The sequence below is a fragment of the Mixophyes fleayi genome, chromosome 1, assembly GCF_038048845.1.
Source record: "Mixophyes fleayi isolate aMixFle1 chromosome 1, aMixFle1.hap1, whole genome shotgun sequence".
Lineage (NCBI taxonomy): Eukaryota > Metazoa > Chordata > Amphibia > Anura > Limnodynastidae > Mixophyes > Mixophyes fleayi.
In genome coordinates, this window is record NC_134402.1 from 234269717 (window position 1) to 234341805 (window position 72089).

General features: G+C 39.4%; 1 protein-coding gene across 2 annotated transcripts; it reads left to right on the forward strand.

Moving 5' to 3' along the window:
• The first annotated feature begins 5883 nt into the window (after nucleotides 1-5883).
• On the forward strand, nucleotides 5884-58416 carry ANO8 (anoctamin 8). Of its 2 annotated transcripts, XM_075207849.1 has the most exons (18): nucleotides 5884-6092; nucleotides 32100-32210; nucleotides 32339-32471; nucleotides 37325-37463; nucleotides 39956-40052; nucleotides 42377-42493; nucleotides 43648-43775; nucleotides 44707-44868; nucleotides 45055-45207; nucleotides 46826-46952; nucleotides 47155-47210; nucleotides 47587-47661; nucleotides 49905-50048; nucleotides 51533-52258; nucleotides 53343-53534; nucleotides 53796-53927; nucleotides 56105-56215; nucleotides 56753-58416. In XM_075207849.1, the coding sequence occupies exons 1-18, from the start codon at nucleotides 5996-5998 to the stop codon at nucleotides 57401-57403; spliced, it is 3351 nt and encodes a 1116-aa protein (XP_075063950.1). In that variant the 5' UTR covers nucleotides 5884-5995; the 3' UTR covers nucleotides 57404-58416. The 2 variants fall into 2 exon arrangements, with proteins under 2 accessions (XP_075063950.1, XP_075063959.1); XM_075207858.1 differs by lacking the exon at nucleotides 49905-50048.
• Nucleotides 58417-72089: the final 13673 nt, after the last annotated feature.

Below are 72089 nucleotides of genomic sequence, written 5' to 3' on the forward strand. Positions count from 1 at the left end.
GGAAATAGCTGGAAATAAGTAACACCCGGGAGCAGGGCCGGACTGGCCATCTGGCACTTCTGGCAAATGCCAGAAGGGCCGATGGCTATATGGGCCGGCCCGACTCCCCCTGTCTTCTTGGTGGCTGGGTTCAGGAACCAGCCACCTCTGCTGCGCGCTCCCCAGCTCCCTCCCCCGGTATGCTGTGCAGCCAGTTACACTGGTGAGTTTACTTTTTTTTTTAATTTGTTTTTTCTTTTACTGAAGAGGGGGGGGTGCCGCGATTTTCGGGGGGGAGGGGGGGGTCGCGGGGGTGCCGCGATTTTCGGGGGGGTGCCCGCGATTTTCGGGGGGGTCGCGTGGTGCCGCGATTTTAGTGGGAGTCGCGATTTTCGGGGGGGGGGGGGGGTCGCGGGGGTGTCCGCGATTTTCTGGGGGGGGGGTCGCGGGGGTGAGAGCCCGGGGTGCTGGGAAAGGGGGTGAGAGCCAGGGGGTGCTGGGAGAGGGGGTGAGAGAGCCGAAAGGGGTGCAGGGAGAGGGGGTGAGAGCCAGGGCATGCTGGGAGAGGGGGTGAGAGCCAGGGGGTGCTGGGAGAGGGGGTGAGAGAGCCGAAGGGGGTGCTGGGAGAGGGGGTGAGAGAGCCGAAGGGGGTGCTGGGAGAGGGGGTGAGAGAGCTGAAGGGGGTGCTGGGAGAGGGGGTGAGAGCCAGGGCATGCTGGGAGAGGGGGTGAGAGAGCCGAAGGGGGTGCTGGGAAAGGAGGTGAAAGCCGAAGGGGGTGCTGGGAAAGGGGGAGAGAGAGCTGAAGGGGGTGCTGGGAGAGGGGATGAGAGAGCTGAAGGGGGTGCTGGGAGAGGGGGTGAGAGAGCTGAAGGGGGTGCTGGGAGAGGGGGTGAGAGAGCTGAAGGGGGTGCTGGGAGAGGGGGTGAGAGAGCCGAAGGGGGTGCTGGGAAAGGGGGTGAGAGAGCCGAAGGGGGTGAGAGAGCCAAAGGGGAAGAGGTGCTGTGAGAGGGGTGAGAGAGCCAGGGGGTGCTAGGAGAAGGGGTGAGAGAGCCAGGGGGTGCTGGGAGAGGGGGTGAGAGAGCCAAAGGGGAAGGGGGTTCTGGGAGAGGGGGTGAGAGAGCCAGGGGGTGCTGGGAGAGGGGGTGAGAGAGCCAAAGGGGAAGGGGGTTCTGGGAGAGGGGGTGAGAGAGCCAAAGGGGAAGGGGGTGCTGGGAGAGGGGGTGAGAGAGCCAAAGGAGAAGGGGGTGCTGGGAGAGGGGGTGAGAGAGCCAAAGGGGAAGGGGGTTCTGGGAGAGGGGGTGAGAGAGCCAGGGTGGTAGGGAGTGCAGGAAGAGGAGTGAGAGAGCCGGGGGGTAGAGGGTGCAGGAAGACGTGTGAGAGAGCCAGGGGAGTAGGTGGTACAGGAAGATTTGTTAGAGACAGCGGAGAAGGTGGTGCAGGGGCATAGGTAAAAGAAAGTGTAAAGGGAGAGACATCTTAAGAATGGGAATGTCAGGGATGCAGCCATCATAAAACACAAGTAGTAATGAAGAATGGAAATGCACAGAGGGGACAAGTGTTAAAAAAAATAAAAAATCAAGCCTTCATACTCCATTCACTTATATTTTCTATACCCCCACTCCTAAATTTCTGCTTCGACCACTGCCCTCTATTCCTGCTCCCCACTGCCTGTGTGAGCTGACAGCTGCTGATCCCTCCTCGCCCAGCGTGCCCAGTAGGAGAACAGAACACAGGATGCCATAATCAGGTAAGTTCATATATTTGCTCGTGTGGAATATGTTTTTAACCATCCTTTCTTGAACTGGGAACACTACAGCGTATCCAATAATGTTTAACACTATGTATTGCTCATTATTGCGCTGTAATGTTTTTTGCATATTTATCTGTACAGAGATTTTTAATTAAGAGGAAAAAACATTGCTTGTCATAAATTTTATCTGTAATTATGTCAATATATCTATTTTTGTTTGCATTGTAAATGATGTATTAAGCTGATATGCTGTACCAATTTTTATTTGTGAATGAGTTTTTGTCTGAGCTTTACTAATGATTTGGGGGCACTACTATGGCATAATGTTATTTGGGGTCACTATTGTGGCATAATATGATTTGGAGGCACTGTTGTGACATAATATGATTTGTGGGCACTACTGTATGGTATATGTTTTGGGGGCACTACTATGCCATAATATGATTTGTGGGCACTTCTGCATGACCAAATATGAATTGAGGGTAATACTATGTGGCATAATATGACCTTGGGGCACTACGATGTGGCATAATATGAACTGGGCACACTACGGTGTGGCATCATATGAACTTCTGCCAAAGGCAAGTTTTTCATTGTTGAATATGATGGGAGCCCAAAGAAGTTGCTGTATCAGGGCCCAAAATTCCTCTTGTCAGCCCTGCCTGTGAGTCAAGGGGGTAGACGTCTCCAGGTAAATAATCTAAATGTTTCCTATCTAATCAAACTGATGGATCATGATGGGTCACATCCAATTATTTCTCACCCACCTCCTCTATCCCCCTTAATTTATATACTGTGTTATTTAAAATGAATAGAAAAGACGCATATCCAATTACTGTAGTAAAACAAAAATATTTTTCTCTGACATTTTGCTGTAGAGGGAAATACTTTTAATGCGGCCGTGTGGGTTCAACTGATCATTCAATAGTTATGTTTTTTTTAGATATATGTTAGTTTTATTTCATGTGGAATGATTCATGAAAATTCTGCCATTACTATTTCATTGAGGGAAAAGGGTACCTGTTACCTATATGTGTGTGTAAGTACTCTGTTCGTAGTTGCTATTTTGTGGGAGATTTGAAAAAAGCAAAACATTGTTTCCTACAGTGGCGTCTGTATAATTGGTGGTATTGCTGTAGTATGGGGTGGCGTGCTGGTGGCAATGTTGTAGTGTGTTTGGTGCTTAGTATTGCTAATAAGTAGGAGAGGGTATTGCTATAATGTGGGGGGTGACGCTGGACGCTGTAATGTGGGGGGTGATGCCGGTTGCTGTAATGTGGGGGGTGATGCTGGACGCTGTAATGTAGGGGGTGATGCTGGACGCTGTAATGTGGGGGGTGATGCTGGACGCTGTAATGTGGGGAGTGATGCTGGACGCTGTAATGTGGGGGGTGATGCTGGACGCTGTAATGTGGGGAGTGATGCTGTAATGTGGGGGGTGATGCCGGTTGCTATAATGTGGGGGTGATTGATGTAGTATGAGTGTGTGTGGGGGGTTATTTATTGCTGTAATTTGGGTACTAATAATGTATTGTCATGGTATTTATTGATGTAATTGGGGTGCTAATAATGTAATGTTGAGGGTCATTAGGAGAAATAAATACCCCCTCCCCCCCCACACACACTCATACTACATCATGTTGTACTGCGCCAGCATCAGTGTGCAACAATATAGTGCATGGAGTCCACGTGGGCCTGTGTGCTTTAAATGCCAGGGCTGATTTTTAGTCCCAGTCCGGCCCTGCCCGGGAGTAAATGTATCAAGTTGCGAGCTTCGGGCGGGTTTAGAAAGTGGAGATGTTGTCTATGGCAACCAATCAGATTCTAGTTATCATTTATTTAGTACATTTTACAAAACGTTAGCTAGAATTTGACTAGTTGCTATAGGCAACATCTCTATTTTTCAAACCCACCGGAAACTCACAGCTTGATACATTTATTCCCAGGACTACTGTTAACTTTCAGTCTAATAGCCAAGTTAATTACAAAATATTTAAGGTCAGGTAATTGTAGTGGTTTCTCAGTGAAAGTCCTGGCGTGGTCTGATATACTATCCCTTTGAGTTCTGGCCCTTGTATTTGGCCGCCATACTCAACTTTATATTTAATTTTTTTGTAAGTTTTTTCCCTTTTGTACACGCTAAGGTTCCAAACTACAAAAAATGCAGACACATAACGTTTCTTTATTAGCCCTAGTGCGCTTATTTGTCCACCAAGTGCACGCCCACTAACCAGTCATTGGAACTGCTCCTCTAAAAGGGGATTGTGCCTTGAAACTGCGCATAGTGTGATGTGCTTTATGAAATTTTATTGCTACTCATCTAAGCGGTGATAACATAGATGTTCTAAATCTAAATCTCAATCTATTATTGCTGAGTGCTACTCAGTTTCCCTGCAATACTGGCTAGCAGTAGTGGACTCTTACTGCTTTGCAAGCCAGCCCAAGATGCCTCTGCACATGTGACCCTGCATTTCCGTTTCACACATGCGCAGTGGAATTGGAAGCCCGGTCTTCCAATTACACTTTCTATATATATATATATATATATATATATATATATATATATATATATATATATATATATATATATATATTATAATAATAATAATTCCCTGGGACTCAAGTGGGCAAAAAATATTTATTTAAATAAAGCATATTTTCTCCTATTATTCCCTGCTGAGATTGTGATATCGATAAGAGGACTGCGGTCGTACTTGTACCAATACTGTCCATGGTAAAAAGGCTTCATCACTCTATTTGGCCAAGAGAAATGCAATAAAACTCTTCGCCGGTGTGGTCTGCTGCTGGCCATATTAGGGGAGGATGGGGCAATTGCCCAATGAAAAATGTGCCCTTTAGACTTTCCATTGTTGATGAAGGCAAGTCTCTTGGCTCTGTCTGATAATTACAGCCTATACAAGCTGAACGATCTTTGTATTGGGGCTGTGTTTTATGTCCAGAAGTCAATTGCGCTTAAATGGAGATCCATTGATCCACCCACACATCATGAACCAAAATGAAAACTCACGCATTGGCATATCACCATCTTGTCTATATTATTAGAAATTGTCCTCAAACATTTTCCTAACATTCGGAACTGTGGGTGTTTTTCTGTTCTTAATCAGCAGAAGATCTAGGCAGCAATGCAATATGGTTGTGTTTCCTATGGGTTCTGGCGAAGCACTTTTCTAAATGTTTGTCCATCAGATGCATGTTTCCATTCTGGTTTTCAATGGTTGCATGACATTTTTGTGGTGAGTGATGGGAATATAACAATTAATATAAAGAAAGCATCTGCAGGTGCTCATATATGCTAACCGTTTAACAAATATGTAAAATAATTAGTCAACAATAATTATGGACAATGACTAAAATGTTCATAAAAATTTGTAAATAATTATGTTTACAATTATATATACTATCCAAAATAAAAATTCAGATGTTTCCTGTTAGTATTTTAGTCTTTTTAGGAAAGTGTCACTCTGTTTCCTCAGATTGCAATATATATTGTATTAAAACAAAAATAGGGATATTGACAGGTATAAACTAAAATTGCTCAAAAGTGCAATTCTGCACTAAACCAAAGCAACCAGTCAGCAATTAGCTTTCATCTGTGTAGTTCGACTTAGACACTGAAAGTAAATGTATGATTGGTTGTTATGGTTTTAGTGCAGAGTGGCACCTTTCAGCAATGTAGTAAACAACTATAAAATAATTAAAGTCATTTGTAATAACTGAACATTAAACACCTTAGAGTAATTCTGCTTTACTATACGTCCTGTAAGGAAAATTAAGGGGCAAACAATCGTTCCTTTATTGGACTAACCTTCTCATCTTACTATATTATATTCTGTCTATTTGTAGAGTCATGTGAACGAATATATTTTATTTAGGGGTTTACAAGGAGCAAGGAAGAATTTATGAGCAATATATTATTGTATAATATATACAACCGCAATATTATAATAAGACCTGTATATTACATACAAGTACATTAATAAGCAGTCCAAAATAAGTCACCATGATGCTTTTGCTGCCAGCTTTCTAGTCCGTAAGAAAACGTGTATCATATCGTCCGTGTAAAAAAAAAAATCAGACAGCAGCACAAGTAGGAAGTGAGGAAGTCGGGCGGGCCCTTAAAGCTAAATATCAAGCGTGTTTAAGGCTCCTTGCTGACTGAGTGTCCCTTTGTCCCTCCTCTCTCTGCACAGCCCCAATGACAGCGGGGACCACCGGACCCATGCCATCCTGATCCCGGCCCCAGCATGCCGGACACAGAGCCGGACAGAAGCAGGAAAGCCCAGCCAGAGGGTGAAAGGGCAGACCCGGCTGGCAGCCAGCATGGCACGGCTGGGGTCCTGGGTAAGGCTGGTGTCATCTTAGAATAAACACTGGGAATAAACGAGGGGATTTGGGAGCAGGGTCCGTGTAATATGCCAGGCTCGGTCGTCAGGTGTGTGGGGGTTTTTAGCACTGCTTTTGCTTGGGGTCAGTCACCGCATGTGTAAGGATGTATACACATTGGCCTCTCTGCAGTGTTATTGTGTGTGCACCTTGTGATGATGATTATGTGTGCTGCTAAACCCTGTGTTTGAGAATATAGACTGAAGATGCAGGACTTGGTGCAGGGTAAGAGCTCTGACATTGCATGTGTCCAAGGATATGTGTGCTAGCAGCTCATGCTTCTTCCTGTATTGGGCTAGTCATGCTTTGTGTACTATATAACGATAATGAGCACGTCCAAGTGATCGGAGCTGGACCCTCTGCAGTAAATGGGAGATGACAGGAGGGTATATGTACTGGCGTCTGATCCCCCATCTACTACTTAGGCTTTGCAAATACATGCAGCCATGGCTTGTATTGTTAATCTTTGCATTTTGAATGCATATGTTTTGCTGGCTGGTCAATACAAGCGAGTGTATTGTACATTGTCTACTACTGACTTTAGTCCATTAGTCATTCATTGCATATGCATGTTAGAATGAGTACATAATTGCATGGATCCGGGCTCTGCAGTGAATGATTACATGCTTTTTAGACTAGAAGAACCCCCCTGCGGTGACTGTATAGGACCTGACACTGCATGTCTGTAACTATATCATTCTTTTACCTCTGCTGCACTGACCGTGCAATATGTACAGCTAAAATGTGTTCTGCCCGCATACGAGTGCCTATACATAAACGGTGCATTTTTCTATACAGCATAGAGCTGATTTCAAATGTGTATAATTATAATTTGATAGCCTTTAACGTAAGGTCACATCGGGTTGATGATTTGAAATATTAATATGTATTATTTAACTTAAGCGTATGCATATACCTTTAAATGATCTATATTATTGTACAGTGATTCATTATTTGCATCTATTGTTCAAATAATGGCTTATGTGATATATCATTTTTTAGAAATATATACAATATATCCAAGCCAGGTGCCTACTGTTACATCTGTAACTTAATGTGAATAGTTGGAAATTGGCTTGCCAAGGCCAGCTGTCCATCAGTTAATACAGGAAGTCTTTGTAGGTCTGTATATTTCATTAATTGATTTTATATCGAAGAATATTTCATTCTCTTAATAGTTTTTTTTTCTAAGAATAGCAGTGTTGCTTTTTCAGATTAGTGTAATACACCTTGATTTGTGCTGTGCAGATCATCTAGGTATACCAGTGCAAAACCAAGGTGGGTGCTTTGTTTATGAGCCTCGGAGTTTTAAATTATCCATGGATACAATACATCTGGATTGTAGTCTCCTTATTGAATACAGAAAGAAGCTTTGTGTTTTATCTCTGCAACTATAATCAATTGCTCTGCCTCATTATAGAAATGTATTACTGAAAAGCACAGATGGATGTTGGAATAAAAAAGCAGTGCATTTAGTAAAGCCAAAGGAAGGTGGAATCCACCAACATAATATGCATGCTTTCCTGGAACTTTTTACTGAACATATTGCTTTACCGTTTTTTTTTGTCTTATATTTTATATAATGAGACAAAGGAGATCATTTACAACTGCAAAACATCAGATGCCCAGTTCAAAATCTGCTTTTGTCTGACCATGCTTTGCAATTTGTGCCAAAGAGTTTTGTGGTGGAGCAGAAGTTTTCAAAGGCCAATGGGAGTATTTGGATGGAGTGAGGATGGTCCTTACAAAGTAATAAGTATGCATCTATCTTTGCGGAGCAATGAAGACCAATATTTCCATTTGCGGAGTATGAATATTTAAATAATGTAGAGAGTGAGGGGGATGGATGTTTAGATGCATTCCTTACAATGTGGATGGATGCACAGGCATTTACATTCTACAAAAAAGACTTAGGGATATATTTACTAAACTGCGGGTTTAAAAAAGTAGAGATGTTGCCCATAGCAACCAATCAGATTCTAGCTGTCATTTCGTAGAATGTACTAAACAAATGATAACTTGAAACTGATTGGTTGCTATAGGCAACATCTCCACTTTTTCAAACCCGCAGTTTGGTAAATATACCCCTTAAATTTTGTACCAGCTTAGACCTTTGGGTCTCTGCCTATATTTTTAATAGGACCTGTTTTGTACCTTCATGTTGCTTTTTGGTGGAGAAGTCATTTCTACGCTCACTCCAAGCAATGTAGATCAAAGCTTTACATATATAAAACTTCTACATTGAATAGTGCCTTCAGGGTGAATTTATCAATGTTCAATTCTGGCAAATCGCCGATAATATAGGCTAGATTTAAAACCGGAGTTTAATTAATGGCAGATATTGTCTTTAATCAAATTGCCGTTTTAAATCTTCCTGGCAATATCGCCAAATAACGTCTATTTGCCAGAATCACAACATTAGTACTTTTACTCACTGATGTTCCCTCTCATGAGTACATTAAGCCGTAAGGTAAGGTAATTAAGCAGTATTTTAGGAGAAAAATGAAAACGTTTAATGTATTTAGATGGTTGTAAAGTGGTATGAGATTGGACATTTACACTTTTCTAGAGTGCGCCTCTTCAGATTTTCAGCCACTGCACACATCTAAGTGCCCTCCTTTTCCCGAGAGTGGAGAGTAGAAGTGCACCTTGGTGTGCTGGGAAGATTAGCCAATATCTTGCAGTGCTCATTAAGGGCCTGATTCAGAGTGGGATGTATGCACTAACCCAGTGGTTCCCAAACTTTTGCAGTTCGTGGCACCCTTAGAGTCTCCAAATTTTTTCAAGGCACCCCTCCAAAATAATTATTGAGCAGTCCTGTTTTAGAAGTAGTTGGGTCAAAAAAATGTAATAAGTATTTAGGTCAGGACAGAAATACTTATTTAGTTGTATGCAAAAATGCCCCCTCTGCATCCAGACACTCTGCATCCAGACACACTGCCCCCTCTGCATCCAGACACACTGCCCCCTCTGCATCCAGACACACTGCCCCCTCTGCATCCAGACACACTGCCCCCTCTGCATCCAGACACACTGCCCCCTCTGCATCCAGACACACTGCCCCCTCTGCATCCAGACACACTGCCCCCTCTGCATCCAGACACACTGCCCCCTCTGCATCCAGACACACTGCCCCCTCTGCATCCAGACACACTGCCCCCTCTGCCCTCTGTCACGCTGTCCCCCTCCTCTGCTCTCTGTCACGCTGTCCCCCCTCCTCTGCTCTCTGTCACGCTGTCCCCCCTCCTCTGCCCTCTCTCACGATGTCCCCCCTCCTCTGCCCTCTCTCACGATGTCCCCCCTCCTCTGCCCTCTCTCACGATGTCCCCCCCTCCTCTGCCCTCTCTCACGCTGTGTCCCCATCCACTGCCCCTCTCACGCTGTGTCCCCCTCCACTGCCCCTCTCACGCTGTGTCCCCCTCCACTGCCCCTCTCACGCTGTGTCCCCCTCCACTGCCCCTCTCACGCTGTGTCCCCCTCCACTGCCCCTCTCACGCTGTGTCCCCCTCCACTGCCCCACTCACGCTGTCCTCCTCCTCTGCCCCTGTCACCCCCTCCACTGCCCCTCTCACAATGTCCCCCTTCTCTGCCCCGCTGTCACCCTGCTCTGCCCCGCTGTCACCCTGCTCTGCCCCGCTGTCACCCTCCTCTGCCCCGCTGTCTGCCCGCTGTCACACTCCTGCCCCACTGTCTGCCCGCTGTCACACTCCTGCCCCTCTGTCTGCTCCGCTGTCTGCCCGCTGTCGCACTCCCTCTCACTCCTCTGCCGCGAGCCAGCCATAGAAAAAACCAAAGAGCACATAAACTTACCAATCAGCGCGGCGCCGGGACCCAGCAGACTCCTCTCTCCCGCAGCTGTCACTGACGTCACTGACACTGACGTCGATATTCAGTGATAGCTGCGGGAGAGAGGAGTCTGCTGGGTCCCGGCGCCGCGCTGATTGGTAAGTTTATGTGCTCTTTGGTTTTTTCTATGGCTGGCTCGCGGCACCCCAGTGAGCGCCGCGGCGCACACTTTGGGAACCGCCGCACTAACCTAAAGCGTATCTCTGCAGCTTTTTTTGCAGTGCGCATGCTCATAAAGTGAACTGACGCAACTGCAGATATTCAGATATGCTGTCCCTTATCACACCTTATGCCTGAGACGGATAGGGGTGCTCTAATATAAGCAATGTACAGTCATGGCGTGTTCGAGCAATTGTATATGGTTTCAGACTATGACGTTGCTGATATGGCTGAAAAAAAAGCGTTTTTGTTTGCGGGTGGTCAGGGGCAGGTGTAAGTACTGGATTATGATGATGACGAAACCCAAACCAATGAACCACTTGTAATTAGAGGTTTGTGACTGATTTGCAGACGCTTACGGAGACTTTAGCAGTTCCTTGGGTATAGATTAGGATTTGCAGAGTGTGTTAAGCAAAGAAATTTTTTTATTTGTTTGTACGCATGTAGGGAAGTTGTTCATGCTGTATTTGATAGGCTTTTCAAGTTTAAATGATGTTTCCTAGTAATTGGGTAGGGAATATAGACAATAAAAAGTTTTTATATATGTTAGCAAGTTGGATGTAAGTGTCTGAAGAGTGTGTTTGTTGTTGCCACATCTGCTATTCATTCAGACCTGGACGCATCTTCACCTCTGAATACGGTGCGTGGGACATTTTCAATCTCAAATTACTTACTCTTGTGTTCCACTCTGAATCAGGCCATAAGTGTGATCAGTAAACGATGGATAAACTTACTGGTATGTTTTTGGCATGTGGGAAGGGACCCACACATATAAGGCTATGGTCAGGAATTGTACTCCTGACCACTAAGGCACCGTGCATGTACAAACCTGTAAATGAAAGGCGTATGCATGTGAGCCTCCTGCCTTTAACACAGAATATTTGTAGACTTTTCTGTGGAGGGTTTTCTTCACCTGTGAGTGTTCTGCAGAAAGTGATTCACCATGAGTACATGAAGCTGATTTATTATTAATAATTCTTTTTAATTAAGTCATATTTTTAAAATAATAATAAAAAAGAACTTGATACAACATGGACAGACCTTTCTCTACCCACTTGCTTTAGTTGCAGCCATTACAAAACATGCTTGGTGAGAGTTGAAAGAAGTGTTTTGCAGCATTACTCACTGTTTTCCTAAGAGTTTATTAGCGTTGTTGCTTCTGATCTGTAATGTCTGAGCTAGTAGTGGGATTGAAAATAAGTGTGCATGGTTTAGTAATTGGGTAAAGGTAATTACCAGACATTAGTAACATTAAATGGTTTTTATGTGTGAAAATTGTCCAAAATCGCTTCATGATATCTGTTTGGTTTTGATGCCTTTTGAAGTGTTTGGATGTAATTTCATTGGTAGGATTCTGTCAAAATGACTTATTTGTGTGTGTGTGTGTGTGTGTGTGTGTGTGTGATTATGCCACAAATGTGGCATAATCAGTAGCTGAATCATTCATTGCTTGTGCTATGGTTTGATAAATTTTATCCTCCAGTTCCACATGGACGGCCCTCCGCTCTCTTCCAATAATGGGAGTATCCTTTGCTCGTATACTGTAGGTAGATGATTGGCAACCTAATGCATTTTTGGGGCCACATGGGTGGCCCTCTAACCAATAACAGGTCCACCTTACCCTTAATCTCAGTAATAAGTTAAAACAATACATTCAATCAAAAACATATGTAACGACATATCAGCAATCATTTTTAACAAGTGTTAAAAGCTATTACAAACAAATCTGACAACAACTATTAAAGGTCCACTTGGTCAAGACATCGGTTTACCACCGCCAAACTCCCGAAGTCCTGAGTTGTTCTTAACCTCCTACAGAACATCTAGAAACATTAAACACATATTATAGTATATAATGTGTAGCATGATGGGTTTGACAGACCAAATTGCCAGAGAAAATGTGTGGAATATCCAAGAGTCTCAAGAGCTGTTCTTATAAAAACCTATAATGAAGCTGCAGCTAAGTTTCTCTTTGCCAATTTATTATATTTCCTCTGGAGATGATCATACGAAAGGCGGAGCATGGCTTCATTATCATCATCACCATTTATTTATATAGTGCCACTAATTCCGCAGCGCTGTACAGAGAAATCACTCACATCAGTCCCTGCCCCATTGGGGCTTACAGTCTAAATTCCCTAACATACAATATTGAAATTTGACCCAGCCCAAGATAGCCCTCTATGCGACCGGCCCGGGGGGCAGATGCCCCCCAGCTCAGCCTGCCCATGCCCATCTTTACCGCAGGGTGACTCTCAATGCCTTTATACTTTTGTTATTACCATAGTTATATTTGGCTTTAATCTGCTGATATTTTGTCCCTTGAATCCAGAATATGAGAGAGCATTGGGCTTAGGTTCCTATTAATCAGTGTCCAGGACATACACAGTCAATTTATTTAAAAAAGTCATTCTTTGATATAAAATGTTCTTTTTCCAAATAGTGTAACAAGTACTGTGCTGCATATCTCATAATATTTGCTTTAATTGTGTTATTCAGCTGAAAGTATATTATAAAGTTTGCTGACATCGTCTTTAAACCTGCGGCTCAGAAACATGTACTGATTTTATACTCATCTTTTGGAGACAGAATATAAAAAGTTCATGTATTCTACTGTATGCTTTAATAAATCAATGGCTATTGGCTGGACTGTGATATCATTGATATTAGCTATGTTTGCTATTTGTATTTTGTTCTGAAACATGTATTCGTTATGTTTAATTATCCGCTGGGACATATGCAGTTTGGTCTGAACATTCCAATGTTTTCCCCATGACTGCCGGCATGGTATATCTTGGTCACTACCTTTTTCCTTACGCCCTTCTTCTTTTCTTTGTTCCTTACCATGACTGCTTGCTTTATATTGATGTAAATCTAGCAGTCTAAAAATATAAACCGGGTGGCTAGGTCAAACCTATTGTTTGGGCAGTAGTTAATAATGGACTTTGTATGGCTAAGAAATCAAGTTACTGTTGTTTACGAACACCCCACAAATTAAAAGGGAAATGCAAAATCCTGACCTAAGCTTTTGACTATGAAATAATTAATATAAACAGAATGTTAATATGACTAGTTTATAGTTACACAAGAGTGAGGTGTACAGACCAAGCAGGAGCAAGTGAACAAACCACTACACCGGTTGCCCAGACAGATTTTTTCTAAATTGACAAAATAGTTTGAAGGAACCGTAAGAAGTTTCTTACAGACTTGGACAAAAAAAACTTTTTTAGAATTTCAGTCCAAGGCCTTTCCACTTCTCATGTCTTTTCAATCCTCCTTTCCTCCTACATCTGGACAAAGTGAATGACGTTACAGCCGTGGTCCCCAAACTTTCTCAGTTCAAGGCACCCTTAGGGTCACCATAATCTTTCCAAGACACCCCTAAGCCAAAATAATTACCGGATAGTCCCGTTTTTTAAGTAGTTTGGTCAAAATGATGTAAGATGTATTTAGGCCCCTTCACCATCAGATTGTGCCCCTGCATCATATCACTGCGCCCCTTCACCATATTACTCTGTCCCCTTCTTCGCCATCTCTCTCTGTCCCCCTTCAGAGCGCGTCTCTCTGTGCCCCCCTTCACTCTCCTTTACTTACCTTCTTTCCTGACGTCCTCTCTGCTGCTGCTCCTCACTGAGGCTGACGGGCGTGATGACGTCACACCCGGCAGTCAGTGAGGAGGATCCGGCGCTGCATGATTGGTAAGTTTTTTTTGTTTTTGTTTTTGTTTTTTGTTTTTTTTCTTCTTTTAATTGCTAGGACGATCGCGGCACCCCTGTGACAGCGCCGCGGCATCCCAGGGAGCCATGGCGCACGCTTTGGGAACCGCTGCGTTACAGGGAAGTTATGGAGTGATTTGTGAGTCCATAGTTTTCGGAAAAGACTCAGAAGGTAAACTTCTACACGTGAAGTTATAGATCGGTTCCATCTTTCACTTATAGGGTGGTGGCAGTTTCTGCAAATATCTAGTTTTCTACATTCATAAACAGAAAAAAAGATTTATATTGTTAAGCCCTCTAACGTATATCTTAGTAAACTTCCCACTATGACACAGTTTATAAAATGTACACATGAGTACAAGAGAAAAGTCATAGATCAACTCTAGCCTTTTCATTCAGGTGGGAAGGAGTCTGGGTTGACGCATTACAAAAGAACAGTAGCATACCATTGCCCAATATACCAGACCAGATAAAACACCTATCTTGCTGGCATTTGTCTCCTTTTTTTTCAATTTGTACACTGTTCCCTATCAACATTATGATGTTACAAAAGAAGGGGCTGTCCAGTTTCCATGAGCTAGAATTGTACAGTAAATGGACTCTTCTAGTTAAGCATAGGCAAATATCTCAGATGCAGGTTCCTTTTTACTGACTGATCTACATTATAACAAAGTGCCTATTTTAGTGTACAAGGACGTTGTGAATAGACATCTATTTGATCCATTCCAAGTCCCTGGAGCAGGTGGAAAAAATTGACGCCTAGAATAGCAGATTCGTGCCCTAAATATTATTTAATTTGGACCCCCTGACTGGAATTTAAAAATTCTTCTATGTATAGGTAGAATAGATAATAGATAAAAACTGCAATCACTCTGACTATTACAGTCAAGGTTGTCCAGTTTAAGTCAGATTGGTAAAGAATGATTACTATAGACAACACTGACCGTCAAGCAAATCTTGCAATTATCCCCTCTCTTACTTGCCCCTGGCATTTTCATTTCCCAATGGAACTGAATTTTGGACATTTACCTCTGCATTTGTTTGACTTTTACCACAATATTCTCTCCTTTCATATGTCTTTTGATTCCTATGTTGTATAGTCTAATAATATACATTATATGGACAAAGTATTCGGACGCCTGACCATTACACCAGCAGTGTCTGTAATGATATTGTATTCAAATATATATACCTTAATATGGAGTTGATCCCCCTTTTGCAACGATAACAGCTTCCACTCTTCTTGGATGGCTTTCCACAAGATGTTGGAGTGCTTCTGTGGGAATTTGTGCTCATTTATTCTATAGAGCATTTATGAGGTCAGGCACTGATATAGGATGAGAAGGCCTGGCGCACAATCTTTGTTCCAGTTCATCCCAAAGGTGTTCAATGGGGTTGAGGTCAGGGCTCTGTGTGGGCCAGTAAAATTCTTCCACACCGAACTCCTGAAACCATGTCTTTGTAGTTCTTGCTTTGTGCACTGGGGCACAGTCATGTTGGAATAGGAAACGCCCTTCCCCAAACTGTTGCCACAAAGTTGGAAGCGTAGCATTGTCCAAAATGACTTGGTATGCTGAAGCATTAAAATTGCCCTTCACTGGAGATAAAAGTCCTAGCCCAAACCCTGAAATACAGCCCCATACCATTATCCCTCCTCCACCAAACTTCACAGTTGATATAATGGAGTAAACCAACGTTCTTTTGGCATCTGCCAAACCCAGGCTCGCCCATCTGACTGCCAAACAGAGAAGCGTGATTTGTCGCTCCACAGAACACAGTTCCACTGCTCCACAGTCCAGTGTCGGTGTGCTTTACACCACTCCATCTGACGTTTGGCATTGGTCATGATGATGTGAGCCTTGCATGCAGCTGCTCGCCCATGGAAACCCATTCCATTAAGCTTCTACCGAACAGTTTTTGTGTTTACATTAATGCCAGTGGAAGTTTGGAACTGTTCATCTACGGTATCAGCAGAACGTTAGCGAATTGTGCGCACCATGCACCTTAGAAGTCGTTCATTCCATTCTGGGATATTACGTGGTCTTCCACTTTGAGTTGATGTTGGTCCTAAATATCCAGCAGGGATAAAATTTCACAAACTGTCTTATTGCCAAGGTGGCATACTATCACAGTACCACGCTTCAAGTCAGTGAGCTCATCTGAACGACCCATTTTGTATCACAAATGTTTGCAAATGGAGACTGCATGACTGGGTGCTTGATTTTATACAACTAGCAACGGGTCTGATTGAAACACCTCAATTCAAAAATTAACAGGTGTGGTCAAATACTTCTGTTTATATAATTTATCTCATAGCAAGGTAGTTCTTTTAGTGCTCAATTAAAACTTAAGCATATGTAATTTATGTATACTTAATTTGTTAAAAAAATATTAACACCATTTTTAAAATATTTTGTTTTTCATGTTGTAGTCATAAAATATATATTAAACTTAACCTTTTCATGTCACTTTGAAATTTGCTGTTTATGTGCTTTAAAAACTTTTTGTTGTTTGATACTACTGTTTTACACTGGATGTAGTTGTGACCAGAGACACAAGTGTCAAGATTTCCTCTAGATTGATTCAGTTCCACACTGCGTAGCCAAAAGTATATGAACATCCCTTCTAATTAGTGTGTTTGGCAATGGGTGTTCCATTTCTGCGAAGCCCATTTTGGATGCATACAGTCAAGCATACAGCCATCTCTATAGTCAAAAATTATCAGTAGAATGTGTCGTACTGAAGAGTTCAGGGACTTTCAACATGGCACTGTCATAGGATTCCATCTTTCCAACAAGTCAGTTTATCAGATTTCGGCCCTTCCAGAGCTGCCAGGGTCGACTGTAAGTGCTGTTGTTGCTTAAATGGAAACGACTAGGAGCAACAACAGCTCAACCGCCAAGTAGTAAGCCACCCATGTTCATAGAAAGGGACTGCAGAGCGCTAAAGTGCATAATGCATAAAAATAGTTTGTCCTTAACTGCAGCATTCACTACAGAGTTCTAAACTGCATCTGGAAGCATTGTTAGCACAAGAACCGTTCATCGGGAGCTTCATGGATTGGATTTCCGTGACAGAGCAGCCGCCCGCAAGCCTCAGATCGCCATGCGCAATGTCAAACGTGGACTGGAGTTGTGTAAAGCACACCACCATTAGCCTCTGGAGCAGTGGAAACACATTATCTGAAATGTCGAATCATGCTTACAAATCTGTCAGTGTGACAGACGAATCTGGGTGTGGCAGATGCCAGTAGAACGCTTCCTACCCGAATGCGTAAGACTATGCGGAGGAAGAATAATGGTCTGTGGTAGATTTTCTTGAATTGGCTTGGGCCCCTTAGTTCCAGATAAGAAAAATCTCGATGCTACTGCATGCAATGACATTCTAGAGACTTGTGTTTTCAACTTTATGGCAAAGGCCTGACTTACACCCCATTGAACACCTTTGGCATGAATTAAAATGCTGACTGTGAGCCACACATAATTGGCCAACATCAGTGCCTAAGCTGACCAATGCCTGTGAATTCTTGTATAAGGTTTATAATCTGGAATAACATTTTATTGGTTCTGCTGTATTGAAAAATTGCTGCGAGTTTTTTTTGTGTGAGAGATATATATATATATATATATATATATATATATATATTATATATGTGTGTATATATTATATATATGTGTGTGTGTGTGTGTGTATGCTTGGTTTATTATTAATTCTGGCAATGCAATAGTTATATAGTATTTTTGTAGATGGTGGGAGGTTACAGGGTTACAATTACTTGTTTTGAGGAGCAGTGGTTTGTCTCTGTTGGTAGATATTTTATGTTGCTGGTATTGTGGAGAATTAGTTTATTATAGTTTGTGAATTTTTTACCTTTAGTGCCTATATAGATTTTTATGTAAGAATTTGCCTTTTTTTTTTTTCTAAAGTTAAATCTTCGTAGAAACAGGACTATAGTACACAGCCAATTTAGCCAATGGCTGTGGGATAAAATCATTAATTTCAGATTCCTTCATGCAGGACAGTGTAAAACATGCAGACAGGGGCGGGCTGGGCCAGGGGGCAGGGGCCCCCCAAGCCGCTCAGTGTAACCGCTTTTCGACCCGGCCGCCCCCCCCTCCGTGGATGCCATATTACTTGAATATTACCGGCGGCCGCATCACATGACACGCGATGCGGCCGCGTCAGCGCACAGGCGGCCGCATCACATGACACGCGATGCGGCCGCGTCAGCGCACAGGCGGCCGCATCACATGACACGCGATGCGGCCGCGTCAGCGCACAGGCGGCCGCATCACATGGCACGCGATGCGGCTGCGATGACGCGGATGCATCGCGTGTCATGTGATGCGGCCGCCTGTGTGCCCCCCGGGCTGAAATTTGCCAGCCCGCGCCTGCCCATACGTAGATCATATGTCACTTTAAGAGGCTAATCACAAATATAACCATTTTGTTGCATGCTACATTGGTGTGATAGTTCCTACAGAAGTGAATATATTACTAGGTCTGATGTTAATTGGGATGGAAAGCAATATATATATATATATATATATATATATATATATATATATATATATATATATATATCTCATCCATACTTTGATTTGGCAGAATTGGCATGTGGAATATTTTGGAAGTATCTGTTTTGTTATAAAAAAAAAATAATTTTTTGTTTTTTTGGAAGGGGGAGACCCAAATTATATTTGTAGTAAAAACAATAGTCTGGACAGTGAAAGATAAAACCTTTTGAGCATTGTAATATGGCAGGTTTATATATCAATATGAAAATACATGTAAGCTTAAATCATGTTTTTTGTACATAATATAAGATCAAGGATTACGAAGATGCTAGATTTCAGAGCAGGTTGGAAAACAGCAGACTTGGTGCTTTTATCTTCTGCTTTATCTCTTGTATATCCAAGGCACTCAGAGCTGACAGGTTGAGTACTGTTATATCCATCCACTAATGCAGTTGTTGATCGCATCATTTTTCCTATAACATGATACGTCAAGTGAGTCCCCCCCCCTACAAATAGTAGATGCCTTGCTTTTCAAAACCACACCATTAAAAAATGTAAGCAGTATATATGGATCTATTTAATGCAGCATGGAGGCAAAGTGGCTTTAAAAAAAATAATAATTTAATTAGGTTGCTCAGTTGAATAAAATTAAATCACAAAGGCACCCTTGTTTAATTTTTATCATTTCATGTTTTACACAATCCTTTTATACTTTTTGTTTGTTTGTTCTAGAAGACATTGGATTTATGCTCATTTTAAAGTGTTTGTTTTTAGTCCACTGCTGCTTTAGTTTGAAAATCTCTGCAGTGTGAAATTCATATATTTTACTGTAAAAGGTGAACTGGTGCAAAATATTTTAGACCATGGCTTTGTTTGTATTACTGTCTAGGGAGAGTGATTACTGATAACACTTCCGTGCAGTGTGACAGCTCCCTCCAAGGTGTGACTCTGCACACAGTACACTGTTCATTTCTATATTGCCCTAAAAAAAAAAAAATTTGATGATAAAAAAAAAAATGAAATGCTGTAGCTTACTTTTGATGTTCAGAATAATGTGTGATTGTAATGCTAACTGGTCGCTATTGCGTTGTTAAAAAAAGTAATTAAATAGATTTGACTGTATGCCAGACAGACAGTTTTCAAGCTACCCCCCTCCCCCACCCCAATAGTAGAATAGAGCACTAGCTTTTTCTTTCCCTTCAAACTAGGCAATGCTGTGTTAGAAAGCCCAGGACTTGAATTGGGGTGTGGACCTGAATAGATGGCTGTCAAAGAGGCAGCCCTCCAGTCCCCACATATAAAACAAATGATCTTTACAACTACAAGATCCAAGGGACTATTATAGACTGAACATATACTCCTCGTGGCTAGCCAAATGTATTGGCAAATACTTTCTGACTTTTTAAAAAAATAATGCTAATGCTGCCACTTGATGTCCTGGAACCAGGGACTATTACTGGTAGACTGCTTCTCAGGATCTTACCTCTTGCATCTGCTCAGAACATAGATCTACATATTTATATTCTTGGGCACATTGCTCCGTTAAATAGATCCACAATGGGTAGGTGAGAACAAGATTGTGAGGGGTGAAAGAGAACTAAATTGCTTTTCCAAAGTGTTTTGCAGACTTCAGCTTTATATTTGCAGATTATCTTTGTTGCAAACACTGGCCATAGATGCTTTGGTTTTTGGAGGCACAGGATTGTAGGAAACACTGAGCTGTACAATATCTCTCCCTACAGAAATGTGCTAACATTTGAACAGTTTCAAATGACACTTTGCTGCTGGTCAAGGGTATATGCACATCACTGTCTGTACTCCAGGCCTATTTTCAGAGCTATTTTTGCCATAATGACACTTGACACTAGACCTAATGCATTTTTACTGGATTTGTTTGCCTTTAAAATCTTATACTGTATGTTGTAAAATAACATATACTAATAATTACACCAGGCAAATAACACAGTGGTACTTTGTATTGTACAGGCGTCAATATTGAAATACAGCGGCATTAAAGAGGGTTAAAGAAATTCCAGCTGTGCATTAAAGACTCTCTATATTTCCAGATCTATTTATCATGATAGGATGATCCTTATAGGAGCTCTCATCTGTCTATTCCCTTTGCAGCAATTTTGTATCTGTCCATACAAGAGCACATAAATAGTATAGAGTGCTTGTGTACTCTGGAGGAATGGTCTCAGGGGGCTTTATTGCTCAGGCCGATAATATGTTCTTAGCAGTTGCAAACAATCATTGTCTGTGCAGTAACACCTTGACATATGATATTACTATAAACTTCAGTAGTGTGACAAAGGGATCTGTAAGTTTATTAAAAGATGACCTGTTAACAGTTCATCGGATGTAATTTTATTGTTTAGTACATAGTGCCTTGTCACTATATAAGTAGGAAAGAAAACTGGGTTTCCCTGTGACTTTTGTTCACTGGGAGACTGCATTTGATGTAACACTCCGTGAGGTATAGAGGAAGCTGGGCTGTGGGTGCAAGCTCACTAGGCAAATGATCCAGCTCACCATCAGTCTGCACTATCCTCCATACCTCGCATTTCTCCTACTGTGTGCTTTTGAGGAAGCCGGCCCGTAGGGAAAGAGCCTAGTGCATTAAGAGTGCTAAATTGAATGCTTTCTTCTGGCTGATAGGGAATACGTTTTTTTATTTTTTTGCAACTTATCGGGTCCTCTTTAAATTAAGGCTTCAGGAAGGGCCGTAATTGTCCTCTTTTGTATATATCGCCCTGTTTAAAATAATTTATTTATTTATTTTTTTCTGTTTAAAATAAAAATGTTTTATTTGGAAGCTTTTTACATATTGCTGCAGTCTCTTCCATGTTTGATTATCCTAGCCATACATGGTGACTTTTTATTGCATAGCCTTTGTGCAAAGCCTTTTGCATCTGCAGGAATTGCCCAAGTACATCAGTGCAAGTCACAAAAAAGCTAATCTGTTATTCTTAATGTTTTTACATTGACTACTTTTTAAAATTAACCCAATAGCAGCAGAAAAGTTAAATTCGTCTGAAAATGTTATATATTTATACAGTACATAAACAAGCAATTAACCATATACATAGCCTATTTTATAATTAAAAGATATAGAAACATGCTAATTTATATGCGCGTGTATACACTTCAGAATAAACTTAATGTTGCATTAACTATGATATCCATTCTGGTTGATGAAATGGATAGAATGTTTCTGAATTAGCTTCAAAAGACTGACCCAATTTATGACCTAGTAGGATATAAGCTTAGATGTGTAATTTTTGTTGAGAAAGAGGGAGATTGGTAATCTCTTTGTAGCAGATTTCTGCCAGAGCAGGGGCTGGTATGATGCAGTGGGGGGAGAGCGACGGCTTGTGTGACCTTAATCTGAGGAACCAAGGTGAGTTAGGGGCTCTGGAGGAGGGGGTGTAAAAGAGAAGACAGGATGCTGAGCAGCAGAGGACCACAGGCAAACGATACAGATTGATAGATGCTAGACAGTGATGCTAATACATCAAAATGAAAACAGAATGATATTGACATATAACATGTTACTTTTTATCAATATCAAAGATAATATTTTATTTAGGGATTTGAAAGGCTTCATTAAAAAATCCCATTTTATGCTGTAAATGTACAATTTGAACACAAGACTATAATGCATTTTGTATAGATAGTCCTGTTTCCTGAGGAATTGCACACTTTAGTTTTTCAACACTGTTGTTGCAGGGGAGGGGGGGGGGGGGGGCTCAGTCAATTATTTCATAGACTTGTTTACTAAAAGGAGGAAACACTAACATCATGCTGGGAGCCTCACTGCTAAACTCGCTAGATAGAAATAAAGAATTTAGTGGGTTAAAATAATCAATTGGGTCCATGTAAACTTCACATTTACATGCTGTAAGTCAATTGAGTGGTCAGAAAAGGCTATCCTCATAGCATGCAGAGGTGCCCACTTCAGGTTAGCGTCCTCTCCCTGTCTCTGAGCTTGTGCATTTTGCAGTTTCTTTCATCTCTTCTGGATTATCAGAATGTCATGGGCCCTCTAATATCAGTGCAAAATCTGTTGCATGAAGCATTATAGGGGATTACTTGGTTACTATTTGTTTAAAATAACTGTATAAACTAACAATTATATGTGGAGTCTGAGTGGGCATATATCGAAAATATATATATATATATATATATATATATATATATATATATATATATATATACATGTGTGTGTCTGAACAACTTTTGTTTTATATTTCTTTGAGGGAGCAATTTTAACACACTGAGGTCAAGTAACCTAGCCCTCATAGTTTACAGTGAAGCAATTAGCTGTGTAGCAGTGAGGGCTATTTCAGAGAGTAGGAGACACTTTTATGGTGTACATTAGTCTGTTTACATTAATATTGTCTATATACTGTTCTGCTTTCAGCTGCTTTGGCATTACATTGGTTAAGCCTGCTCACACTGTTCTGTGTGACTTTGGCAGAAGGGTAGCGAACATATTGTACTGCAGTTATATTACTCAGACTCCTCCCAGCAGCATGAATGGGACAATTCATAGTACAGAGAACGGACTCATGACCAAGATACACAATTAGCATTTGTCCAAACAGAATCGGGCTAGGTCTATTCACTGCCTGCAGATATATTATGCCCATCGTGCAGGTATTCAATGACCTGCACTTAGATGAACGTCAATCTGCAGTGTGTGTATATGAATGTGTTCTCGATTTGTAATATATGGTGCTTGTACTACAGATGTACATTCAGTTCTCCAATATTTTGTATTAATAATGTAATATTTTCCATTTTACTCTATGCCAGCACTAATATGACACCCGGTCCTGCCTGTATAGTGGGAAGGAGCCATTACTAACCTTTGTGGCTATGGAAGGGGCCCCAAGAAGTTGCTGCATCAGGGTCTGAAATTCCTCTTGGTGGCTCTGCATATTTGAAGTAGTGGTGGACAAATAATTTGAAATTAAGGAGCCAGTTGGTGATTGGCATCACAGACATTAATAGAAGTGACTCCAAAAATGTAGGTGTCAGCAGTAGGGTTGTTCTACCCTGGTTTAAAACCGAAGCTCTATAAACATACAACCACTCTCACTCTCATGATGGTTACAAATGGAAGGTCTACTATCTACTCACTGGGGGGCTTGACAGTAAGAGGTCCTTCCCCATATATTTACTGGACCCATTTCAGGAGTTTCCATGTCATCAGCCTGTGATTAGGCATTCACGTGTAAGGGAGGGGAGGGGAATGCTGGCTAAGAAACCACGGCAGGGAATGCAGTGTTACAGTTGTGTAGTCACTTATAGATATGATTTAATGCAAGAGAACCTTTGTGCCAGTGATGAACATTAATGAAATATTTGAGATCCATGCTGTTACAAAACGGAGGCCTGTGAAATGTGGGTTTATCATTATTCATAATCTATTTTACAGGGGAATACATTGTAAACAACATGGTATATTTAAAAGTCTTTATGTGGGACCCTTATTTCCTTATTGGGACTTCACAAAACACTTAGGGCTAGATTTACTAAGCTGCGGGTTTGAAAAAGTGGGGATAATGCCTATAGCAACCAATCAGATTCTAGCTGTCATTTTGTAGAAGGTACTAAATAAATTAAAGCTAGAATCTGATTGGTTGCTATAGGCAACATCCCCACTTTTTCAAACCCGCAGCTTAGTAAATCTAGCCCTTAGAGTGCATTTAATAATGTTATGACTGCAACATGTTTAGTCGTATAGTTTGAAATAAAGGATTACATTTATTTAACTATAAATATGCTTTTGTGTAGTGACTGTTGCCTTGTTTTCTTAGATCTGTTTTGATGCAAAGCTTAAAACCTTTAACTTGAAAAGCTGCTTTTCCTCAAAAAATAGACCTAAATTTAAATTTTTCATTAACATAGGGTAAGGTTTAATTAGGCCATAATATCCGATGTAATGAGTGAGATGTATCATCTACAAATGCCTGCTATTTAAATCAGTAGCTTGTGTAACAGCAAGTGTGTGTTACATCATATACTTTACACTATTTATTTCAGAGTGTCTTGGTATGTGTGCCCTTACGCTATATATGTTTTTGTATGGTCAAATGTTTCTGCTGTTGGAATAGGATATTGATGAATTGTTTTTGTGCTGTTCTTTATTCCTGAAAAATTATTTTCAATTCCAGTGCGTCACGATTAAGAGATATACAGTTAGGTCTTCCTGGTGGCTTCATATATACTAAATCCCACATATTTACACTAAGGGCTATATTTACTAAGCTGCGGGTTTGAAAAAGTGGGGATGTTGCCTATAGCAACCAATCAGATTCTAGCTCTCAATTATTTACTACTTTCTACAAAATGACAGCTAGAATCTGATTGGTTGCTATAGGCAACATCCCCACTTTTTCAAACCCGCAGCTTAGTAAATCTAGCCCTAAGTCCCTACATCTAAAATTATTTTAGGCTGTAAGTGTTTTACAGTAGTTTGTATATAACACGAGTGCCATTATTAATGTGATGATGTATAGTCTATAAGTGATAATTATGGTACAATCAATGATAAGGATATAAAGGCATTGTGCTTTTACACAGGTCATGGAACACTGAGGTGACATCTAATATCTTAATAGTCTAAATTGTAAATGAAATGTTATAGTAACATATCTTTTTTTTTTTTTTTTGTGAAAGTAATGCTTTCGCCCCATAGAAGTGCAAGCAAAAGTAAGCGTTACTTGTTACTATATAAACGGCCAATTGAAGCAGCCCCTAAAACATCTGGTATGAAGAATAAATTTCCCTTGCCTATATATTTTATTATAAACGATGATGCTACAGCAGTTATGTAATCATTACTCTGCAGTTTAAACCATTATATGTACAGCAATTCATGTACGTGATCATGTATTCCATATTTGTAAATGAAGACGATATTATAAGCCACCAAATAGTTTTGGTATCACTTAAAAGCATAAGGCCCCAGTCTCAGTGCTTTTGTACAGTGTTTTTTGTCTAATACACAAATGATGGAAGAGCTAAAGCCCCTAATAAACAATTATTGTTCTAATTAGCAGCAGCTATTTTTAAAGTGCCATGAATTCTGCAGCGCTGTACAGAGAACTCTCTCACATCAGTCCCTGCCCCATAGGAGCTTACAGTCTATATTCCCTAGCTCACACACACACACCGCATTAGACTAAGGTCAATTTAAAAGCAGCCAATTAACCTAATAGTATGTTTTCTGTTTTTTAAGAAATGTTTATTTCTAAAGCGCCAACACATTTTGCAGCTCTGTACTTGAGGGGGACCATGACACAAACAAGTTAGATGGAGTTGGGTTAAACAAGGAGTCAAATGTGCAAAACAGATGGGGAAATAAGGCTTTTGAGGATACATTTAGCCAGAATGAGGACAGAATTAGGACTCATGCATGAGTCTTTAAAAATAACTTTACTTAAAAGCATAGACAAAACCTTGTACTTTGTCCTTGCTTTTAACAGAGCATTAGTATTCATACACTTCCCTGCAGCATAGTCTACTACTTATTTAACAAGCACTCCCATAGACTGTCAAAGCTGATGTTAGGTAAACTCATGTCCTAAAGTGTATTTATAGGTTAATTTGCTTATTGTGTGTGTATAGATAGATAGATAGATATAGATATAATATATATATCTCATGGAGCGTTTACTAGGCTTGGTTGAGACTTCTTAAATGTACTTTGAACACTTGATTTTACACCTTGTGTATAAGGCCTTAATTCAGGGTATAAAACGGATTTGCTTAATTTCCATTCAGCAACACTTGTGGTTTTTCAAGGAACTGTAATATGTGTGCCAAGGTTGGGATTAGGTGGGTTGTGGGTAATGTAGTTTAGCAGAAGCCAATTTAGCCACAGCAGATGACCTTGAATGGTTAGAGATTAGGGAAGAAAGGGTAAAAAGAAGCATAAAGGAAATCATGATTTAAGACACAGAGATATCCTTTATATTGGTGGGCATGTAAAAATGGAAGCAAGGATGGGGATAAGGTATAGAAAGTGAAGGGAAGTATGTTATGGTCTGAGAATGGGAAGGTTGATTTCAGATAAGTACATTTTGTTTGTTTTTCTCAATGTCTTGTAAATATCATATTGAGGTTGTGCACAGTGAGGTCGTGCCAGTCCAAATGAAGCGGTAAGGGAGAGAAGCTTGGATGATGATACAATTGTGTGTTGAGATGAATGTTGGGAGTGGAAATAGTTGTGGCTATGAAAAGGGCCGGGATTCAGAGATATGTTGCCTGGAAGGAAGAGGAGAAAGGTAGGTGGTGAAGTGGTTTATGCTTCCTTATACTTTGTAACATTGGATAGTTAAATGTTGAGCTGAAAAAAAGGATACAATTTCAAGTTTGGAAAGGGGTCCCAAAGTAGATAGTGATACATTTTGACATAAGGTCCAGAATCTTGAAGCAGCCGGTGTACAGTTTTGGAATATATTTTAGTCAATTAGTAGTGCTGTAGTAGCAGGCTCTGCAATTCAGTAAATTTTTTTTGTTTTTCAAATCCAAGGGTTGAAGTCTAAATTTGAGGTCCAGATTTCAGTCTATAGTGTTGGCATCCTGTGCTATTTCCATGTTTCCTCAAGATGAACTCATAATTGCTTAGCTGGATCACTATGCTTGTGAGGCACCATAGCCTATGAGGTTGCCCCTTAGAGAGATGCTTGATTCATAGTCCAGTTTCATATACAAAGATATAGCCCATCATCATCATCATCATCATTTATTTATATTGCGCCACTAATTCCGCAGCGCTGTACAGAGAACTCATTCACATCAGTCCCTGCCCCATTGGAGCTTAGTCTAAATTCCCTAATATAGACACACACTCACACACAGACACAGAGCGAGAGAGAGAGAGACAGACAGACATGGAGAGACTAGGGTCAAATTTGATAGCAGCCAATTAACCTACCAGTATGTTTTTGGAGTGTGGGAGGAAACCGGAGCACCGGGAGGAAACCCACGCAAACACAGGGAGAACATACAAACTCCACACAGATAAGGCTATGGTCGGGAATCGAACTCATGACCCCAGTGCTGTGAGAAGTGCTAACCACTAGGCCATTGTGCTGCCCCATCACTGCAAGCATAATGTACATTACATGTTTTCCAATTTTTTTTTTCTGTTTTATATCACATCCCCTTTTATCTGCTGTTTATGGTTTTTACAATGAAATTATATATATATTTTTTTATACAATTATTGTTTGAGCTATCCATGTATACAATCAATAAACTGTTCTGTTATAACATTATTTCACTATATTCCTTACTTGATTGATAGCATTTCATATACTAATGGAGTCCATATAGGCGTTGAATATAATTGTTAGAATCTTTCCTATTTCATGCTACTATGTCTTTAACAGAGCTACAGTGCTACGTTGGAAACTTCATTTACTTGCATACTTCATGCATAAAGGTTTATATTTTTGTGAATAGCTGCCTTTCACTTTGTACATTCCAAACCGATTTCACATTAAGCATGAACCAAAGTGGAATGCATGCACCATAGGGATCACATGGTTTAAGGACACTGAAAACAGACAAACCAAAAATGCTTGAATAACTTTTATTTTTGTTCATCATTGCACTAAATTTAATTATTTTACCCCAATGACCGCAGCCACCTGCAGATTAACAGAGATATCCCCAACCAACCCCCAAATTAAAATTTTGATGCTCTACAGATCACCCTATATATTAATTCTTCACCATCCACACTTACTCGGTATTAAGCATGCAGTCCCTCAATGCACATTATGGACAAACGAATATTTGTAGTTCAAAATATTTTACTACTGCTAATTAAATACTAAAACACACAGCTTTGGTTAGCAGTGCAGCATTGAGCATGATCATCTGATACTGCATGCCACTGGCCAGAAGTAAACACCCAGGAATGCAGTTTTACAGGATGTATACTTGTACATATTTTGGCTGGTCACACTGGGGCTAAACATTGCACATTCTTGTTATCTATGATAAAGGTACCATGGTGACTTGTAATGTTCCCACGATAAATAGTTGGAAGTACATGGGGAGCTGGTAGTTGTGTGTAAACATTCCCACAAAATCAGGTCCTGAATAGTAATAGAAGTGACAGCAGTAGGAGTAGAGTGGAGGCTGCAGCTGGTTTTGACCTTTTTATTTAGCATAATTAGAATAGTCATTGCATAATGGGTATAGATCAGCCCAGCCTTTTACCTCAAGCCACCGTGTAAGATAGGTTCAACTCTTACATTGAACTCATAACGGACTTTCAATGAAGTAATTAAACACAAAATGCTTTGATGCTTTTCCTTAATAGTGTTTTTTGTTTTTGTTTATTTAAACCATATTTTTCTTCAGCTCATGACCTGTCTTCTCAGGACTAACTGGCTTGTCCAGTCATGGTGTGTTCTCCATCACCATCAACCAAGCGACAGTTGAATTACTTTTTTAGGAAAAAAAAATCCTGCATCTCTCATGCATATTTCATGACATAGTTACTCTACATCAGTGGTTTCATAGCATGTTATTAATAAATTGTGCATTGGAAGCTTTGGTGGTGTTCTCAAAGTTCTCAAAATGACGTCAACAGCGTTTTACACCTGTTAGTAAGGAGAATTCTATCAAAGTGGAAAAAGTGGGGTTGACCTCCAAAAGTGGTCATGGTTTTAATAGAATGCAAAATTAATTTACCATTTTAAAGATAGTTTATCTCCGCTTTATGCTTCGTTCACTGTTCTAAGATTACGGATAGTATCGGAAACATCTGGCATTGTAGTGCACTGCTATGTGTTTGTCTGTCCCCAGCTCTGCAGTTTGAGTGCAAAATAAGAGTGCATTTCTCTTCAGTGCCAGCTGTCGCTTGCTGGGTATCTCACTGGCAGTGCCAGGCAATATTGGAAATACAGGGATCCAGTAACAATGTGTTTGCTGTTTGTGTTCTATACAGCCTTATCCTCAACAACAACACTTTGTCCGACTTGGCTACACATATGGTTGAGCATCCTGGGTAATTTCTTGTCACCAGCTAGGTCCAGTCAACCAAAACTGGCTAACTTAACTTGATGGTCTTTGGTCATCTGACCTGCAATGCTGTCTAAAGAGATCTTACAATCAGTGTAGCATCCCTGTCGATGTGAGTTTGAGCAATGTCTATAATATTATTTATTTATTTTTATTATTTTTAGTGATTTTATGTACAATATTTAATGTGCATTTGTCACCAGCACAGAGCGGATGCAGACATTCATGAGAATGCAAGCTGTTAATATACTAGGAACTAATAACTCAGTGGCAGTTTTCATTGAATTGGTAGGCGGGGTAGTAATAGTCAGCCCCTTCTCTCCTTATGCTGACTAAAGCCAGGGATGGACATAGAGCAGGAGCCACGTAGCCAGTGTGCCTAAAAATGTACTTCTGGTTTTTAAAGTCTTGCACTTGCTTCTATTGAGGATAATGAATACATATCTTCCCTGGCTTCTAATTTCGTCTGACTCCTGAATTCTACATTATTTTGTTTTGCAGTAAACTGCATAAGGTGATGAGTACTAAACTGCAGGCTGCATCTGGGGAGGGATGCTGGGCCACGTAAAGGGAAGGAACTAGGCAGAGTGGTGCCTGACTATTTTGCCAAGTTTTTCCGGATTCTGTTTTTAGATAAGATAACAGCATTATTACACTCTGATAGAGCCTAAAGCTAGGTACACACTACACGGTTTTCATCCAATAATCGGCTCAATCAGCCGACATACGACCGCTCGTTCAAAAGTCGGATCAGTGTGTGTAGTGACACGATGGTCGAAAGTCTGCCCAAATGGACAATTGTCGCCTCATTTGGTTGGTCGTACCGTTTAATATTTTCGTTCCCATCTCGTTTCCATTATGTAGTGTGTATAAACTTCCGACCGATGTGTACGAAATTGCAATCATTGCTCAGGACAACATGGCTGTAAAAAGTAGCTAAAGGGAAGTCTGCTCTTCCCTTTATCTTCTAAAACAAGGCTAGTGTGTATGCAGTCCATGGACCGAGCGATCGGACCATCGATCGCATGTAAAATAGCTCGGCATAAAAAGTTGGTGGGAATTTCTGTAGTGTGTACCTAGCTTAAGCATTGCTGCCTGACTGCACTGGTGCCAGGGGTTCTATTCCAACATCTGTTTGGAGTTTGTATGTCCTCCCTATGATTGGTTGTTTCCCCTCCAGGTGCTTTTGGTTTCTTCCCACTGTTCAAAAACATACTGGTAGTTTAATTGACTTCTGACAGAAATGAGTCCTAGTATGTATGTTTTTGTGGTAAAGGATTTAGACTGCAAGTTACATTGGGATAGGGAACAGAGATGAATGTGTAAACATATCAGAAAGTGCTGCATAATGTGGTGGCATTATATAAATAAACAAACAATTATAATAGGAAACCTGCATGTTTACATGGTGCTGGGGGCATGTTTTAAATGATTTATTGTGGACAGGGAACATGCCTTCCCCTTCCCTGCACTCACATTTATACAAATATTTAGGTACAATACTCAGGCTGCATTGTCATGTAGGAAAACTGGGCACATATCTAGGACAACACTACTTAGGCAAATTACATGTTGATTTTATTTACTTTTTTTCCTTTATTTTTTTTTTTATGACTCTTGGTCATTGCCAACCATCTATTTTTCCAGTAATAAGAATAAAGGAGCAAATGCTTGGTAAAGGAGTATAAGCATGTGAGTTGTACAAATAATAATGGAATACTAATACAATTCAGTGTCATCTATTTATACAGTCCTTTCTATACTGTGGTAATCTAGTGTAATAATAATTAAAAGCTTATTACAAAATATCCTGATGGTATTTTTTTTGTAAAAAGTGCTTATTTGCTTCTCATCACCACTGATGGGCCTTATGGCAGCTTCATTGTTAGGAATAGCTATTGTTCATGAGCAGATCTGAGAATGATCTCTGTAGGTAGCAATGGAAAATGATGCTCTTTTCACTTTACTGCCAACAGTAAAAGGTAAAGTTTGAGGCAAATTCATAGGCTGTATTTTAATGCATATGAAGTAACCTGCTTCACATTAAGCGTGACTTAAGTTATCCTAACACTTAAGTACATGGTAAAGGTGTCAAATGCTTTTTAGTAAAATGAGGTTGCTTTCAAATGTGTCAGTAATTCCATGAGCTGGTAATGAGACTTCTTATTGATGACCACTGAGTGCCTTTTGCTCTTGAATTATTTTCAGTACCAATTAATAATACTGTTGCTCTTGATTAAATGATAATTGTTACTAAGGAATAGTAATCAGGGTTGATGGTACTAAGAGGCACTTGCCTGGTATATAAATTGTGAATCTGAGCCAAGTTTAACCCTTCGGCTGCTGAGGAAGCACTTGATGGAACACTCTATATTTAACTAGAGTCTGTGTGTAGTCCGTATCGGGTTCCATTGACCTTTGAGTTGTCAGGACATCAATCCTACATAAGTTTTCTAGGTATCAGTAATATGTTCTGATATGGGGACAGCCATACAAAGGAGGTATTCAATTATATGATATGCCTAGTGGAAAGTGATGCATAAATTAACTATACTCAAGATATTCTAATTTGTTTGAAACGCACATTTTTGTTTGTGCAAACTGGTCATACTGATATCACTTCTGCAATTGTTACACAGTATTGTGTTGTTAGTCTGCCTGTCCTGTATCTACAGATAAGCTCTTCGGAAAGCGTCTTCTGCAAGCTGGTCGATATATCACATCCCACAAGTCCTGGATGAGGACCGTGCCCACCGAAAATTGTGATGTGGTCATGACATTCTCAGGTAAGTTCATCACTTTTTATGACTGTAAAAGTTGCCCCAATGTAACAAGTAGCAGCATACAGGCAACCTATTTGATAGTCACCATTATGATCTAGTTCTTCTATTTAACTTTTTTATTATATTTCCAGACACTACAGATGACCACACTCTGCTCTGGCTGCTGAACCATGTGCGACTGGGGATCCCTGAACTAATAATGCAGATCCGTCATCATCGTCATACACGAATCTATGCCTTTTTTGTCACCGCCACATACGAGAAGTACGTTTCTTGCAAAAGCCATATTTTTCTTATAAAACTGATGCCTAAATTGGTGCTAAAGTAGTGGTCAGTTTGTTTAACAGATAAAAGACCACTGTTATTGCCTCATCCAAGATGATTTGTGCTCTTTGACCTCTGTATATGTGCTAAAATATTGGGGGCCAGATAATAAAAAGGAAATTCCTCCTTACAAATGACCATGGCCTGCTCACATCGGCACCTTAAACAACATATAATTAAATATTTATTGTATTGTCTGGAATGTATCTGTCATATTCTGAACAACTATGAATATTCCTTAGTGATAATGAGTGGTGGGCAGCTCCTGTGCTGGCAGGGGACCACTCGCTCTGCTCCCAAGAAACGTTTGTGACCTCATGAAGATGCCAGTTTTCTCTGAATGAGGACATGAGATCAGTGTCACAAGGACGCCTACCCATACCAACAGCCAGTTTCAAGAAATTGCTATTGCAATTGCAAGGGAGATAATAGCACAATGTTATCGCTGATTTTCTCAAGCTTAGTATGTGCATTAACTGTACACTACAATTAGGCTTTTACTTGGTGCACTAGTAGTGGAAATTATTCCAGAAAGTGCATGACCACTTTACTTCACTTTACTTACTGTGATGTGATTTTAGTACATGGCTTTCTATGACTTCTAGCACTTTACTTTTCAAGAGTTTCAATACTAATAACTAAAATAAAGCATGAATCTGCTCAACAGATCCGGGCTCACTGACAATGAATGTACTGGTATGGCTATAGTCCTACAAATCTGTCTAATTAGCTTCAACCTCTATTGGAATGTAAGCTGTATACTTTAAGCAATGTTGGATGTAAGAAGGGGAACGCTACTCATGACTTAGCGTTCACTAAACAGTAAAAACAAATGGGTTCAATCAGTATTTCCTCTCAGAACCAATGCCCCCATAATCACACCTTCCATGCACCTAAACAAATTTGAGACCTATATAGGGCTTCACAAATTTGTAATTAAGCTAACTCTAAAAAAGTTCTTCCAGATTAACAAATACTGAAAAGAGAATAAGTGTAGCCGATGGTGAACCGACAGCTGATAATGTTTCAAGTTCACCATTCCAACACACGCTATTAAAAAATAGGTCTACTTTTTACCCTAGTCACCAAAAAGGTCCCTTTTTGGAAACCTTTCAGAAACTGGTAGAAAGAGAACTAGAAAATCTTCACACCAAACCCAATAATAGGGTATACCAATCCAATATTAGCAAGTCAGAAAGGAAAGCCCTCAAAGATCTACAGACAAATCGAGAAATCGTCATCAAACCGGCTGACAAGGGGGAGGCATCACCATTATGGATAACACTTCCTATTTGAAAGAGCTAGAGAATCCGCTTAGGGACCCCTCTACATACAAACTCTTACACAGTGATCCGACCTCAATCTATAATGATGAACTCTCTACACTTCTCAATAGAGCATACAAAAAAGGCATACTTATCAAAACAGAATACCAATATCTACGGATTCAAAACCCAAGACTTCCAGTTATATATTTACCTAAGATTCACAAATCACTCACTAACCCACCAGGACGCCCGATTGTATCAGCTATTCAATCTCTCACTACTCACCTTTCAAGTTACATTGACACCTTCTTACTGCCGGTGGTCACTCGCCAAAGAAGCTATCTTACGGACACTGGACATGTATTGCAGATCCTTGAAAATGTTGAATGGTGTCCAGGATACATATTGTTGACATGTAATGTTTGCTCACTATACACCATTATTGACCATGAGGTAGGGTGCAATCACGTTCAGCATATCTTAACTGCAGAAACCGATATCCTGTCGGAACAAATACAGTTCATTATGGAAGCAATAAGGTTCATATTACACCACAATTACTTTTGGTTCAATGGCCACTACTATGAGCAGGTTCGCGGGACTGCTATGGGTGCCACATTTGCGCCCAGTTACGCGAACATGGCATGGCACATTGGGAAAATAACCATATATGGCAGAACAATTTTTATGCCCCGTTCATCTTAGGCTGGTTCCGGTGCATAGACGACTTTTGTCTATGGATTGAAACCAGGGATACTCTTTTTTGCAATTTTAACATATCTCAGCTCAAACAATCTCAACCTGAAATTTACGGCCCAGTTCAGTGAGAAAAGGGTTGAATTTTTGGATCTGGACATCTCCATTGTGAATGACCAGATTCAGACCAAAACATTCTTGAAACCAGTGGATTGCAACTCATTTATCCCAGCTTCCAGCAATCCTTTTAAATAGATGGCTCACCAACATTCCAAAGGGTCTTTTTATTTGAATCAGACGGAATTGTACTAATCTCTCTCTTTATGATGAACAATCGAATACCTTGAAAGATAGGTTCATGGAGAGAAACTATGAGCAAAGAACAGTAGATAAAGCCTATGAGGCGGCCAGGGAAATAGACGGAACAATCCTTCTAGTCCCCAAGAATAAGCAAAAAGACACCCATGACCACTTTGAATCCACTTTCATCACCAAATATAGCCAGAATCATAGGGAATTAGAAAAAAAATCATCCAAAAACACTGGAGCATAGTACTAATGGATGAGACCTTGAAAGAAATCCTTACCAATAAACCCAACATGATATACAGAAAGTGTGTTTCCCTTAATACTAAACTTGTAAAATGTTGCATCCCCATAGACAAAAATAACCAACAAGCCACTTGGCTAAACGAAAATAAGGAGGGCTTCTATTATTGTACTAGATGCCAAGCCTACAAATTAACGAAACAAAATGGAATCAAACCTATAATAGAGTTCCTCTTCATCACATGGGGAATCTTGCAAGATTAAGGACAAAATAACTTGTGACACCATGGGGGTGGTGTACTTGCTAGAATGTCCATGTGGACAACAATACGTTGGTCGTACGATACGCAAGTTGCACGTACGAATATCAGAACATCTTCGCAACATTAGGAACAAATCAGAAAGTCATAGTATGTCTGACCATTTCCACAAACAACATGCTCATGATCCATCATTACTCCGATTCATAGGGATCTGCAAGAAACAGAAACCCTGGAGAGGGGGGAATTACATTGCACTTATTTCTAAGGTTCTAAGGAAGAGGCTAGGTAGATTTACAACTTAAAAACCCTGACTCCTAAGGGATTGAATGGGGATTTTGATTTAGGATATTTTTTGAACACCTGATCCTCTTCACTATTCATCACATATGTCCCAATCTACATTGTTCATAGTTGGCTCATTTCCAACAGGCTTCATCTTGGAATATAAAATACTGATGGACTTAAAACACAAAGGCACTTAAATGTATTGTTTTCTCGCAAGCTACAAAAAGCTCTTTATATAACATCCCAGCATCTTATATGCCAGTAGTAATTCTGCTTTGTTGTGGGACATGTGCTGTTTTGATGTGTACAATCCTTTATAACTTCATTATTCAATGTGTTTTATACCAACATCATTGTTTACTGTTTGCCATTCTTTGTATCTTATGCACTGTGCATTGCCTGCACTTCAATGGTGGATTCATTGTCACCCATCTGAGCCAGCTGGTTCATTCCACACTTACCAAGTCAATTAACATCAATCACTAGCACCTGTTAGCAATAACTAAAACCTACAAATACTGGCTAGGATCACCAGTATGCTTTCAGAAATCCCTGAGGAAGCCCATGGTCATACCCTTTGGGCGAAGCGTGTTGGTTGATTATCTTATGTTTTTTGTTTATCCTACCCCTTCACAATCAATTCTTACTCTAATCAGTCATCAACGGCATTATCACCACAACTGCTAGCCGCATTCCGGCATCACAAGTGCTATAATTTGATTACCGAGAAGCCTCATACAGTGTCCGGACGATTGGAGTACATTCAGTGTCTGTGCGATTGCAGCGCACATGCGCCATCCTTTAACAGCATCTCACAGCGGGACTGACTAGATCATCTCCCCGAAGCAGGGCAAGTAATCAGATTCCTAACTGTTGGAGATGGACATCCTGGGCTGACGGAACCACCGATCGACTTAAATGTGAGTTCTACAAACCGATAATCTCTCCACTCATTGGACATGTTTGGAACTTATACGGACTTGTGAATACTCTTCCTTTTATCATTGGAGCTACCAGAGTACGTTTGGATTGATCCTAGTTGGAATCCATACAGATCTTTCCACCTCTATTCAGCTACTCCACACAACATTGGACATTGGAGTTACTAGAAACACTTTTTTGCTTTGTGACTTCTTTGCAATTATTACAAGCTATATCATACTGCAGTTGAATATATACTCTTTCGGAATTTATGATTTTAATTGTTCTGGCCGGAACGTGTGTATAGCACATCATTGCATAAAACGATTGTCTTTGCTATTTACACATTGATTTGCGCCTATGTACCGAATATACTTTTGTATTTATCATCATTTCCTCCCTCGGAGGGTGGGGACTCCCCCGAATTTTAGGTCCATTTGTGGCAGCACCCACACATACCAGGAGGCGTGGCCTCACTCATCTTTTTTTATTCCCATGTCCCCATAGTGACTGCTAACTTTTTATGAAAAAGGATTGTTTGTACCAAATCACCATAACCTTTTTTTTTTTCTTAATACTACTTCACTATGAGAACCATTTACACAATTTCGCCTCTTACTGATGGTTATGTCTTTTCTCTTCAGCAATCATGACTCCTGAGTACATTCGAGTTATGTCTTTTTATTTGTCCTTCCATAATGTCTTACAGGTAACAATGATATTTGCTGCCACCACATCTTACAGAACAGTGTGTGTTTATAGTAGTTTGCAATTGCCTGTTACCTTGGTCATTTTCCTGTCCATTTTGCAGTTTGCTCCGCGGTGCGGAGGAGATTGGGCTTCGGAAACCAGTGAAAGCAGAGTTTGGCGGTGGAACACGTATTTTCTCCTGTGAAGAGGACTACATTTATCAGAACATTGAAAACGAGCTGAATTTTTTCACATCTCAGGTAAGTCCTACCTACCACTTTATGTAGTACTGATATGTATGCAGGATCACAACATGTCTGTTCTTGGTGCTGTTATTTATATTGTGACATACAAACTCACAGTGTCCGTGACTGGGATGTTACTGCAAGGGTTTAAGAGGATTTCAGCATTCATCTTACACTCATCTATCACATAGGATACATAGATATAGGATCCTATATCTTTTACACAAATGTACATGCTTGCACACATTATGTGCTGTTAGCCATAGGGGTTAACATTTCATTCTCTAGCATTCAAAGGGTTAACACATCCAAGCAATATTTCTCGTCCTTAAAGGCTTATGGATTCATTAGTAGTGTCACAAGGGTAAACTTATTCAATTTTAGATTTAAAATAAAAGGAACAAGGCTTTTGAACATAATAGAAACATTCAATAAATGACACATGAAAATAAAAGCAATAACAGGAAAAATAAAAGGAATACATTTCTATAGAATAATCTGTATTCCAGGGGAACGTAAGTACAGCCCTCAATTTGATTAATCCTCAAAAAAATGGACACCCAAGCATAGTTTTTTACAAGGGTTTTATAAAGATCAGCACCTTTTGCCTTAGCCACTCATGTGTGATGTCACTGGGAAAAGGCTGTTCCTATGCTAAAGAAGTGTATTCCGGTCTTGTCCAAGCACACATCCACAGGAGTTGTCACCTCTGAGTCTTGTAGCCATGAAGTTTGATTTAGCTGAAAGTCCTACTTCCCACACCACCTTACTAATGGACAAGATCAACACCTTTTAATTACCAATACTCTGTCTTTACAAAAATAATCTTAATTTAAAAGGTTATCCTACATTGATGGCAAGAGGGAAATTGGTTTATTGGTTGGAAATCCACAGACATGGTGACTGTTAGGTCATAGGCTAAGATGGCTTCCTCAGGGCTTACTGGCCACATTTCTTAAGTAATTGATCTGAGGAGAAATAATTTATTGATAGTTCTACAGTCCTATCTTTCTTTAAATCTTAGATTAGGTCTCCACCATCACATATATCATGTCATTTTGTTTGAGTCGTTTCTAAGGTGTGTTTGGTGTAAGTCAGAGCACCTTTGTGTGTTCAATCTTTAGAATCTTCAGACTGTTCACAACATCACATTCCAGAAGACGGAGTATGCTTATCTTGTGGGAGGCGATTTCCTGTCCGCTCCTTGTGAATATAATAGTGGGGACAGTGCAGCATATGACAGGGACCAATGTCCTAATGTAAGGAGGGGGTTAAAGGAAAGCAGGAATTCACAGATTGGGAATTAAATAATGGAAACGCAGGATTCCACAACAGCTTCAAGAAGTGATGTGAGGCTCCTCTATAATCGATGCTGGAAGAATGTGGTGCCAAGCGCATCTCTATATGAATTGAAGTTTATACAATACATCTGTGTGGGGTTTTTGTTTTTTTCACATTTGTAGGTCAAAGGTTGTTGTTGGCATTAGCAAAGTATTTGGTAAATGGGGAAAATAGTGAGATATATGGTGTTGCCTGGGTATGTGTGTCACCTAATAATAAGAATGTTGTAGAATTTTCATAATAGAATTTAAACTGCTTGCACATTACAAACAATCCTACTTTCAAGTTGTAATTCTTCACATTGTACTCTATAGAGATGGGTGAAATTTGTGATTGAGTTTTTCTGTTGGGAAAAAAAACTTTTCACAGCGAAGTTCCAGTGAGTTTTGCTGTCTGAAGCAATACCACTCTGCACTGTATTTGTAAATTTGCATTTACTTTTTATGTAGGTACTGTTGTCTTGACTGTCTGAGTGTTTATGTGGTCAGCACGATTTGAAGTTCATGGGGGTATATTACAAACTCCTTCGGGTAGAAAGCATGCAGGGATTACTGAAGGACAGCTGTGAGCAAATGATTTAAATTAACTTAAATATTTGAGTTATTTGTATGTGGGTGAATATAATTTATTTAAAATGGATGTACGGGGAGTGTAGTGAAGTGTGTGTTCTATAGTGCTATGTATAAGGAACATTGTTGTGAGCTTGGTCCAGAGTATAGGAAGTGTACTATGTGTTTTTAGTGCCATGTGTAGGCTTAATTGAGGATTCTCTTACAATGAGATGACATTTAGTTCTGTTTTGTAAGCTTGTTACATGTATCTAGTCTGGGCAGATAAAATGATGGTGAGGAAGGACATCTTGGCTGACATATTAAAAGAAACATGTAAGAGAAACGTCTTTTTCACAGAAGAAAAAAATGAGTACTATTGTTATATCTGTTTAGATCATAGCATAAGTAAAATACATCCAGTAAAACTTGCATCAGTGAAATTATTGCTCACAATATGTTCTTAAACATACTTCTTGCTCAATAATGGCAATGTTAACATCTTAATTTTCTAAAGTCCCTTAGTGCAACTGCTGTACCCTTGAGTGTCCTTATTGACACATGGTAGTTACTATATTGTTGGTACCATGTTGTTGGTCTTGTTCATCCCTTTTTCAGGAACGTCAGAGCGTCATCAGGTACTGGATGGAGAACCTCCGAGCTAAGCAAGGAGAATCTTTGCACAATATCTACTTCCTGGAGGGACAGCCAATCAGTGAGTGAGCCCTTGTACTCTAAGTGAACCTGCATGGATGGTTTAGGAAAAAGCCCAGCCAATCTATTTTGATGTGGGTGGAGCTGAAAAGTTAAGGCTTGCCAGAACTGCTGTGGTTCCAAATGGCTCCAACATTGATATGTTCTCTACTTTTATCACTCAACCTGTTTGAAATCAAGCGGTTTTTGGTGTCCATGCCTCTGCCCTGTAAATTTAAATAGGAGCTCACTGAGGAGGTGCATCAATAACCAGTCTGAGCGTTAACAATAGAGAACAAAGAGGAGCGTGCCCACTACGGCATTCAGGGTTCCCGAGAGATGTGACTAATCATGGAGCATCCATAGTAAGTATGATTTTGTTTTTGATCGCCATAACTTCATCCAAAAATATTTAATTTTTTCCCCTACTTTTAAACAGAATTGTTCTAGAGTCGTGGCTATAAATATTGGCACCCTTGGAGTTTTTTTTTCTCATAATGAACCATTTTTTCCCTAAAATTGTTAAAATTAAAAAATATGTTGGTATCCACATGTGTATTTTTTTTAATTTGCAGTGGAATAATACACAAAAAGCAGAAAAAAGTCATAGCTTATTACACACAGAAATCCTTAAATTGCACAAATTATTGGCACCTTTTAGAAGCAGGCCTCCTAAATATGTAGAATGCAAGGTGATGCTCCTTTACTTTGTAACTGAAATCACCTGTGGTGAGTAGCAGGTGCCTGCAATATACAAATCACTTGTGAAACAAGCTTCAATAGGGAATATGATTCAGTTTCCTGTGTTGTCACTGTGTGTACCGAAATGAGCATGGAGAAAAGAAAGAAAATCAGAGGATTGTCTGAGGAGGTCAGACAGAAGTTTGTAGCCAAGCATGTATAATCTCAAATCTACAAATCAATCTCCAGAGACCTTTTACATTCTTCTTTTCACTGTATGTAATGTTGTTAGGAAGTTTTAGGCTACAGTGCCATAGGCCTTACTTCCTTTGACGTGGCAGCAAGAGAAAGCTTGATTGAAGATTGCAGCGCAGAATTGTTCGAATGGTGGAGAAAGCATCTCAGTCGATTGCAAAACATTCTAGATGACCTTTAGACACAAGGTACAACCATTTTAACTTGCACAATCTGTTACCAACTCAGTGAAAAGGGGTTATATTTTAGGATGCCAAGGAGGGCCCCACTGCTGAGACAGACATAAGAGAGCCCACCTGGAAACCAGTATCACTACTAAAACATACCTGAACAAGCCAGTTTCCTCCTGGGAGAATATCCTGTGTACAGATGAGACCAAATTAGAGCTTTTTGGTAAAGACTATAATCCCTATGTTTACAGAAAGAAAAATGAAAAGAACACCTTTCCTACACTCAAACATGAAGTAGGTTCAGTGATGTTTTGGGGTTGCTGAGCTGCATCTAGCACTAGGTACCTTGAACGTCTGCATGGCATCATAACTTCTGGAGATTAGCAGGTCACTTTGGTGCATAGTGGTTAAACCCAGTGTCAGAAAGCTGTGTCTCTGTTGAAGGTTATTGGTCTTCAAGGAGGGCAATGACTCCAGAAACACTTCAAAAGGTTCTCTGGAATGCTTGAAGACAAGACACTGGACTGTTCTTAAGTGGCCAACAATGAGTCCAGATCTAAGTCACATAGAACACCTGTGGAGAAATCTGAAAACAGCTGCTGGGAGAACTGGAGCAGTTTGCACAAACATAATGGACCAAACTTGTAGTAGAGAGGTACAGAAATCTTATTAAAAGCTAATTTAAAAGGATAAACCGTATAAAATTCAGACTGAAAAACAAATATGTTGTGATCTTAATAGAAAAATGGATTGTGGAGTCTAAATACTGTTATTTTCTCATTATGTTTAGAGAAAATTGTGAGTTTGAAAAAAGGGAACAGATGCCAATATTTTTGTCCACCACTGTATATTACACAAATACACCTGAATGTTTTCATGGTTGAAAATATTTCAGAAATTTCACTTTCCATAGTCACTCTGTGGAGAGTTTAATATGTATTTATGGGGTCTATTATTCATTGGTGGCTAGTGGGCGGCAGTAAGTATTTTGTTTCGTTGCATCTCTCAATAAGTCTGGCCTGTTAGGTTTTCTCAGTAAGGGTTTGAAAACTACTGTTCTGAATGATGTTGTTGTTGTTGTTGTTGTTGTTGTTGTTGTTTTAATTTTTTTTGTTTGTTTTTTCTTGTGTTCTTTAACATTATTATTTTGTTTCTCCATTCTTTTATCCTGCTCTTTTTGTGTTGCCCTCACTATCTATTCATCGCCCTGCTGGTGTTTCTTATCTGTGCTACCTGCCAGTCCCGGAACTTGCAGCCCGCGGAGTCATCCAGCAGGTGTTTCCTGTTCATGAACAGAGAATACTGAGCCGCCTGATGAAGTCCTGGGTCCAGGCAGTGTGTGAGAGGCAACCCCTAGGTAATGAGTAGCTAAATGAGGTAGTAGGTAAATATCCTCTCCTGTATAAGTGGCAATGCCATTTCATCATCTCATAATAACTTTTTTATGTAAGAGCCATTAAGATGAAGCAAATATCTAAACGTAAAAAGGGGTCTTTGTAAACTCTGTACATCAAATGTATTTGTACTATGATACGCTTTGTAATGACTGACTATAACTGAATTTTTGAATAAAATATTTGTTCCTTGTTAATAAATTACAGTAAATCATAATTACAAAGTGATTGAGCTCAGAGGGAAGACTACTTAATAGTTAAAGACTTTTGTAAGTAAAACTGTAGACTATATGCTAGAAGAATTAAATAGGGTCAGGAACATTCACTTTTATTTTTCCCTAAATGCTTCAACTGAAAAATATAAGTTCCCATATTTTCTTTCCAAAACGTACTTTATACAGTGAGTAATTCCGAGTCCACTCAGTGTTTCCGTTCATGTCATTCACTTTGTTTATAACCCCAGAATGTGCAGTGACCATTGTAAAAGTTTTTTCTAAGCCTTAAATGTACAATACATATTTCAGTAACATCATGCATCTTAAAATATAAATATTTTCCTTTTATATTTTCTTTTTTTATTTCCATGACTGTCATATTTATAACAAAGGACTTGGCTAGCATGTGTCAGATAATAAACATACTCCTAGAACAAAGAAACGTTTTGTGTACGGATACTAACTGGGCGTTAGAAATATTTGGCACTGTTATACCATGCCACCAACATACAGTACAAAATAGCAATATAGACACAAATAGGTGAGGCACAATCATTTACAACAAAGTATTTATTTTAAAAAGCCTACAATATATAGTGACGCCCACATATCTTTTGTCTGTGTGAGACTGTTGAGGAACAGCAAAGATGCTCAGTGTAAAAGAAAAATTGTAGGGGACAATAGTTGGCGTGTGTGTGTATATGTATATATGTGTATGTATGTGTATGTATGTGTATATATATATATATATATATATATAATGTGTGTGACAGCAGGAAGTAGAAATACTGCTCCTCGATAAGAAATGCTTTACATTTTTAAATCAATAATTAGTAAGCTGTTTGGTCTAGTATAGTGCTGGTCAATGTTATGGTTCTGAGAATTGTTTATCGTTTACACAGATGAGATCTGTGAGTATTTTGGGGTGAAGGTTGCCATGTATTTCTCCTGGCTCGGCTTCTACACATCATCCCTGGTCTATCCAGCTGTCTTTGGCATTATGCTATGGTTCTTCACTGAATCTGACCAGGTACGATCTTCCCCATATATGTATAGTTTCTATCCAACAGGTATACAGAATACTCCAGCAAGCCTGGTGATCTGCCTAGGTGCTGCTCAACGAATAATGTGATGGTATTGCTTAACCAAACTTTTTGTATAAAGATAAAAATGCCTGCTTGTGTGATATTACACTTAGGTGCCGATTCAATTCGGCCACGTTAGTCTAGGATTAACGCGGCGTTAGTACTATTACTTTTAATATGGTAATCTTAACCCGGATTTTTGCTCGCGCCCCTGAGAGCTACCTGCAAAATTCAGCTTTAAAATTACAGTACGAACAGTAATACTGCACACTTTTACCGTAGTAACGATAATAGTGTGCAGGCCGCGTTATTCCTAGAATAACGCGGCCGAATTGAATCGGCCCATTAATGTACTGCTACACAGGTGGTTTTCAGTTACATGTTTACATTTCATTCTATATATCAATTTATATTGATATATAGAATAGATCAATATGGATTCAATATTTATTGATATATATCAATCCAGAGTGATGTATGGCTACTAGCATACATCACTCTTCCTTATAATGTTTCTGCATAATGTTAGAATGTGAAAGTCACAGAAATAAACAGTCCCATAGCCCTAAACTCTGGCTATCACAGTTAGGTCCCTAACTGGTCGCTATCCACCTTTTTCCCACCACTCTTTCCTCTATTATAAGGTGGCAAAGTGTCCCAAACGTATTATTCTTTAGTGTTTTTATTATTCGGGAAGAGCTCTTTATGGTTACCTTTTGAAATAGATGTTTTATTCTTGAGATGAAGTTCATTTTTAATCTATTGAGAAGATAAAGAGTTTGATGACTACAACAGTAAGGTTTGCACCTTGTTTTATGCATTCTCTCTAGAAATGAGCATTTCCACCAGTCAGTTGTTGTTGTTTTCTTTTTGCAGACAAGCCGCGACATCTGCTGTGTGGTCTTTGCTCTCTTCAATGTAGTTTGGGCCACTCTGTTTCTAGAAGGGTGGAAACGGAGAGGAGCAGAGCTGGCCTACAAGTGGGGGACATTAGATACCCCTGCTGAATTTATTGAAGAACCACGGCCACAGTTCAGGGTAAGTTATAATTGTTTGGAATCGAAGGCTCTTATGCTTCTACTATTAAAGAAAATTAATTGGTCTTTCCATGGCATCAGTTCACTTATTAATAGTCGAGATGTAATCATTTGTAGCAGACTGTCCATTTGCTATGCTTTAACTATTTTCTCTGGCAACTCTCCTATTATTGATCATCTTATGTAGGGTGTCAAGAGGGTCAGTCCAGTGACAAACTGTGAAGAGTTCTACTACCCTCCATGGAAGCGACTCCTATTCCAGTCCTGCGTCAGTCTGCCTGTCTGCATGTCCTGCCTCTGCTTCGTCTTTCTTGTGATGCTTGCTTGCTTTGAGCTTCAGGTAAGTATTAATAGAAATTGATGGTCCTGTATTTGTATGTAATGACTCCATTACAGTATTTCCAATGGAGCATGTCTAAGGAAAAACATTACATTTGTCTATTGCAGGGGAAAAAAATATTACTCCTTCGCTTAAATATTATAATTTGAAAATATTAGGTAGGTTTAGATGGAATTTGATTCCATGTTAGATAATTTTATATTTTAATGCCAGGTCATTATGTTTTACTAGCAAGTAACTGATTGGAGGAAATATAATGTCCCTTTGTGTTATGGGGCACCTACCCACACATGTACCTTCGTTGTTGTATGTAATGTGCAAATTTCATTTTTTTTCTTCCGTAGAAATCCGTTATGGATTTCTCAAGTACAGATATTGTTTGTCACTGTCAGAGATCTGACTGTAATGGATGCTCTACTCACAATACGTTTCAGTGACATGGTTCTTCGTTTATTGTAGCCCCTATACAGGAACATTTGGTACTGTTCAAATATAGGCCAAGAGGTCTATGCACCTTCTGCATGCTCCTGTGTTTATATACAAATACATATTTGAGGGAAATGTAGACAAGAGTTTAGCTTCCATGCTTAATTCCCACATGCATATTTACATGAATATATTGAATATATACAGGACACTAGTGCACCTGCGTTCATCCAATGCGTGCACAAGCAAATTCAATAGCTGAATACTTTGGGCTATCCATATAATATATAGGGCATTTTGAAGGATATGTTGAGTCCATACTGTGACGTTGTTGTCTGTGCGTGTGCATTTGTATATGTGATGTAAGTTTGTGTCTCTGGTATCTAGAAGTTACTGAATTGGATAGTGCTATATATCTTGAAGTACACCCTGATATTGGATATGTTCAACTTTTGTGGAGTCTGTGTTTATCCCAAGGAGACATAAAAGGTCATTATTGCCATCGGAAGCCCTGACTATGTACTACAGTGTATTGGATGCACCCTCTAAAAGAACGCATCTAACGCTTATCTTACTTTTACATTTATTTTGACATTTTAAATAGTGTTTTGCACTTTACTTCCAGCCTGGCCTGCACTGATGATTTCACTGGCTTTCAAATCCTCATAATTGACTATTTACTCTGGGGATTTGTCAGCAGAGGTGAATGTCGGTGCTCATACACCAATTAAATGTAAACAATGCAGAAATTTAAATGTAAGAGACGTGCTATATGCACTATACTATATGTTCTATATCTAACACACTGTAGCATATAGGCTTAATGTATTAAAAAATACATAAAAAAGTATTTAAATTCCATAACATTAAGAAATAAAAGACTGGTGCACTTGTTGGAGAATCCTGTTTCATGGTATTATATGTGCTGTAAATGACTATCTTTAATTTCAATTTATATTCTTAACCGAGGGTCACATTGAGACTTTCTTTTGCTGTAACTGGTGCCCTCTGTCATTTACACACCATCACATTGGTGCAGGAGAATAAGTGGAGGCAGACAGTGGTCTGCATTGAGGGTGTTTTCAGCTTCCCAGTCATGATGCTGTAAAGTTGCTGTGCTCTTACAATAGAAGAGAGATGTGCTCACAAATTGGCCAGGTTTGTTCTGTCTTCATCCTGTGTTCTTTTACAGGAGTTTGTCCTCAGCATCAAAGAACTCCCTCGGCTTGTGCGCTTCTTCCCAAAGATCCTCTTGGCTGTTATAGTTAGTTCTTGTGATGAAGTGTACAGGAAGATTGCGTACTGGTTAAATGATATGGGTATTTAGAATTTATTTAATTCTTGCTCCTCTTCTTTCTTTACTTATTATTGTCTTTGTTGCCTTGTTTTGCTCCAATTATAGTACATTTTCTATTTTGCCTTCCCTTTTATTTTATTCATTACTTATCTTCTTTTCTCTGTTTTTGTCTATACATTCCTCCCTTCCATTTACTGTTTCTTTTTCCTTCCTTCTCTTTGCAGAGAATTACCGTTTACAGAGTGCCTATGAGAAACATCTAATCATCAAAATTGTTTTAGTAAGTAATCTGCCAAATAAGTGTATCGGATAAAAGGATGAGATCACATTTGTGACATAGGACTAGATGCCAGCATGGAATGAGGCTCTTTTCAGGTGCATAGATGGGAGTAATTCCTGGTTAGTCTCCGCTGTCTAGAATGTAGAAAACCAGTAGTAACATATGTTGTAGAAATCTGTGTGTAATTCAGGAGATGATAGGAGTTGTGTTTCTAAGGATGAACCTTCTTATTGAAACACCATTGTCTGCTGTGTCTTTCTCCTTATCCCTCTCCTCTAAGCTTGTTGTTTTTCTTGTTTAAATGTAAGTCATCTATATCTTTTTGCTTCTTTTAATCCCACTGATTTTCTTTCTTTTCTTTTTTTTCTCTCCTAAGTTCCAGTTTGTAAATTCCTACTTGAGTCTTTTCTACATCGGTTTCTACCTCAAGGACATGGAGCGACTCAAGGAGGTGAGTGTTTGCATCTTCCTCCTACTCTTCTTGTTTGCGTTTTTAGGTTGCTAATATGTCGTTCTTGTGAAGCTATGCATTTGAGCCATTATGTATTGCCATTGTTTAAGGAGGCTTTATTACCAGTATGACCAGAGTGTAATAATATGGCATATATTTCTTTTAGAAAATATTAAGAGTCTCTCCTTTACAAACTGTTTAATTATCTGACATGTTTAAAGTTAATTGTTCATTCAACTCCGTCAGGTTTTTGTCCTTTAGATAAATTTGAATAGGTTTGATTATACATATATAGTGTTGTTCCTCTTTAGTGCAGGTGTGTTGCTACCTGGAGAATAGGCTACATTTCTCCAAGTACATGCCACCTATAAGTCCTACATTAGTAATAAGGAGGAACATTGTAGTATTGTGTACAATAAACGGATCAGATTTATTGTTTTCATGTTTTATTACATTATACAATTATATACTGAACCATATTTTCAGATGTTTTTGTTTTTTTTTTTGTTTTTTTTTATTATGGTTATTCTTACATACTTTTCCTTACTCAATATCCTTTCTTTGCCAAACTCTTACTACCGCCTTAAAATTTTCACCATCTTCAAGGTCATTGTTCAATCGTGGAAGGACATACATGTCTAGGAAATGAAAGTATTTAAAGATGTCTAGTTTTCACAAAATATAAGCAGAAAAAAACTCTGCTGCTATAGGGACCATTCCTCTACTGACAAATTTACCTCCCTAGCTGTAGCTCTTGTCGAGTTACAGCAAGTGTTGAGTCCTACTATCAGCTATCAGCTTAAATTGTTGCTTGTCTTTCCAAGACTGCACAGACAGAACTCATACCCACCTGCTCCTCTCGCCTTGCCCTCCTTGCCAGGTGGTGCTGCGGGTGTGACGAGAAGAATGATACTCAAACCGACTGTGCAGCGTACAATCATTTGCAACCAGCTACAGATAGTTGAGGAATTTATAGTATAGAATTATCCTTGTATTAGTTGGGTTTAACTAATTATATTTTGTTCAAAACTGACATTTTTTCCTTTAATGGTCTTTTATTATCTAACTTTGACCTAATTACTGTACTGCATGCATGTGGTTTATCTTTGCATGATATTCATTGTGCATTCTACATCTTGGTTTAAAGCTGACTCACATGTCACAGGTCCCCTCTAAATCTTCCTTTCATACCTCCACTGATGAAGATTTAGTTCACCTTATTGGACAGCTGCAGAAGTATTGTCAGTAATTACTCAAGAATGACTTGACCCTTCTAGCAGGGTTACATTTTTTCAGTAAACTTATGTAAAAAGTTTTTCCATGCACCATTGCTTGGAGCATTCAAAATGCATGGATCTGTGTCTCTGGGTTGGAGAAGGTGATATTGGTATGCGGTTCAGTCTTTTAGACTGAACAGATTACTGTATATGGAAGCATTCTTCTGTATCATTGTGTCTCAACTGGATGAATAGGTTGTTTATGGCACAGATGAGCAGACATACATAAATGTTCCACTATATACTGTTGATACAGTTATACTGTATAAAATTCCCTTAATGTTTCCAAGCAATATTAATTATATGTTTATAGAACCTGCAGGTGTTTGTGGTTAAACATCCAGCCCTCAAATACACATTTTTACTATTTTAAGTATGCTATATATGAATGTAAATCGAATAATATAATATGGTGGATTATAGATTCACTTTAAATATGACGTTTCACTCCATATCACTATTAATTTAAATTTAGAATACCTCTTAGCGTTGTCATATACCCAAGGCAAAAGTCTGGACAGATTATTATCGTTTGCTGCAAACATAAAGTCAACGGAATGATTTTTATCTAATAAAAAAAAAAAATGGAGAAAAATGTTGTAACCAGGCTCAAGCAGTTTAAGCAGCAGTCGGTACCATTTTAGTGTTATATCATGCTGTTCCTTCCAACTCCGACACACTCCCTTATGGATTTTTTTTTCTGCTAAGTGGAGCCTCAAAAAGTAGTCAGTGCCATAATCTATAACTTTGAAGTGGACAACCAAGTATCCATATGTTTAATCAATATTATGTTGTTCAAAATAAAAGATTAGCTCTTTTGAATCCCAAACATGTGCCTCTGCTTTAACCCTTCCATTTCTTTTTTACACTTATTCTTCATTGTTTATTCTCCTTTTTCTTTCTCTCCCCACCCTCCCCCTTATTTTTTCCTCCACCTTCTACCTTCCTTTCCCAACCTCCTTGCAGCTCCTGCTCGTTTTCTCTCTACCCCAAAGCTTCACCCGTCAGATTAAAGGTGCCCTCCTCCCTTTCCTCACCCTCCAGTTTCACCTGTTCCTCATCGTCCTCAGGGCGCTGCTCAGATCAGCCAGACGCTTCTTCAAGTCTAAAGTATGAGAATGGGAGGGTGGGTTGGGGCATTGTGGGGGGCAATGGACACATCGGCCTGTTCAGCCTGGGTAGCAGCATGTTGGTAGCTCTACGTAAACAAGAGTTTGAGGGTCACATGTAGCCTACAGTTTGATGTCTGCTTTAATTACACTTGGGAAAATGTATACATAACATTTTGTTGTAGTAAAAAAAAAAACATTTAACAAGAATGAAAGCACTATAGTGTCAAGGATAACAAACATTTCTAATGCTTTTCTGCAGATTCCAACTCGTGATCTACAATAATCTCTGCATTTGATTTACAGGCTTTATAGGATAAAATGGGATTTAGTGGGCTTTTTTATCCATGCTAGGCCTCAACCTTGCCTAAAGGATACTGAGAGACTCTTGCTAATATTAAAAGCACAGCTGAGTACATGATGCATAGTGCATGCATCAAAACTAAGGCAAGATAGACTGAATGTTGAGGCCGTGGTTATCTCATATTGACATGAAACTGGATATATATGTTCAACCTGATCCACTTTAGTCTTATTTGCACAGGTGCTGATTAATATATGATAAAGATGCCCAGAACTTCCTTTACTTATGTTCTATACAAATGCATGTAGTATGGCCCAACATTGTTTATATGACACTATTCTAACCACAAAATGTAGCACACTTTAAATGTATGTTATATGAAAGCTATTGTAAAGCTATTTGTCCCTCCACCACATGTATTGGGTTCCCTCATTCTAAAAATGTAAAAATGTTATCACCATTAGCAAAATTTCACAATTACCAAATGTTTAATATACAAGATCCTAAAAAAAAAATGTCATTACATCATTTCAAACAATCTGCTGATTTAACAGTGTGTTTGCTAAAGTACTTTGTTTAGTTTTATGTAACCATTTTAGTGCAAAGGATTAGAGCGGCTCACTCTTCATGCTCTCCATTACAGCAAGGACACTTGTCCTATCAGTTGGATGATTAGTAGGAAGTATTAGGGAATTCATATTGCTAAGAGGTATTAGTAAGATACTTATCATTCAGTAAAATATTATTGGGGGGGGGTTACCACATCTCTGCTTGCCATGCTTTGCTGCTTTTTAACAAGAGGCATTGCCTCTAGCAGACTGTGGTAAGATGAAGCATCTCAAGGGCTGCATTCTTATAATGTCACTGGTTTATAGTGATAGGTTGAATTAGCATGAATATTGGCTCAGCCCAAAATAAATCTGTTTTCACTCTTCTGTATGAATATCTTCTGGATAGAACCAGTCCCTGAACCTACTATGTTTTGTCATGAACAAATATGGACACGTCTTTTTAAGTGAGATCGGTTTAGTTTACTTTGTTCATATTCATTTGATGCTATACTTCATTATTGCTGCATCTTTTTTTTCACTTTGGGCATACTGCTATATGCTGTTTCTTTGTAGGACCAATAATGTCTGGAAATCCTTTCAATTGTGCATTGTTTTTCTTCTTACATACAGATGCTGGCCACGCTCCTGGTTATACGGCAGTTTCTGCAAAACATAAAGGAGGTCTCGCAGCCACACCTGTACCAGAAAGTGCAGCAGGGGGAAATCAATCCGAGATCAGTTTGGCTCTTTGTTCAGTATGCACTAAGGAGGCTAGTGCAGAAGTATGCATTCCCTCAGCGCCCTACAAGGGTGCCTGGGGATCCTCTGGAGCCTGGTGCAGGAGGACGTAAGAAATGCTTAAATGGAGGTTGTGGTGTACCTGAAGAGGAAGAAGAAGGCATCTCTGATGATGAGGAGTTAGAAGAAGAAAGCATCATGGATTGTGGGCTTAAATTGAAGAGAGTTAGCTTTTTGGAAAAGGGGGAAAAGCGAGTGGAAGAGTGCATACTTTCCCAGGACGAAATGGGCTTTTTACAGGAAGGGAGTCCTACACTTGTTGAAAGGGGCAGCGACCCAGCCTCTGTTTTTCAGCTTGGGGATGATGAAGAAGATGAGAAAGAAATTGGTGTCGGGCTGCAGGAAATTGAGGAACAGGAATCTGGGGTAAAGCTGAGGCCGCAGAGGAGGAGGAGAAAAAGGCTGCATGTGGAGCATGAGCAGGGCAGGGAAGGTGATGAGGAGGAAGAGGAGAGTGGGAGGAAGCAGAAACGAGAGTCATGGATGGACCCTCCAGAAGACCACTATCCTACAAAGTTGACACAAGCTGAGGTGGAAAGTTGTATGAAGAATTATCAGGTGAGATAGATGATGTCATTACTCTTGACTGAGCGTATCATATTTACAGAAAAGTAATACAATCATTTCTATCTATAACACAAACTTGGATATATGTAGCCCCCTGCCACCATGTGTGACCTTTAGGTGTGCATCAATTAGTAACACACCTCCTCCCTCCTCTGCTCTTACTAGCTCTTGGATGTGGTTATTCGTAACCTGAGGGGACCCGCTCATGCAGTGCTTGCAACTGGGTCTTTTCATGAGAACACAAAAGGTGGTAGGGTGGTGGTGCAGCACAACAGCTAAATTGAGCTCCAGGCCATCTCTCTTATACAAAGTAAAGGAACTTTTTGTACACTCATTCAGCTTCCACTCATTCACAGGACTTAGGTTGCACTTGAGTGGACAGTTAATCAAGATGGCCTCTCTCCCTGTCACATGTTCTCTCTCTCTGAGGTAAAATCTCAACTGGGGTTTCTATTAGCCACATGATTATTCTTACAGACACTGTCTGGCAAGTGTTCCTTGGTAATATATTCAGAATTTTCATGTAAATCACCTCAGTAATGACAGATACCTCATGGTACGTGTATTCTCACTGGTTATACTACATGTGCATAACACCCACAAAACACATCTACTCACTAGTCAGCTACTCACTAGTTACAAATAATGAATATAGCAGCCAATCTTGTATGCTTGTCAACAGGATAAGTCTTGGTACTCCTGCAGGTAATGGTGTTTCACACTCAGACTAAAACTCATCACAGGTGCTATGTCCCCATCTATCTCTGCTGTTCCTGGGACTTGAAACGGGAAGGTACCGGGACCCCGTCTTTTTCTGGAGAAGGAATAATGAATCTCTTGTGTTCCCCTGCTACAGATTTAAGTTCACATTACTGAATCCACATCTTGTGACTGATTAATGGGAGCTGTCAGTGTGTTTATGGCTGTTTTTTTTTTATATAAAATAAATATATATATATATATATATATATATATAATGTGTGTAACATATCTATTTTTGTCCAGTGAGTGTGAATTATCTCCTCATATAATCTTGCTTCTGGTTAGATTATAATTGTACATATGCTTTCCTTAGGATACCTTCCAGGATTATCAAGAGATGTTTGTGCAGTTTGGCTATGTGGTCCTCTTCTCATCTGCTTTCCCCCTCGCTGCAGTATGTGCCCTTGTCAATAACCTCATTGAAATCCGCAGTGATGCCTTCAAGCTGTGCAGTGGGCTACAGAGACCATTTGGTCGACGCGTGGACGGTATAGGACAGTGGCAAGTAAGGAGCTGGTGGGTGTGGACAGCAGTAAGAGATTTCCAAAGATCAAGGTTTGATCCCCCTGTTTCTAATTCCAAGTTGCTCTTGTATTCTATATTATACTCTATAAGTAGTTCTTTCATTCTTTAGTAATTGGGATCTAACTTGTGCAAAAGCAGTATTCTACTGATTACACTTTCACAAAAAATAAAGCCTATTATTTGAAAAGTTACGTTGAAGAAAATAATTTTTGGGATGGTAAGAAGTTTCCATCTTTTGCAGAACGTTATGGAGGCAATGGGCGTCATAGCCATTATCGTGAACTGTTACCTGATTGGACAGTGTGGGCAGCTTCAGAGACTGATACCCTGGCTGGGTCCTGAATCAGCCATCATATTTATTGTTGTCCTAGAGGTTTGTAACAGTCTCATGCATAATCATTGGGAAATGAGAATGTGAATAAACTAGTCAAATGTTCAACAGTTGTGTTTTAGGCCCTGTACAGACAGGCATTATTGAAATCCATTCTCCAGGCTGTTCTTAAGAGGTAAATGTTGGAAAGTAACCTCCAGTCTTATGACAGTAGGTAGCAGGACTGGAATATTGAAAAATAGAGATGGTCTTTTTTTTCCTCTTTTTCTGACAACCATGTGCATAGAGATCAATGATATGTACGTGACATTCACCTCTCATAAAAACAGAATAAAGAAGAGAGAGAAATAAGGAATCCTATTTGCACATAGCCTATCTTTATGTTGTCAGATCTGCACGGTGGTAATTCTGACTAACCTGACTGTATACACATGCAAATAAATATATTTGGTCATATGGGTCTACAGTCTACATTCAGTACTGCATGCTATATCTTGATGGTCATTTCATGTAATCCATGAGTATAGGCCCTTACAACTCAAGAGCCTTGGAGTGGTGTTACATGGGCTCTTTGAAAGCCAATGCTTTTCCAGCTGTCTCTAGCGATTAATCACTCCCGCGTGACAGATGAGGATCATTCCCTCTTCATTTTAACCTGTCACCATGGCTGCAATTCAGCTTTATGAAACTTAGCATTTTCCTAGCTAGAAGAATGATACCATTTAAGGCGTCGCTATGACGCCACACTAAGTTTGGATTGCCTTTTGTGGTGCTGTTTTGCTGTGTGAAGCCAGCCTTGAAACATGTAAAACCTGTCAGAGTCATAATGTTACAGCTGAGAAAAGGGAAAAGCTCTGAGATAAGGCTCATAAGTTGAAAAATATAACAATTGAAAACAATGATTCATCTGTAGAATAGACACTGTAAGCATTTTTGTGCTTTACTTTTATGTATGGGCGGCTCTTATAATTATACAAGGGTTCCTCCTTGTCCTACTCTTTTTATTGTCCATGTTTGGTCTTTCTGATGGAAAGAGCTGAGCAGATAAAAGAGTTCAATTCTCGATGGATACTAGGCACAGGAACATGTGTTACTCTGCTTCCACATGTTAAAATGAGATTCATTGTTGTTATTATTGTCAATTTGTAAGGTGTCACAGTCCCTCCCAGCTCTGGGCTGTGGGAAAAATGGAGCATACATAAAATGGTATGCGGTCTAGGGCTAGACATTCATTTGGTCGACATTCACAAAGTCGACAACATTGGGTCGCCCATATTATTGGGTAGACAATTCACATGAATTGGGAGCATTACTGTGACATAAGTGACCCCAATCTATATTATGGCACACATTAGAGCCCCCAGTTCAGATTATGCCCCATTAGGCAGCTGTGTGTGCAACTCACTTCTTGTAGACACAAAAGTCATCAGTTCTGCAACAAGATTCGGGAGATGCGCAGCAGTCCAGTTACTGCAATCTTCTGCTTTAATGAAAGTCGCTCTGGCATGCCAGACTACACAGCGCTGTGTGCCATGTCTGGCACCCGTGCCGGGGGTTGCCGACCCCTTCACTAAGGTGGCAATGATTAGGGTAATTTTTAACCACCCTGATATGTATGTAATACCCACTGTTCAACTGTGTACTTATTAACACATGAAAATTGCATCAAACTGAGTTGGATGTATGGAATTTGTTTGCATATAAGAGCTCCTGAGCTTTTCTGCTCAGAGTCGGGGTACCAGATTTACAGGGACCTCAGCGTGTATGTATGTTAAGAACATTATATCATTTTTGTGTTTTATTTCTTGCAAAAATATTAATGACATAGTTCATGTTAATGAAGTCACACAGAATACATAAATTATACAAGTGATATAGTTGTTTGTCCTAACTTCTAGAATAAACAGAGTTTATTAATCCAACTTGTTTATGTTTTACTAGTTGTGCACTTGTCTTTTTTGGATCCGTCTTCACCTATCACTTGTATTCCACTGAGATGGTATCTGTAGTTTGGGAACCTTTTAGTTTACATTGCATATTTGAGGAACTCCTCCAACATACCGTTACACTTTTTGGAATCAGTTTTCTCTTCTTTTGCAATCTGTGTTTCATTCCTCGTACTGACTTCGCAGTCCTTTCTGAGGTTGATAAATGGAATGCTAAAAGCTGATTGCTCTCTTTATGAACTGAGCGACGCTTACACTTTTTTCTTATTGTAGCACTTTGCACTGCTCCTGAAATACATTATACATGTGGTGATTCCAGACATTCCTGGATGGGTGGCTGAGGAGATGGCAAAACTGGAATACCAGAGGCGAGAAGCATTTAAGGTATACATTTCAACGCTTGTGAAGGCTGAATTGCTAGGGCTGCCAATCAGAATGATGTATGACAGAAATGAATGAGCTAACCTGGCTAAACAATATATTTAGAAAAAGTGTTTGTCATATTCAGTCATCTGTGAAAGTCATTATATGTTCAAAGGCCTTCTATGAAGTGTACCTACCAATGTATATGTGGCGAGGGTCCTCCTTACCAATTACTGCAATGTGTAAACCTTTATTTTTAGTCTTTGTGACCCAGTTTAACCAGTGATTGTTAATGCTAGCAACATAGTTAAAAGGAATACTGGCTGCATGTACATAATTCCACATAGCTGGTAGTTAAAATTTAAGCTAGCTCCTGACAACTATGTGTTTTTAACAATAGTCCATCTAAATGTTACTGTAAAGATATCTTTCTTTTAATTTTTTTGCCATATAATAGTAGCTGCATTGAAAGAGTGTGAATACAGTCAGGAACACTAGAAGTGTATTGTGTACCAATAGATAAAGTCTGTATTCATATTTTTCCTCCATTGTTAATAGAAACATGAGCGGCAGGCCCAGCACCGCTACCAACAGCAGCAGCGCAGGAAGCGGGAGGAGGAAGAGAGACAGCGCCATGCAGACTATCATGCAAGAAAAGAGCGAGAGTCTAGAGGAGGAGATGAAGGAAGATCTGGACAAGATTCCCAAACACATGAGAAGAACTCAAGTAAAACTAAGCCATGTGGTCCCCAAGGAGGGAGCACTCATGATAAACCGAAGAGGCCTAGCTCCCTGCTGGCTAGCAATAATGTGCTCAAGCTCAAACAAATTATACCCCTGCAGAGCAAGTTCTTGTCGGGGACAAATGCCAAATCTCCACAGTCTCCTCCAGGGGGGGATACCAAAATCCAAAGCTTCCTGAGCTTCAAGTTCTTGAAATCCCCCGAAACACGGAGAGAGGCAGCACCAGAGAGAGCCCATTCTCCAACCAAACCTTTCCATCCTGGGAAGTTGTTTAACTTTGGCAAGGGAGAAGGACAAATGGGGGGTAATGGGTTGGGAGCACCTATCTCCTTGCAACCTCGAGGTGCAACAGCTGTGATAGCCTCTTCAGATGGGGCAGTTCCTGGAAAGTCTCAGCTTAATGGAGTTTCAGAAGACATGCCTATGGATGATGTGGATGACCAGGGAAGGGCACATAAACAGTGAAATCCCTTGACCTTACAACTGCCTCCATCCCTCTTGCAGACTAAAGGCATGGAAGCACTGCACGAGGTGGGTTACTATTGGGGAAAATGTTTTCCCTTTCCAAGAATCATCTTTGCACATAGCAATGAGGATTCAACTGGTCCGGAGATGCAACCTTGCAACTTGAGCTACACTGGTGCAATATGCTGTATACAGCTGTACCACTTTGCAAAAAGAAGGTGCTGTGCTGTATAATAATGAAGAGTATCACTATACACTTCCAGCCTTACTGGATAATGAACTTTTTGTGCTATGTAATGATTCTGAGTATCCCTATACACCTCAAGCTTTTGGATAAGTGGAATTTGTTATTCAGACTCACTGCAGTGTACCATGATGATGATATTGATGAGTATCATGTGCTCATTGACTCTTATCATAAATATGTCATGGTATACACAGTAACTTAGTAAATCCAATACATATCTCAGCCCTTAATAGTCAAATTGCAGAGGTGTATAGTGATGACAGCTATTTCTATAAAGAAAACATCCACATCTCTTTCCCACTGTTCAGATACAAATGGCAAAAAAAGCTCTTGCAGGATGGAAATGCTTAAAAAATGGAGAAGGTGTTATGGGTATTGCAGATGGCTATTTCTCCTGCAGTAACTTTTTGCAGGTCAATCTGGCTGTGGAGAGGGTTAACCTTGTCCCTACAACCTTTCACCATTGATAAGGCCCTCTCTTTGTCTTCTTCAATCCTATAACCCCTTTGCTGGCAAAGGGGCCATAAATACCGGTGTTCTCCACAATACAGTGAATTAAGAAAGATCATCTTTATTCAGTTGGGAGCATCCTAGGTGAATTTCTGAAGGTCTCAGCCATGTGACTTTGGTCCCAGTATTGTTGGTGGTGAAGTACTATTCAGTGAGTGAAAGGGCTCCACAGTTGAGTGCCTCTGTGTTACATTTTATCCATTTCATTTGATAGCTTATTCAATAATTGTATAACTGTATTGGAGAAGTTAAAACAGGAAACCGTTTCACGTGATCTTGTTATGTATTAGAACAATGTGCTCCGTCTTTCCTCCTAACCTTATGCCCCATACTCTTAAACAATTTGACACTTTATTGTAGTTACACTTCCATGAGTGGGATAGCAATAGGCCTTGTAAAAACAGATCTGCAAAGATTCTGGAAGTCCTACTATGATAGATCTCTCCACCACATAGTAATGGCATAAATCTCCGTGGCTGTATACAGACATACATGTTGTGCTTATATACATCACAGGTTAGCAGCTTGATCATGTGTTTAGTTAGCTTTCCACTGTAATATATATTTGATGTAAACATTAATGGAGACACCCAGAAACATGGAATACACCTAGTATGTGCAAATTCACACTGGTGCTGTTCATGTGGACAGATTATAATACAGATAATTGCCCTCAACCCAAGTTACAATTATGCAGGTGGTTTATCTTAAGCTAGTGGCTTGTTTTCTTTTACACTTTTATTTAATACAAAATTGCCATGGTGTTGGTCTCTATGCTTCTGCTCATGTTTCCCCTTGGCTGGTGAAGTCTTCCCGTCTGAGAAATCATGTAGCATCACCTTAATCATGGCTGATTTTTACATATCTACAAATCTAGCTGAACATGTAAACGCAATAAGAGAGCGGTCATAGGGAGCTTATGAACACCAGCATTTTGTAGTTAAAATGCAGCATGTCATTTCTTCATTTCCCTCCCATAAAATGTGTATATAGAGTCCTGGTTTCTGTAACGCAATTATATGACCGGAACATGGACTCTACATCACCCATTATAATGTGAGTAAAGATGAAATGATGCATTTCATTAGCTGAAAAGCCAGGTATTTTGAAGCTTTGCATGACACACCCCTTGCCTATGACAGTCTTCTGCTGCATACTAACCACCATTCTAGATAACTGTGACTGTGCTCCATTCCTCCTCTATAGCCACCTGAGCACGGGCAGGTCCAGTGATTCAGCCTAAGCACTATATGACAGCACCTGTGCCCACACATGGGTGGACAGATTGGATAGGTACGATCTTCCAGAAGTCTGGAAAAACACCCTGGCCACATGGAGAGCAATGCTGCATGAGGCGATCCCTTATGTCCAATGCCTTTTTGATCTTAATTGCATGCCTGGCCGTTTTGGGGTCTGAAGCACTGACCTTGTCTTATGAGATTATCCTGTGTGGCTGAGATGTTGTGTGGAAAATCATGTTTTTCATATAATCCATGTCCCTTATTTACACATTTCATATCACTGACCTGTATATGTTCATTCTGACATTAGGTTGAATGTTTATGGTATTCCTGCAGATATTGGGACAGACAGCCAGAGGTACTAGTTTAGGGGTAGGCAACCTGCGGCTCTCCAGGTGTTGTGAAGCTACAAGTCCCAGCATGCTTTGCCAGTAGATAACCAGCAGATAGGTGGCAAGGCATGCTGGGATTTGTAGTTTCACAACGCCTGGAGAGCCGCATGTTGCCTACCCCTGAATATTTACTAGTTGAATCTTAGAACACACAGTTTTATCGTGAATCCTTTACAATGAGGAAACCGATTTATCATTATTATTATTTTTAACAGCTTGTAAGCCACTGAAGAACTTTAGATGATTTGTTTTTGGACAGAGATAAACAACAATTAAAGCCACAAAAGATATTAAACACATTAATTTACAGTGGCATTATATGTTCCTATAGGAACACACACACCAAATTGTAAATATGCTTCAAACCCGGGTGCATATATTTAAAATGCAGACCTGATTAGTTAAGAGTTTCTCATTTCATTGTTGCATCTTCATACTAGAAAACCCATTGGCCTTGTATAAATGTCAGGTCTCATAGGAAGAAACCTAACGGTAATAGAATATCTTAACCAGGATTGAAGTTTATGTTCATCGTTTATTTGTAAGGTACCGCAAAACTCTGAAGCACCTGGCAGCAGTTGTAGTGACTAACAATATAAATCCTAAAAACAGAACAAGGACAGACCGGCCCTGCTTGTGACTTAGTCTACTAGATCCATACAGCATATGCTGTGTAAGACTATATGTAAGCAGGCTGGTGTACACATATGTATTCAGCCATTTTTACTGAGCTTACAAAATTAAGGTGTAGTAGCAAGCTGACTTGTTTACAGTTTCATAGTACATATAAAGACTGCATGTTCCCTTCATGCATATATGTGTGTGTGTGTATGTATATATATATATATATATATATATATATATATATATATATATATATATATATATATATATATTATACACAAAACTTGCCAAATCTAAAACTGTGCAGGTGGCAGTGCATTTGTGAGGAATAATTTGATTCCCAGCAAGTTTTATTATAGAAGGCTGTTGGTACACTTCTGTATTATACTTCCTAGTTGTGTGGAGGCCTTGGGGTCTCCCTGTAGGATGGAGAGCAACTGGGTTTTCTAAGCAGTCCCTCTTGTGTTACAGGATGTAATTACATGCTGTAACATGAGCTCCATTGTTGGCAGATGATCTAACATGTAATAACATGAACATTAATCATGACAAAAACAGTGGTTCCTGTATATATGTGTGTGTGTATATATATATATATATATATATATATATATATATATATATATATATATATATATATATATAAAATCTATATCACACACACACACACACACACACACAATATTAGCTGTTAGCAAAAATGTAATTATTGGCAAGAAGGGGAAAAGGTTCAGGTAATGGACAATGAATAAAAAAAGCACTTCAAGTGAATATATGTAGTATTATTTTTACCTTTTTATATAGTAATAACATATACAGTTGTGCTGTACAATCAACATATTAAACAAGTGAAACCAATACACTAAATCAGTTGTGAGAGCCCTGCTCATGAAGGCTTACAATCTAAAGGCCACTTATATGAATGACATTGGTACATAACCTAGACACAAGGGACCTGAGTCATTAAGGAGAGCAAAGCATAAAAAAGGAGTAACAATTGCACCTGGGCAAAACCATGTTACATTAGAGGGGGAGGTAAATTTCAAATGTGGGGACAGATTTATAGTTGGGGTAGGACATGTCCTAGATCAACTTTAAATTTCAGTGTAATAATAAAGCTATTAAGTATTTGTGTGTTAGATGAAAAAACAGCCAGTACTTAACTTATGTGCAAAATAATAAACTAATTTGCACCCCTTGCATTGTTACATGGTTTGTCCCAGAGAACATTTACTCCTTTTTTGCCTTAATGACTCAGGCCCAAGGACTGTATCATGGGTGATAAAATATGGAAGGAGATATAGCCAGTAATTCAGTCTGTGTAATGTGAAGTTAACAAAATGTGAAGCAATATGATAAAAGAAGGAAGCTAGTATTTAATAAGCAAATTGTTCAGTTAAGATGATTCTCCTGTCCAGGTTTGTTCTATTGGAAAAGTAGTCATTACAATGAAGAATCCATTTTAAGCAGACTGATGCCTTTGTGCAGGTGCACACGTTTGGATTGGCAAGTTAGGTGGCCAATATTTTTAATAACATTGCAACGCAATACACTCACTCATTGTTCCGATTTTTCCTTGCAGTGTGTTACTCTGTATGAAAGCTACTGCCTCCTGCACGTTGTCCAAGGGTCTTACTGGGAGGTTCTATATTGGTCAATTTGATTTTATAATCACCTATGTGAAATATAATCCCCTCCATAGTAAACTTAGTAAACAAATACCTCATTTTAATACAGCAAGCAATGCTGTTTGAGTTGAAAAATAAGCTCTATAAACCCACAAATAGTGAACATTGTAAGGGTTCGTAACATTCCAAGTTGTTAAGGTGTAGTCTGACCTGTCAGATTAGATTCCCAATTACAAACTGCTAAAAACAGATATTAATTTGGCCCCTATCAGCTGTAGGGTCATAGCATGCCAAGGGAATCTTAGCAGTTAGTGTTCCTTCTTATAGTCACATTAAAGTGTAAGTATGAGTAATTCACAGCTGAACTTGTCTTAAGTGTTGGCAGTCCTCAAAATAGCAATGTTCGTTTTATGGCAATACAAAAAGTCACGAAAAGTTACTGCGCTCGAAAGGAATAATTGTTGGGAGTGAGCAAATAAGTTTTTGTTCATTATATTTCTAATGCAGTTACCAACTTTTCCCATGTCAGATGAGAATAGCAAATGAAATGGCTTGGTTTACACAACACTGGTCTAAAGAGGCAACAAGGGGTTACTTACAAAGCTGCAAATAAGCAACCAAACAGTGTATTATATCTTGTCTTGTGACATAATGGGGCTCATTTACAGTTTTTTTCCAACATAAGATACACCTTTCCATACTGTGCATGCACACCAAGAAATGTACACAAATATGTCTGGATATACATGTTAGCGTATGGTATGCATTTATACCTGTAAAGACCGAATGGTGGTAGGGGATGAGTACAGTAAGGGCATGTTTACATAACTGCGACAATTAGATGTGGACACCACATCTCAAACCTCATCTCTAAACCTTCTATATGCTATTTTTGGGCTGTGGCGGGGTAACAATTTCATACTTAATATGTGAGACAAGCGTCTGTCACAAATGCTAGCTTTTTTTGCATGCGATCTTTTACCTGCATATGTTGTATGCGCCACCTTTAGATGGGCCCCCATGTGCCTATTTATGCAGGTAATCGCAATGCTTAGCCCATCAATATTGATGCTTTTACAAGTGTGCAAAACTGTAGCCTCTTCTCATGGGAAAATCTGCAAAGATGACAGGCTTGCTTGTATTGTGCCCACATGCAAAGATGAGATATTTATATGAGCTTCAGATGTGCATTTAGACTGCAAAGGATCCTCTCCCCCAACACCCGCAGCAAAACTGCCTGATATTTAAATGTCTTTGAAGATGCCAGTAATTGGTCTATAGCAGTGCTCCAAAACTGCGGCCCCGCAAACTCACAGGGGGCATTAGCCAGGGCTGGTGGTAAGCAAGGTGGGTACTACTTGGTAATTATTTTGGCTTAGGGGTGCCTTAAAACAATTATGGATACCCTACAGGTGCCTTGATCCAGTGGTCTATAGTGTGATGCCTTTTGCACCAACCAGGCGTGTTTTATAGACACTCATCTAACAATGTAATCCAAAGAAATTGACTTCAGCACTCAGAGGCTCCAATTGGCAGTTGTTTTATCATGGGGGAAAAAAACAATATTTAAGTTAATGAATGGCTTGTGCACGTGATTGTATACAGGGCTTTGATGTGATATTTTTACATTTACAACCATACACATTCCCATTTAGGCTCACAATTCTGCAGATGGCTGTGAAAAGTCTGTGCACAGTGGCACCACTTAAAAGCGGGACATAATCATTAATTGTATTTATGCAGAAGGAAGTCAAGCAAGTGCATTTGTCCAAAACTAAATAGTTTTAGGTAATTAACTAAGCAAGAGTCCATGATTAATGTTCCATTGTTTCAGTTGGTTTGAGGTTTACACCCTTATTTAATCAAAATTGCCATTAAGATAGTGAATACTATTGACCCATAATTTGAAATTTAAGATACAATACGAAACTTATACTTTACTATAACATTCACAAAACTATGTAAATGCCCTTTACCTTTTAAAGTCAATCCCTCCCCACTAACTACCATGCTTATGCACTAGAAGCTATCAGAGGTACTCAGATTGTGTTTGTTTACGGACAAAGGTTTTCCTCAGTCAACTCCAGTGTGTTGTGTGAGACGTTTGATGGCACAGCTAATCTCATAAACTTGCTCCATCGGTGATCTTCAAAATCTAATATTTCAAAGAGCCAATTTGATTTTACGGTTAATGATGTCATGAGCCATGGGTCAGTCATTCAATGATCTACATTTTTTGTCCTTAAACATCGGCATATTAGTGAAATATATGAACCAACTCAATGCCATGAATTGCTCCAGTCCTGGCTTTCCTAAGGTATTATGTTATTTTAAGGAATTGTGCACAATTTGTGTTGCACATCTCCAAGATGCAGCATTACTAGGAGGCAAACAGAATGCAGCTCATTCAGAACTTTAAAAAGGGATTATTGATGTTTTGATAATTACAAGGATGTTGACATGGCAGGGTGTGTACTAGATTGAGCATAGAATGATTATGCTACCTTGCGCATTCACCCTTTCTTTAGTGGCCAATGACCCTTGCAATCATCACGGAGAGTAATAATAGTTTTTTAAAGTTCCATTTCATTTCCATTCTTAAGAATACTGTCTACACAAAATTTTAGGAACTCTGAATAGGAGATTGGAGGAGATAATTCTCGCTTGGGTTGGATCATAATTTAGTTAATAAGAGTTGTCTTTATGCTCTACTGACAGCAAATGAGAGTAGCTGAATGCAGTGCTGTTAAGACATAATCATAATTTATGAGTTTTATCCATAGAAAAGTATTAACATTCTACTGTACAATCTTTTGAAAGGCCAGTAAAATGTAAAATTCAATATGCTTCATGTGAAAACTATTCAAATGTTGTTCATGGAGGAAAGTTTTTGTTTATGTCCAGACTCCTGGGGGTGTATTTACTAAACTGCAGCTTTGAAAAGTGGAGATGTTGCCTATAACAACCAATCCAAATCTAGTTATAATTTATTTAGTACATTCTACAAAATGACAGCTAGAATCTGGTTGCTATAGGCAAAATCTCCACTTTTTTAAACCAGCAGTTAAGTAAATATACCTCCTGGAGTACATAGCTGGGAAGCTATGTGAACCTAAAATGGCAGCTAAGAGTGGGCAACAGCTTGCAGTGAAGTCTATAACAATGTTACATATAATGTCGGACATCTTAATGACTCCTGTTATGGATTTCACAATATATGTATTTTACTGAAAGTATGGTAGCATTACAAACCTTTGTTATAGGGGCAATTTTATTCAGAGCAATAGTTCTGTAGTTGTCTAGCGCATTCTCCCTGCAAATTTTAAGCAATTAGTGTACTGATTGCATAATAAAATATGCTTAATTCTTCTAATTACCCTAAAAGGTGTGTGCAAAAATGAGCTAATTAAGCATATTTTATAACTATAAGTAGCACAAAAATAACGTGTGAGGCAACAACAGACACCTCGCTCCCCCTAAGACCCAGCAATTGGGTAGAATTATAATAAAAAAAAAATTTTTATCTTACTTAGATGTTTGTATAAGGAAAGTTTCATTGTTAATCTAGATGACGACAAGAGATGCTGTCTTTAGAGGTGAGGGAACTCGGTCTTAAAGAGCTAGTGACGTTGGGATAGCCCTGATTAAGCTCACATGCTAATAAGTTGCTTTGCCTGTTAAGTAGGGATCTAGAGGTGGCCTGTATCTGACCCTTGCAGTCAGCAGTAATTCACAACTTTTGTAGTAGATTGTTTTAACGGATGAAGTATTACTGTATGCCAGCTTGATTAAAGCTCCTACTGTCTGATTCAGTTGTGGCCGTCAGTATTTAGAAATATGTCAACCTGAGATGGTCTGTTTCGATATTTATAGACTTTGCTTAGTCTTACTTTTTTCAGTAACATAGCCAGGTACTGTATGAACTGATGATGGAACACCAGTTTAAAGAATTACTGAAATTACATTTATGTAACAAAGATATTCCCACTCCATTGTCTACTCACCCATATTTACCCTTGATATACCTATGATTTGTTTGATCTATATTATAATGAATGACTCCAGCACGTCTCTTTAGAAGTGTTTTAAGAAAAAAGAAAAACTCAGTTAAACTAGAAAATCAAAACTATGCAAGGAAAATAAAACTTTTTTTGGTTTTAGTGCTTACATTTTTTTAAAAACTTTCTTAAATCCTTGAACCAGCTTTTTGAAGTACTTCTGCCGTATTCTGGTGCTTAATACATGTTATACCTGTGCATGCCATATTGAGTCTTACAAGTCTAAAATGGACATGATTCTTGGGTTTCATAAACCTTGGCCAGTGTAGACTATGGTAGAATTGTGTCCTAGGTGACCTTGAGTACTAATGAGCATGTGTTGATATATTTTCAATAATATTCAGTGAGTCCCCCGAGCAAATCAGTGGTTCTTCCATGTCATGGAAAGCACTGCTTCTGATTATACAGGGTTTTCGTGCAGGTAGGATATCTAATTGCATTCTCTATGTAATGCAATGATACATACACAAAACACACATATACTTCCATTGTCTGGAATAGCCTACAAAATATTGCAAATATAAGCTATCATGAACCCTGCTGGTTACACCTGACATTGCAATACATCTTTCACTATCCACTCATAATTTCTTGCTAGTATTTCAGATGCCCACCTCCTAATCCTGCTTCTGCTAGTATCAAACACACACTTCATTTAAAAAAAAAAAGCGCAAAAGTTACTTTGCCTTCATTTTCCACAATAGAAAGCATGCTTTAAAAATGAAATATCACCAGTTTTTATATCTTGCGACAAATACAGTTCCAAATCTTGAAATGGGTAGTTTCCATCCTTCCTTTTGCCAGCAAAATGTTAATTAGACACTTGTCTGAGCGAAACTGTGTACTGCACGGATGCCGCCAACCGCAGTAAGGCCTAACCAGCCTCATGTATTCCCCAACTGAACAAGTCTATGAATGTCAACCATTTACAACACATATTTCATACACATTTAATAAGTGACACTAGGTACATGGGAAGTGCTGGCAGATTATAATTACAGACACTAGTATGATCAGCAATAGAAAAGTCTCTGCCATTAGTACACCTTGGTTCTAGGAAGCACTAAACAAGGAATGTCTGCATACCATTATTACAGGGCTGTACAAAATTGCAGGAGCCAGTGCACCTAAAACTTTACTGCCAATGTCTAACTTTCGGGAGTCATTTCTCTTGACAGCAATGGATGAACATCGCATCTTAAAACATCTTCCTGTCTTCTAGATTTCAATGATTGACTCCTGAATTCTGCATTATTTTGCCCGAGTCTACATTATTGCACTAAAGTTCCACACTGAACTAATCCCTAGTGCAGTTCCAAGTAGAAATAACTTGTCATTAAAATTGTAAAAGTTATTTTCTAACCAGTGATGTCCATACTTTCCATGGGATGAGCCATGTTATTATGTTTGCAAGCTTACAAATGAAGTACTATGAAACACAGTTGTCATAATAGTATAATGATAACAGTGGTAGAGGAAAACTTGGGGACCACAGATAAGTCGTGGGCAGCCTGGATGCTTTGTTCAGAACTGTAGATGGTTAAATTATGTGTTTTTGTTTTCCTCTTAAAAAGAAATAATAAAATATTCGTTTTTTTGTTTTGTTTTTAAAGCTAAACTAGTAATTGAGCAGCATTCTCTGGCGGGGGGATTTTATTAATAGTGAAGTGCAGATGGAGCCTCGCGAAATGAAGTTCCGTAGGATGCCCAGACTGAAATGTTCGCTCAATGAGTGAAATTATGCTGAGGAGCACGAGGCTTTCGCTGCACTTTGCAGTTAATTTAATTTTCCCTTCTCTGTCTCAAGGTGGCGTTGCAGATTTGATATGCTGTATGCTTGTACCATAAGGAGTTACAATATGAAGAGGGAGCAGACTTCAGGATAGTTTATCTTGGTATTGGCTAGCAATTTAATTGACACACCATTGCAAATAATTTCATAGATTGGTTATTTTTATTGCAGGAGGTGCATACTAAACACTTCATTCTATAACTATATTTAAGTACTTAGTTATAATGGATCAGATAACTGGCCTTTTCTCTACTAGAGACCTGCAGAGCTTTGCGTGTCATCCTTTATACATCTCCTATAGCGGAGATTCTAATAACATACTTAGCTTAACTTATTTTAAATAAACAGCTGGGATAGGGGATATTTATTTCTTTAATTTATTTTCTCATATTTTTGTAAAATCAGCAGAAATGCAATAAAAATATATTTCAACAAACTTCAGTCTCCAGTGTTTTTTTTTCTTCTCTAAAGTATATGTGTGATATGTATGATTGCAAATGGAAGCTAGTGCATGTATAAACTTCATAAATATTCTACAAGCATTCACTACAACAAAATAACTCGTCCTACCTGGAAATGTTGACAATAGTGTATTTGCACTAATAGAAGTGGAGATCACAAAAGCACATGTTCCAACCTAATGTTTGAGGACTATAAAACGAGGGCTATCCCAATACAGGTTAAAATGAAAATACATGGAGTCCTACTCGGGGGGTGCAGAAGGTTAGGTTGAGGAATCGCAAACTACTAGCCAATGGAAAAGAATTTGTATACAAGATTTGGATAAAAGCACAAAAATCTTCCTGGCAGCTGTAAGGTACTACTGTGTAATGGCTCTTACATTAATGGTTCGACCAGCATTTACAGTGTGTGTGTGTGTGTGTGTGTGTAGGATAGGATTCAATGATTCGATTTACGTTTTCAGTCAAGCTGTGTTTATTAAGCATTAAACGCTCCGCAGACTGAATATAACATGGGTGCAGATAAAGCTCACATGTTTATGTTTATGAGCTAACGCCCAAGTAGATCCATTAGGCTAGGTACACACTAGAACGTTTTCGTCCAATAATCGGGCAAATCAGCCGACATACAACTGTTTGGTCGGAAGAAGGATTAGTATGTATAGTGACACGTTGGTCGAAAGTTGTTCCAAAGGTCGATTGGCGTCTCATTTGATTGGTCATACTGTTTTTAATAGTTTCCGACCAATCACTGACCGATCATGTAGTGTGTATGCACTCATGCTCACGATCTTTACAGAGTTGTGTTCTTTTCAGCTGATGCTAGCGATGAATGTCCCGGTGAATAAATGTAGAGTGCTGTAAAAGGAATAATTCATTTGTTCGTTCTGAGACAGAATGAGTCACAGAAGCTAACGAAATTCGTTAGGCCATGTGGCTAGCTGTAACAAGGCTGTTTTAATCAGTATGACAATAATTAATGAATATTGTGCTTTCATTCTCTGAAGACTGGAGGATCAGATGAAGAGCACAGATCTGAAGGTAAATCGTGTCAGTATGTATGCATGAATCGTAAGACTGATTAGTCGTAGGTACAATCGTTTGAGATAACATGTCTGTCGGAAAATTGTTCAGTGTGTACCTATCCTTAATCAGGGTTGAAATCTGTTGTCCAATGTTCCCTATTTTACAGTTTGTTCTAGTTGGGTTTGATGTCAGAACAGAGATAATGCTCTGGGTGTAAGAACACCTACACTTAAAAAGAACATCATGATACATTGATTTCTTTAATGCAGTCGGTAGAAGTGCAATTTGTTCTAATAAGCTGTCTAAATGCTGAAAAATAGGAACCTTTCTAGGAACAAATCTGGGACAGTTGACATATATTTCGTAGTGCACCTTTCTTCAGTAGGAATTGACAATTTTATGTTGTCAAAGTCACACGTTTATTTATTTAGTGAGCACATACCCTGCTGCACTTTACAGTTGTTGTTAATCTGTAAGATATGAAAACTATGTATTACCAAACCGGTAAGAAGGCCTTCTGTTTGCATGCTTAAAAACTATAGGAAAATATGCATGCTGTACAAATTCATGTACCCACCAGATTGTACTGAGAAGAAAGCGCTTAGTGGGGCTATATAATCCAGTCACACAGCAATGTTGATTTAGGTCAATAGGAATATACTAACTGACTAAATGTAATTTTTTTTGCATGAACTATGTACCCAGGTTTGGTAATACAGTAGAATAGCCTAGGGAAGTTCAGGAATTTTATAAGCTAGGTGTGTTTTCAGGAAACATTTGGAGAAAAGTCTTTTTGTACAAGAAATGGAATGTGGGTGCAGTATAAGAGGAAGAATCAATTGGTGATATATTTTGAGAAAAATACGATTACCACCGTTCACAACATCTATGCCCAGTTTTACTGCACAAAAACATATCCATATTGTTACAAGATACGGTGGTGCCCACAGCTGCCGCGGCTCGTAATTCTCCTGTCCCCAGCGTCCCAGCTGTCTCCTTGGCAACCGGGATGTCACTTCCGGTTTCCGGCACTACCGTTGCTAGGGCAATGGGCGGACACCAGTATGTCAGATCGCCGCATCCCGGCAATACAGGGCAGCCGGGTGCGTGTGCTTTAATTACCATCAAGCCTGCAGGCTAAGTAGACATTACATTTATTAAGCAGCGCCTGGGGGGCTGATTAGGTCATACTTATCCCTGTCTCTGATTGGCTGCATTTAGTATTTAAGGCAGGGAGGGGAGGGCTTAGCCTCTCTGCCGGTTATGGCGTTTAACTCCCTGTGGATTGCTGAGTTGCTGCCTCCTGATAGATCTCTTGTTGACCTTGGCTTTGATTTGGACCTGCTTGAACTCTGATTGCCCTGACCTCTGATTGTTATTTTGATATCCCTGCTTGCGGTCAGCCCTGACCTATTGGCCTGTCTTTGACTATTCTGCTTGCTTCAGACCCCTGACCTCGGCTTACGTCTAACCATCAGTTATCTTCTGAATTGCATCCTCTGGCCCTGCCACTGCAGTTTTGTTAATAAACTTACACTACAATAGAGTTAAGACCTGGAGGCATCTGAGTACCTGTGAGCACATCAAGCTCTACGGGAAAGGCGGCTGCTATAGACGAAGACCTCTACCTCTAGTTCTGTAAGTTTATTACGAGACCGGCGACCTAACATAACCGGTCAAAATTACAAGGAGGAACTCGCTTAGAACTTGGGCTGGAGTTGGACTGGTTTCGCTCTCGTCCATCTGTCTGGTCAAATTCAGACTCTGTCTCAGATGGTTCAGGGATTATCGCAATGGTTATCTGCACAGGAAGAAGCTTCCAGAACTTCACAAGTCACTGCCACCTGCGGCAGAACCTAAATTAAATTTGCCAGACCGGTTTTCTGGGGACAGAGCTCTGTTCCGGAATTTCAAAGAGAGCTGTAAGCTTTATTTCTGCCTGAGACTTCAGTCTTCCGACTCTGAACAGCAAAGGGTTAGTATCATCATCTCCCTCCTCCAGGGCCTTTAGTTTGGCTCCAACAAGTCCAACTTTGCAGTCGGTGGATGCTTTCTTTAATGACTTGGGTCTGCTCTATGATGATCCGGATCGAGTGGCCTCAGCTAAGCCTCATTTGAGGACCAAAGTCCTAAAGATAATGCCATGAAAAGAGACTAAGAAAAGCACTTTGTTAAACATTTTGATAAGAGTAAAAGCAAAAAACTATTTGCAGTTTTCCGTATAGATAGACAAGTCATGCAAAAATAGGCTTTGGCAGATATAGCTAATTCCTGGAAGTAATCAAATGTTGTCCAATGTTTGTCCAACTGTATTGTCTAACTTTGTTTTCATACACTTTGTGAGAAAACCCACTTAGTGCAGAAAACACACAAACGTCCCACCCCACATACGTCCCCCCATAGGCTGCTACCATCTTCACCAAGATTGATCTCTGCTGAGCATACAATTTTTTCCACATCAGAGGGGGACGATTGGAAAACACACATTCTGGCCGTTATGAGTACCTGGTCATGCCGTTTGGTCTTTGTAATGCGCCCGCAGTGTTCCAAGTTTTCATTAGTATAGTGCTCTGCGAATTTTTGGGCCAATTTGTTGTTGTATATTTGGATGACATCCTGATATATTCACAATCCTTGTCGCTACATCAGTTCCATGTTAAACAGGTCCTCCAAAAACTTTGTGATCACCATCTCTTTGCCAAGCTGG

What these genes read in the sequence shown, in the direction of transcription:
- ANO8 (XM_075207849.1), top strand. Translation starts at nt 5,996, where the DNA reads ATGCCGGACACAGAGCCGGACAGAAGCAGGAAAGCCCAGCCAGAGGGT. An exon ending in TGGCACGGCTGGGGTCCTGG is followed by an intron (nt 6,093 to 32,099) that starts GTAAGGCTGGTG and finishes CTGTATCTACAG; the next exon opens with ATAAGCTCTTCGGAAAGCGT. An exon ending in TAATCATCAAAATTGTTTTA is followed by an intron (nt 47,211 to 47,586) that starts GTAAGTAATCTG and finishes TTCTCTCCTAAG; the next exon opens with TTCCAGTTTGTAAATTCCTA.